The 72,089-nt window shown below is 45.0% G+C and overlaps 1 protein-coding gene across 2 annotated transcripts; it reads right to left on the bottom strand.

Moving 5' to 3' along the window:
* Positions 1-12,901: 12,901 nt before the first annotated feature.
* C20H12orf75 (chromosome 20 C12orf75 homolog) lies at positions 12,902-55,567 on the bottom strand. Of its 2 annotated transcripts, XR_004943285.1 has the most exons (7): positions 55,366-55,567; positions 37,303-37,327; positions 18,057-18,092; positions 17,379-17,458; positions 16,983-17,020; positions 16,114-16,176; positions 12,902-13,744 (listed from the first exon to the last, which is right to left on the bottom strand). XR_004943285.1 is itself a non-coding variant. In XM_036169948.1 (6 exons), the coding sequence occupies exons 1-5, from the start codon at positions 55,409-55,411 to the stop codon at positions 17,016-17,018; spliced, it is 192 nt and encodes a 63-aa protein (XP_036025841.1). In that variant the 5' UTR covers positions 55,412-55,567; the 3' UTR covers positions 12,902-13,744; positions 16,983-17,015. The 2 variants fall into 2 exon arrangements, 1 of the variants encoding a protein (XP_036025841.1); XM_036169948.1 differs by lacking the exon at positions 16,114-16,176.
* Positions 55,568-72,089: the final 16,522 nt, after the last annotated feature.

Raw genomic sequence — 72,089 nt, 5'->3', positions numbered from 1 at the left:
CAAAAAAGAAAGAAAAATAGAAAAGAATCTTGGAAGAAGATTGGGTAGGAGATCCACCTCAGCCTCTGGCACCCTGGCATCCTATACCCAAAGAGTCTGGAATGTTCTGGTGGAAGATCCACCTCAATTCCCATTCCCCATCTCTTTCCCCAAACCTGCCCCTTCAAAGCCTGCCAAACACAACTCCTCCCCCAGAAAGGCTCAAGACCACTCCCACAGGGTATTTAAGCTGCATCCCAGAACACAGACATGTGATTTTCCAGTCTCTCATGCCCAGATCCTCTCTGCAGAGCTGGAGAATTACCCAGGAATGCTTTCTCCATTAAACCAGGCCTTTTTCTAATTGGGTCTGATCTGGTCTGATTTGGATTGTTGCATCAGTGGAGAGGCTTATCGGCGATCAAAAAACTTATCAGAAATAACTGAAAGATAATGGGAGAAGTTTGGGGAAATGCATAGAATGAAATCGAGACAATCAGTCATAACAAAGCAGAACCATAGCGATCTGATAGAACACTGTTGTTCAGATGTATTGATGGTACTTACAAATAATGAAGAAGGAGACAGGAAACAGAGAGGATGCATCAGTCTAGCTGACCCAGCAGGCAGATTGATATGATATTCAGTAGTCACACCAAGTGCAGGAGGACCCTTGAACACCTCTTTAAAAGATGTATTTATTTTTATTTTCTGTGTATGGGTGTTTTGTCAACATGTATGTCTGTGTGCCACATGTGTGCAACATCTTTGGAGGCCAGACGAGGGCATCAGACAACCCTGGGACTGGGGTTACAGATGGTTGTGATCTGGGTGCAGGTGTGCTGGGAATCAAACCTGGGTCCTCTGGGAGAGCGGCCAGTGCTCTTAACCACTGAGTTCCCTCTGCAGCCCCAGATGCATTTCTAAAAAGTGTAAGTGTTAGTTCATAACATCTGTTATCTTCATTATTTCTCTGTTTAGATTTTTGTCTGGATGACCTATCCATTGGTAAGAGTGGGGTATTGAAGTCTCCCACTGTCAATGTATGAAGGTCGATGTGTGATTTAAGCTTTAGTATTGATTCCTTTACAAACATGGGTGCCCTTGTGTTTGGTGCCTGAATGTTAAGAACTGAAAGATCGCCAGGCAGTGGTGGTACACATCTTTAATCACCTGGGAAGGAGAGGTAGGTGGATCTCTAGGTTCAAAGCCAGCCTGGTCTACAGAGTAAGTTCCAGGACAGCCAGGGCGGTCACACAGAGAGACTCTGTCTCAAAAAAAAAAACAAACAAAAAAAAAAAAAAAAAAAAAAAAAAAAAAACAAAGAATTGAAAGATCATTTTGGTGGATCTTTCCTTTGATGAGTATGAAGTGTCCTTTCCTGTCTCTTTCGATTAATTTTGGTTTGAAGTCTATTTTGTTAGATTTTAGAATAGCTACACCAGCTTGTTTCTTAGGTCCATTTGCCTGGAAAATCTTTTTTCCAATCCTTTAATCAGAGGTAATATCTGTCTTTGAAGTTGAGGTGTGTTTTTTGGATGTAGCAGAAGGATGGATCCTGTTTTTTTAATCCATTCTGTTAACCTGTGTCTTTTAATTGGGGAATTGACTCCATTGATATTGAGGAATATTAATGACCAATGATTGTTAATCTGGGGGGGGGGTTGTTTGTTTGTTTTTCCTTTGGTAGTGATGGTGGTAATGTGTGTGTGTGTGTGTGTGTGTGTGTGTGTGTGTGTGTGTGTGTGTGTGTGTTTCTTCTTTCGGTTAGTTTGGTTTAATTGGTGTGAGATGATCTATTTCATGTGTTTTCATGGATATAGTTAACCTGCTTGGGTTGGAGTTTTCCTTCTCGTACCTTCTGTAGGGCTGGATTTGTGGATAGATACTGTTTAAATTTGACTTAGTGATGAAATATCTTGTTTTCTTTATCTATGATTGAAAGTTTTACTGCGTATAGTAATCTGGGCTGATATCCATGGTCTCCTAGAGTCTGCAAGACATCTGTTCAGGACCAGGGCTTTTAGAGTATCCATTGAGAAGTCAGGTGTTATTCTGATAGTTCTGCTTTGATATGTTACTTAGCCTTTTCCCCTTGCAGCTTTTAATATTCCTTCTTGATTCTGTGTGTTTAGTGTTTTGATTAGTATGTGGTATGGGATTTTCTTTTCTGGTCCAATCTATTTGGTGTTCTGTAAGATTCTTGTACCTTTATTGGCATGTCCTTCTTTAGGTTAGGATTTTTTTTTCCTATAAATTTGTTAAAAAATATTATCTGGGCCTCTGAGTTGGGATTCTTCTCCTTCCTCTATTCATATTTTGGTCTTCTCATGGTATCCCAGATTTCCTGGATGTTTTGTATTAGGGATTTTTTTAGATTTGACATTTTCTTTGATCGGTGTATCTATTTCTTTTATTGTGTCTTCAATGCCCGAGATTCTTCCTTCCATCTTTTATATTCCGTTGGTGATGTTTGTTCTGTAGTCTATAGTTCCTATTCATTTACCTAGATTCTCCACTTCAGGAGTCCCTGAGTTTGTATTTTCTTTATTGCATCTATTTTCATTTTCAGGTCTTGAATAGTTTTATTCATTTCCTTCAACTGTTTTGTGTTTTCTTGGCTTTCTTTAGGGGTTTATTCATTTTGTCTTTAAAGACCCTCTTCATAGACTTGGTCTTAAGGTTGTTTTCTTGTGCTTCAGTGCTGTTGGGATATTTAGGGCATGCTGTAGCTGGACTCTGGTGGTGACATATTACCCTGGTTGTTGCTGGTTGCATTCCTACACTGGTGTCTAGGCATCTGGGCTTGGGGTAATTATAGGTCTAGGAACCAATTTCTGAGTTTGTCTTTGTTGGATTTTTTTTCCCCTTTGTTTCTGTTTTCTTCCTGGTCTTCTAGCTGGAGTAGCCTGAGGTTGAGTAGAGGGTCTCTACCTGAGGTGAGGGATGGAGTTCAGCAGGAGTTGGGAGCCTGGATATAGTGATGGTGAGGGTGGGGCAGGTGGTGGTAGGCTGGGTGGGCATGGAGTGTGGGCAGTGCTGGGGCAAGCAGGCTACATGCAGTTCTGATGGCCTTGTGTCCAGCGGGGTGCATCATCAGAGTTGGGGGCCAGAACACAGGCTATGAAGAAGGCATGGCCGGTTGGGGATATGGTGGCCAAGAACTGAGAAAGTGGAGACAGTCCATCAGCCACCAGCCTACCTGGCATTCTGGCAGCCCAAGTGGTCTTTGTGGGGTATGAGGCTCCCACCATAGTTGTGGGCAGGGATATGTTCACAAGGAGAGAGGGGGCTGTTGGAGGAAGGCTGGGAGGGCACCAAGGGAGTGTTGGTGGTCTGTCAGCAGCCAGGGCCGGAGGGGGGGCTTTCCTGGGTTCTAGGTACCACCACACCCTCTAGTAAAGCAGGGCATTCTACTGGAGTTTGAGCTGGGGTGACAGTGATGAGGAAGGGGGGCTGTTGGAGGAAGGCTAGATGGGCACTAAGGGAGTGTTGGTGGTGTGTGGGTGGGCGTCTTACCTGGGGTTCTGGGTGATGTCATGGCCTCAGGTGAAGCACAGGGGCTTCAGTGGGAGTTGTGGGCTGGGATATCGTGATGAGGAGTGGGGTGGTAGTTGGAGGTAGGCTTAAGAATTTTTTTTTAATTAGTTTAGTTTGATTTTTTTGAGACAGGTCTCTCTGTGTAGCCTTGGCTGTCCTGGAACTTGCTCTGTAGACCAGGCTGGCCTCAAACTCTGCCTCCTGAGTGCAGGGATCAAAGATGTGCGCCACCACCTTACCAGATAGGAACTCTTATTTGCCATTCTTCTTGTTTCTTGTGGGAAGACCTTAAGATAGGTTTCACCCTTGGGCATGCAAACTTGACTTTCCTCACAGGCACCCTGCCTACAAGCAGTGCAGCCTCTGTTTCTTTGGATTGGCAAGTCTATATGGAGAACAGGCATACACAGCCATGATCTCCAGGCTACTTGGTTGATTAATCTGCTTCCACTGGATGCCTCAGAAAGTGTTCTCAATCGTAAGGTCAAGTTAAGGTATTCCAATTACAAGGACAAAGGCTTGGGGCTGGCAAGATGGCTCAATGGCTAAAGGTGCTTGTCACCAAGCCTGACAATTTGAGTTCAATTCCCAGGACCCACATGGCAGGAGAGAGCAGACTCCATCAAGTTTCCCTCTGATCTCCACACATGACCCATAGCACAAATGCCCCTGCCCTTACACATGTAAATGAAATGTAATTTTATTTAACAACAGCTAAACTGTGGTGATGCACACCTTTAATCCCAGCACTCAGGAGGCAGAGGCTGGCTGACCTCTGAGTTTGAAGCCAGCCTGGTCTACAGAGTGAGTTCCAGACCAGGGCTGTTCAAAATCTGTCTGGAAAAACAAAACAAAAAACTGAAACAACAGAAGTGTGTTATTTTTTCAGTATAGAAGCTGAAAGCGAGGCATCGGCAGGGCTGCTCACTCTGAAGAAGGCTCCTCCCTGCCTCAACTCCCACAATTCTAGTCCTCCCTTGGCCTTCGTGACCTCGTTCAGGTCTGCCTCTGTCTCCACAGAGCGTTTTTCTTGGGTATCTGTTTTCTTTTCCTGCAAGAATACAGGTCACAGATCAGACACAGCTGCCCTCGTCTGTGATAACCTCATTTCCCCTGGGTACCTACGCAGTTTCCAAATTAGGACACATGGGGAGGTTCTGTGTGGACATGAATGAGGAGCTTTTCACCTCAATAAGAAAAAGATGGTTCTTGCCCAGCTGTGTGGCCTGGAATTCTGCATTCTCCTGTCCAGGATGTGCACTATAGACATGCACCACTGCAGCAGGCTCCAGGATGTGCACTATAGACATGCACTACTGCAGCAGGCTCTAGGATGTGCACTATAGACATGCACCACTGCAGCAGACTCCAGGATGTACACTATAGACATGCACTACTGCAGCAGGCATTAACAATGTTTTGTTAAAAACTAATATTTTGGGACAAGGGGGTTGGGTGAGGCAGGATGGCTCAGCCAAGCCTGACAATCCAGACTGAATCCCAGAATTCATGGGGTGAAAGGAGACAAACAATTCCAGCATGTTTTCCTCTGACATCCACACTCATGCCTGTACATGTACACCTGTATGTTGATACACAAAAGAAATGAAGTACTTTTCCCTTCCCCATCCAATTCCAGAATTCATCTCTATACCGGGTCCCACTGGGACAGAGATAAAAGCAGACGTTTGTCGCCTGAAACTGCCATACCATCTTCAGCATTGCCCATTGCAACCTGCTGCTCTCTCTTCTTCTCTTCCTTCGTGTTTTTAGCCTTCCCTTTGGTAGATAGCTCAGGAAAATGCTTCCAAGATGTGAGAGAAAAGCCTTGGGATTATGCAAACCTGGGTTCAAACCCAAGGCTGCTGGCCTTTGGTGGAGATTTGAGACAGCAGCTCTCCTGTCTACCAGTCTGCTCCTCAGAAATGCAGCCTAACAAGCATCACAGAGAGCACCCGACACCCACTGAAGGGGACGCATCTTGGTGAACCACTTGGTGAATGGCTCTACAGGAGCAGTGCTTTGCTGTGGATCCAGAAATGGCTCCTGACAGCCCTGCGTTAAAGACTGGTCCAAATCCAGTGGTGTTATAGGGGTGTGATGGAGTCTTGGAGATGTGAGGCCTAGTGGGAGATTTTTAGGCCATTGGAACACACCACCAAAGCAGATTGTAGGAGCCCAGTTTCTTCTCTTGGCTCAGGGCCTGCATTTTCATGGACCAACATGGTAAGAGGGATGTGGTGGGAGATGTAGGTGGCTTGGGTGGTCAGCCCTGGCCAAACCTCAGTGTTCAATTGCATCTTCCCTGAAGTGGAGTTAAGACTGCCTCAGTGGCCCTCAAGACCTAAGCCACAAGAAAGACCCAAAATCAAACCTATGAGGAGTTTCCAAGGCACTTCCAGAAGCTCCTGTCCACCAGCGGTGGATCACAGGATCTCAGCGGCCTTGGTTCTGAACACACAAAGTATGATCTTCCTCTCTGGCTTCCTCCATGATGCTACCCATCATATATGCAGCCCTGGGGCCTTACCCAGGGCTCACCAGACTTGGGCCTCCAAAACAGTGAATTAAACAAACCTCTTTCTGTAAAACGTCCACAGCTTTGTGTATTTTGTGACAACGACAGAAAATGGACTAACACAGGAACACACTCTCTCCTCCCTCCAGCAGGTATTTTCCCAGAAGCAGGAGGCCGGCACATCTTCTCTAGGGAAGTGAGGAATCATGGCCCGGCTGAGAAATGTGCCTAGAAAGCATGCAGATATTAACATAGCGACTTCCATACTACACGGTTCATTACTAAGGCGATGGTCGAAAGTTAAGAATGTCAGTGACCCGGATGGAGAAGGATCCCTGTCCTCCACAGCGATGACTGTCAGTCCTGTTACTGATGCAGTGATACCGCTGGACACTTACTCCCTAGCAGGCCTTTTAATCACTGTCCACATATTAAGTTAATTAAGTTATTTTACCCTGGAGTTAGCTGTCGGTGGGCCCTTGTTTTCCTTTCTTGTAGGATATAAACAGCTGAGCCTCTAGGGCAGCAGTTCTCAACCTGTGGGTCATGACCCCTCTGGGAGCCTCCACCAACCCTTTCACAGGGGCTGCCTAAGACCACCAGAGAACAGAGATATATATAATATGATTCATAACTAGCAAAATTACAGTTACAAAGTAGCAAAGAAAATAATTTTATGGTTGGGGGTCACTACCGCAGGAGGTTGTGGCATCAGGAAAGTTGAGAACCAGTGCTCTCTACTAAGACAGCCGTGGGAATCCAACAGGTTAACACTGGCAAGCACAAGCATTTCATACGTAGACTTTGTAACATTTTATTATAAACGCTGTGTCTGGTGAACACAAAGACCAGGAAAGTTAAATAAACTGCCCAACAGTCAGCTAGTGACTAGCAAAACCTGCTATCCTACAATGGAAACCAGGAATGCCCCTATCAAAACAGGGAGAAACCAAGCTGCTATTTGATGTTCAGCCCACCAGAGGTCAGGAGATACATGCATTGGAAAGGCATGATTGGCGCCCACTGCCTTTTTTTTTTTTCTTTCTTGTCTTTTTTACATTTAGTTTTATACATTAAAAACTGAAAGTTTTGCCTAACGTGGTGGCCTATGCCTGTAATCACAACACTTGGAGGTGGGAGCAGAAGAATGAGCTTATCCTCTGCATAGTGATTTCAAGGCCAGCTTGGGCTACAGCAGATGAAATGCTGCTACCAACATTCAAAGCAGCTTCACTAGGTGAGCCCCACCTGGGCTGAGCCCTCAGAGCACAGAAATGAATTCGCTGAGGACTGAGAGACAAGGACCCTCCTTCCATCCTGCCTAATTCTTGGCTGAATAGCTACAGTGAGGTCCAGGAACAAGACGGTGCTGGTGCGGTCTGCAGCACTGGAGAGGGAAAGATATGGGAGGACTCAGGAAACCCTTGGAATAAAGGTATGCAGCTGAGCTTGCAGGGTCACATGGTGAGTGCTTGCTTGGGGTCACTACCCAGTTGGTGGTGGTGTGTGCAGGACTGGCAAGGACCAATCCTGCCAGGAGATGACAAGGCCACTCAGGTTTTAAGATACAGAGGGGTTCAGCAGCTGCTGGATAAAGAAGGACGCATGTTCCAAGAAGAGAGTGTTCTGGACCCCAGTGTAGAGTCCTGTAGTAAGAACTCTACAGTGTGGACTGCCCTATGTCTTTGGAAAGAAGGAGAGGAAGAAAGATGGCCTGTCCCTGCACAATGTCACTACAAGCCTGAGAACAAGCATTTAAAGTATGAGCCCATGGGAGACACTTCAAATTCAAACTTATAAAAGGTAGGGCCCAGCTAGTAGGAGCAGGTCACTAGGGGTGAGTCTTGAGGGTCACACAGCTGCTGGCTCAGGCCCCCCATTGTCCCACCACAACATAAAGAGTCTTTGTTGCCTGTTCTCTCCTAACTAAACTCCCTGACTCTTTTCCCAGTTCGAAGGAGTGAAATCCCCCTAAAACCATGAGGCAAAATTAATCTTTTCATCTGGGATAGTTAGTTTTTAATCAATTTATTTTTATTTCATGTGCATTGGTGTTTTGCCAAGGGTGTCAGGTCCTCTGGAACTGGAGTTACAGACAGTTGTAAGCTGCCATGTGGGTGCTGGGAATTGAACCTGGGTCCTCTGGAAGAACAGTCAGTGCTCTTAACCACTGAGCCATCTCTCCAGCCCCTGGGATGGTTAGTTTTTAACTGTCAATTTTACACCCATGGAAAAGTCTTAATTGAAGAATTGTCCAAGTCAGGTTGGATTACCCACAAGGGGGCGGGGAGGGAGTTGTCTTGTTAATCAGTGTGGGAACACCCATCCCACTGTGGGTAACACCACTCCTGCACAGAAAGCAGCCAAGCAGGCGTGCATGAGTTAACCCACTCTGCCCTTGGTAGGTGACCAGGCTCCTGACTCACTTCTCTGCTATGATGGCCTGTAACCTGAAGGTAAAAGTGCAGCCCTCCCCCCCACACACACACACACCTCGGTTGTTTTCTGTCAGGGTATCTTATCACAGCAACAAGTTAAACTAGAGCACCTCCCTCCAGGGGCTTGTCAGATATGTGGTCCCAGTGATCCAAAAGTACCCAGTAGATAAGTAAGGGAAGCTCTCACCTGTGGACCCCCAAATTCATCAGTGACACAGGCAAGGCACAGTCATTGGGAGCAGACATCCTCATGATGCAATAGTGATGCCGCCATCACACTGGCAGGCACAGGACTAGGGGAGGCCACATGATGTTGAGTAGGGGAGTTACCTCATCATGGCTACTTAGAGCCATTGCATTTTTATGTGAATGAGCCCTCTAAGAAGGCTCAAAGGCCATTTACAACCCTTTTAGGGACCATCTTTTTACTCTTTGCTCATATTCTCAGGGCCTTTATCTAAGAGTTTTTTGTAGAACAGGCTAGCCCAATGGTCATCACAAACATCGTCTAGAGTTCTCAGATGTAGAGCACAGAAGACCCATGGTAACCACAAACATTGCCTTATTTCCCAGCCATTTGCTTTTCAAGGTTTCAGACATACATTTTCATTTTTCATATAATCAAGCCTAGCAATGTTTTACCTTATAGATTGGACCTCAAGTTCCAGGCTCACAAAACTGTTTCTAGCCTCAGTTCAGGAGACTATTTCCCAATATTTTCCTCAGCTTTATGGTGTCATCACTTATATTATATTCAAATTCATTCAAATCTGTTCCTCGGGTATCAGGGGAAACTTGACATTTCTCAACCCTGTCTCCTGCATCATTAAAATTAAAAACCCAGAGGGCAGACACAACTCAGCAGTCAAAAGTACTTGCTCCTCTTCCAAAGGACCCATGTTGGTTCCCAGCACCCACACTAGGCAGCTCACAACCGCCTGTAACTCCAGTTCCAGAAGATTAGATGCTATCTTCTGGCCTCTCTAGGCACTCACACTACACACACACACACACACACACACACACACACACACACACACACATACCTCTAACTTTAAAAATTAAAACTTCCCTTGCATGAACTTCATATGCATGATCTCTCACGTTTTCTCTTCCATTCATCCATTCTACAGGCCCAAATGGCTACTGGGGTTTTGTTGATGCTCTGACACCACTGTGGCAGATTCTCCTCCTTCACTTCCCCCTCCCAGGGTTCATATGTTCTATGGTAGTATGTGGATGAATGAATGAAGCTTGAAAGGCAGTCATCTGCTGCTGAACACACCTTACCTCATCACTCCCTCTTGATGAGGACCTCCTCGGTAGGACATTAGAAGGATTTAGAGTCTGCAACCAGTGACAATGTGTGTCTCCTCACCCCAAAAGCTTAAGGAGTCCCGTTTTCATCCGACAGCCTCCTAGCCAGAAATGCTCTGACACACGTGTCCACTATCTCTTTACCGATAATCTAATGATAGATCACGTTGTCTGAAAAGGTGTAAACTCTTACATTTCAGGCATTTTAAGTTTTACCAGTGTAGAGTTCACATCTCTTTTGCTGTGATAAAATACTGATGAAAAAACCAAGCTGGGGAGGAAAGGGTTTTCACTTCATCTTACATGTCCAAGCAATGGTCCACCATTCAGGGAAGCAAAGGCAGAGTCCATGGAGAAATGATGCTTTCTGGCTTGCTCTCTGTGCCTTGCTCAGCCTGCTTTCTTATATAACTCAGGACCTCCTGGCCAGGGATGCTCAGAGAGGGCTAGGCCCTCCTATGCCAACCATTAATAAAGAAAATGCCTCCACAAACACCCCCACAGGCCAGCTGATAGAAGCAATTCCTCAGTCGGGGTCCCCTCTTCCCAGGTGAGTCTGGATTGTGTCTAGTTGATCAAGCTAAGCAGCACAGACAGCTCCCATTTTTCTTCCTTTTTAATTTCCACATTAATAGTTTATCCTCTCTGTCTCCCAGATTCTTACTGTACCTTATAAAGACGTTCATCATTTGCCTTAAGACACAGGAGGTGGGTGGCTAGGTTATCAACACATAAGATTTAGGAGGCTCTAAATGTAGCCGATCCCTGGTAGAAGGAAAATGTTAAAACTTGTCATAATATGGAAGGTAGTGTTCATTTGTAGTGGAATTTGATAGAGTTTTAACTTTTAAATGACACCTTTACTTCGTGGCACTGTTCATTATTGAGAGTCAACCTAAGTTGGGGGAGGGGAGTATAGGGAATGTCAGAATCTAGCCTGAAAAAGCTAGGCAAAACTAAGAAAGCATGGCATTAGTAGATTGCAACCTGAAGAGCAAGAGAAATATTCATATATTCTTATTGATATGAGTAAATAAACACTCTAGAGAATTCCTAGTAGTACCTACTGAAGGAATGGGGAGAAAAAAAATGGGGATTGGAACACCCAGGACCTAGGTTACAGGCCCCAGTGTACCAGCCTAGCACACACAAGGCCCTGAGTTCAATCCCCAGGACCCCCAGGAGCCAAAGACAGGATTCATATTAGCTACGGAAACTTTAAGAAGAAACACAACACCTGCAGTCTCCAAGTGGCTCTCCCGAAATATTTAATTTTTTCCCCTCTAGCAGAGATTTTCTCTCTCTAAAGCCATAAAGTGTACACTACACAATCCATCAACATGTATACATTGCTGATACAACTAGGTGAACTCACTTGTTTGCACAAAGTACAGCAGTCCGTGACCCCAAAGTTCCCCTTTTCCCCATGAGACGGGACAGCTGTGGCTGTAGTCCCCAGGGAAGGGTCGTCAGGTGAGTCTACACTAGGCTGAGTGTGCTCCACCAGCTGTCCGTCTTCTCAGTGACCCAATGTGCTAGCCATTTGGGGAGATCACTGATTCTCTTGCAGGAAGCTGCAGGTGTACACACTGGGTAGGCCATCCCCCAGATACCTAGACAGCAACTGGAGCTCTGGTGAGAAGAATATCACCAGATGCTATCAAGCACTTAATAAACGCCCCCAGATTCCACCAGGAGGTGGAGCATAACTCCTGTCATTTTATTTTTTTGAGCTGAGGATCGAACCCAGGGCCTTGCGCTTGCTAGACAAGCGCTCTACCACTGAGCTAAATCCCCAAACCTATAACTCCTGTCTTGAACATAGTCTGAACTCATGAGTCACTAGAAAAGTGGTTCTCAACTTTTAGGGGTTGAAGTGACCCTTTCACAGGGTCACCTAAGACCATCGGAAAACAGGTATTTACATTACAATTCAGAATATTAACAAAATCACAGTTATGAAGTAGCAATGAAATAATTTTATGGTTGGGGTCAGCACAACATGAGGGACTGTGTTAAGGGGTCGCAGCCATCAAGCTGGCTTAGAGGAACCAGAAAAGGTAAATTAAGAACTAGGGTACAGAGAGCTGAGACCATCAACAATCGGTCAAGGTCAGTGTCACCAGGATTGAGCTGGGATCCTGAGATCTCACAATGTGATGTGATGAGGGGCCATTCCATCTCAGTGGGGTCTCCCTCAAGATCTATGATCCCAGTCCAATATAGGAGCACAGAGAGATTCACATTAGGGGCATGTTCCAAAATTCCTGTACAGTAGGCTTCAATGGGCTGGCAGTCATAGAAAACAAGGAAAAGCTAAGGGAAACGTCACCAGGAAGAAGAAGGAACAAGAAAGGTCAATATAGCCAGGCGGTGGTGGCACACACCTTTAATTCCAGCACACGGAGGCAGAGCCAGGTGGATCTCTGTGAGTACAAGGCCAGCCTGGTCTACAGAGTGTGATCCAGGACAGGCACCAAAACAACACAGAGAAACCCTGTCTCGAAAAAACACAACAACAAAAAAAGATAAATCAATATAATTGGGACATAGTGTAATCTGGGGTTGGAACATAACAAATGGGACCTAGGAAAACTAATGGAGTTCAGTTGTATCCCCAGTCCATCCTTACATTCTTCTATCAATCTAAAGCTATTTGTTAATTAAATTTTCCAAAGTCATTTTTTAATCAAAAAAATTTTGAGACAAGGCCACATGTAGTCAGTTCTCAAACTCACTCAAGGCCAGCCAGCCTTGAACCCCTGACTCTCCTGCCTAAGGCTCCTTGGAGCTATTATTGTTAATTATAGAAACATTGATGTACCCCTACCCAGTGCCATGGTGAGCTTGTGGACATTGAGAGGAATATTTGCCTTGTAAGATCTTAGGAATTTTTACTTTTTTGTTTTGCAATTTGATAGCTCTACAATTATCTTTATCAACCAACTACAGAAGACAGAGCCTTTCACTTAGGGAAAAACTCCCACTTCTCATAGTAATCTATTTAACCAGTGTTATCTGTACATATTGATGTACTGTATTTACATATGATAATATTACATGTGACTTATTTAAGAGTGTTCTCTCAAAAATAACTAAGAAATCCAGGTAAAGGGGGATAAAAATATTTAATTGTTGAAGTACACTGGTAAACCGAGTCACAGCAGTCATAAGTAGGTATACATGTTGTTAGTAAATCAGGAACTTTACAGAAATCCCACTAAACATCAACCGTAAGACCTATGAGACAGTAGGGAATTAACACGGTGAGATGCTGATTACACACAGGGAGAATGGACAATTGGGCAGATGGAGATCATCTGTAGTCGTGTAAGCTTCAGACTAAAGAAAGTGGGAATTTAATTCACACGTGTGATAGCATGCAAACTTAACTTAGTTCATTTCCAAATACTATGATGATCTCAACAGAGGAAATTCTCTTACATTTAAATAAAAATTTTAAATCAGCTAGTAAGAAAGGGAGATGGTTCAGAGACTCTATTTACCAGTTTCACAGCTAGAAAACAACAAAGTAAGAACATCCAAGGACGAGGCAATATATCACTTCAGATCATCCCTTTACGAGGCCCTAAGATCATTTTATAAATACAATAAGGATTGCGCTATATAAAAACTATCAAAAGAGTATCAGTGAAAAGACATGATTTCTGTGAACTGTGTTAAATGGCCAGGATGTGAAACGCTATGATGCCTGGTGGCCCAGGCTGGGTAGCCACAGCCTTTACAGCTCTCTTGCTGGTGGGTGACATGAAGTCCCCCCAGTGAGCATGAAGTCTTGCCATTTATCTTCCACAGCCACAACATCCAGTACCCAAGACTTAAGTAACACACTTAGGATTTGGGGGAGCTGTTATAGCAGGGGGCAACCTTTCAGAATTTTTTGAAGATACAATGTCCCTGGAGCCAAATTCCTTCCAAATTCATGAGCAAGCTGTGAAGGGAAAAAAAGAAAAGGGGGGGGGGTTTAGCACACTCAAATATCACAACTTAGATAAAAGCACATGTCTTAAGCCTGCAAATTATCTACTGGATTTGCTTTTAAGCAGATTGCATATTCAGTAGCCAATCAACAGCTTCTTAAGGTTTATTACTGGGCAGCATAGGTCTGAATGTTGGTAATATTTATATAAAGAGATAAAATTGGATGCTGGGAAACTTATAAAAATACAATTAAAATACAGAATAACAATGGCCAAACCAGGCTGTGTGCATATCAGCACCACATTCATAATGCCAATCACTAGTATAATGCTATCCCTTCCCTGCATTGAACTAGAGAGAGGCTCCAGCCACAGAGCCTGTGGAGCTCCCTAGGGGATATTGATGGAGCTGGTCTACACTGGCATCTGAGAGCCATCACATAAGCTCCTTTTGGCTGGCTTAGTTGAAAGTGGGCCTATGCTACCACTTCCCTCCTGGGTAGAAGGTGCCTCTGAAAAAGCCACAGCTATGTGGGTGTGCCTTCCACTCAAGAGTAAGGTGCTTGAGAAACTACATATCCATATCATCGTGTGAGTGACATTAAGATGCTGAAGTCATTCCTTGATTTGGTCCAAAAAATAGCCACATGAGCTCATGGTGTGAATTCCATTTAGAAAGATGCTGTTATTAGCTGAAAACAGTGTAGCTTGTCCTTTGTATCAAAATCCTCCAGAGGACAGTCCTCCCATCAAGATTCTGCCCAATGACTGGCCTGCAAAGTCACAGGTGTAGGTGTGTCAGACAAACAGAATGATGGCCACACAGCTACTCAGGAACAGGGATGGCCAAGACCTTTTGGGTAATTCAAAGGCCAGGCAAAAAGGAAGCCAGGATCAAACTGATTACTTAGAGATGCCATCAAAGAGCAGAGACAATAGAAGGGGCTCAAAGAACACACAGGGATCCATGAGCAGCAAAGGGGTATTTCAGCCAGCTATGTACAGCCATGTGGGCTGTGAGCAGCAAATGCTAAATTATTACTGTGGGAACTTCTGACCCTCACATAGCAAACAGCTATCAAGTCTCACTTCCTGGTGAGAAAGCTGAGAGGCCCAGCAGAGCTCACCTGGGGTCTGTGTGCAGCAGAGGTGACCAGTGCAGCAAGCCACAAAAATATAGTATAGAGATTCGGCTGCATATAATAAGCTATACCTTGATAAACCAAGGAGTCCTTCGAGAGGGAAGCCATTTATCAGGGAATATTTGGTGTTATTCCGCTTTTAATATATATCAGCTGTCTTCTGTTATGAAATTCTTGTGCACCCATAGACTACTAGGCCATATGGCAAACAGAATAAGCTTCTCAGACCTGCTGATGATCCACTAAGTAAAACCCCTGCAGGGCCTAGAAGACAGGTGGGCTGTAGATGCATAGCTTTGTTTCTTGTGCTAATGAAGCTCAGACCACCCCTTGCCTTCAAGCCTAGTAGCATAGAAGAGCTATAACTCAGGACAATGGGGCTTTTTGCATAACCTGGTGCAGTAAAGACTGGGGCAGAATTCCTGGCCCAGGCAGAGCTGCAGGCTAGAAAAAAAAAAAAGAAAAGAAAAGAAAAAAAGAAAGAAAGAAGAAGGCAGAGTTTCTCAAAGCCAGGGGAAAGGAGCAAGGAAGAAAGGATGGAGGATGAAGGAACAGAGGACGAAGATGAGGTCGAAAGCACAGGAGCTTAGTTAGGTCTATGACAGGCAGGCGCAGTAGGTACAGAGAGGAGCTGAATGTGAGGACAGAGATGAGCTGTATAGACAGAATTTTGTCTTAAAGAAATAAACAGATAAAAGATCATGGTGTACATAGATTCTTTTCCCTCAGATAACCCCATGCCAGACATAGTGTGTTCCCCAGGACTGTGGGAAGGATTTTCTCAGGGCAAGCCCCTGGGAAAATTCCAATAACCAGGTTCCTGGGATCGGAATGCGGGACACCTCTTCTGCTCAGTTCATACACTTCTGAAACCCTTCACAAGGGAAATGACAGGCTGGTGTTCCCCTGGCTCAGCTTACACAGGAGGCAGATCACACACATCCTTCTACTTGGGGCAAAATAGCAGCAAAGCCAGAGCTCTACATGGGAAGGGGATTCGCTCTATTTGCATACTAGATTTAAGAAAATAAACCTTGGTGAATTTTTGAGAGTCAGTGGTGGAAACTCCAGGCTGACCTCTGTGATGCTTCTCTGCTGAGCCACTCTGATTCCAAGGCTGTTGTGGCTTCTGTTAAGCATGCTGTGTCCCAGCCCTTCTGCAGGAAAACGTCTCCACTTCTGCCTGTGAGCCTGCTCTATGAGCCCACCCCTTCCCAAATACCCACTCCAGGACTGACCCCAGAAAAGAGGTTGCTTCAGCATCAAAGACCTCTTGTTTCTGGTCTGCTGGAGTCTGGGTTCTAGAAGGAGAGGTAGATGAAGAGGGGGAGGGGAAGAGGAGGAGGCGGGGGAAAAGGGAGAGATAGGATTAGAAAGAGAAAGCAGAGGAGGGAGAGGATGGAAGCAAAAGCTGCCGCTTATTTCATTTACTCCTAACAACAACCCTGAAGTCTAAGCAAAAGATCCATTCTATCGATTGTAAGACTGAGGCCACAGAGGAAAAGTAACCTGTTCAGCCAGCCAGCCCATGGAAGAGACTGATTCCAACAGGGAACGGGCTCTTTTGGGAAACAACACTGGTTGTGGCGGCTGCAAAAGAGGCTGTGTGTGTTTGGCAGGAGCAGCACCGAGTGGAGAGCCAAACACAGGATGTGCCATGGAACCAAGTGAACAGACCTTCTCCCTCCCCACATACCTACTCCCATGTGGACCAGGATGACTGCCCATCCCAAACGGTCACAGACACATCTCAAACTCTGCTGCTATACACTGTGTATGGATCCTGATTCCTAGACAGAGACTCTGACCCAGATCTCCCAGATGTCACTCAAGCCCTAAGCCCTTTGTGTTCTGGTGAGCCCCGGTGTTTTGGGCAGGCACGCAGCTCACTCTTACTAAACAAATTACACTGTGTTTGTAGAAGGGTGAAGTGAAACTGTGGTAGATAAGAAGAAAATGGAGCTAACATCCATCTCCTTAGGATGAAACAGTCATGGGAGGAGATGTTCACCCTGGAGTGCAGCATCTGTGAAATGCACACAGAAATATAAGCAGCTCCTTCATCATTGAGACAAAGCACATGGACAATTCAGGAAATGCACAGTACCTCTTGAGTATCCAGTCATCCTGTTTTCTTCCTCTAATCTTTGAGAGAAAATTAAGAACAGTTAGTGTTTAGATCTTTTTAAAAGCTCATTATAATTTCCCACAAAGCTATAAACAATAGCCACACACATACACACACGCACACATATAAACACATATCCATACATACACACGCACATACACGCACATACATAAGCACACACCCATAAACACACATACATAAACACATACCTATACCTACACACACACATGTACCCATAAACACACATAAACATACACCCATACATGCACATTCACATACATGCACACACGCACACACATGCACACACACATACCCATACACATACACACACACACTTCCTTTTGAGGAAATAAGCCCCATGTAACCCTTGCTTACTTTTCCGTACTGTCTTGGCTTGACTAGACACCATGCTGGCAGCTTCGGAGGGCAGGCCAACATACACGCCGCCATAGTTTCTTTAAGAAAAGAAGTGAGGTCAATTTAAAGGCTGCTAGAGAAGCATTAAAAACTAAAGTGTGAACCACTCCAGACAATTACATGATCACGAAGGTAACTCAGGTCTTTTCAAAGATTCTTGGTTTTCTATGATAAAGGGAAGCTTTGGGAACAACGGCTCTATTAAGTCAGTGACATTTTTAAATATTTTGCTTGTAATGAGAAGAAAAAGAAGTGAGCTACAGTGGTATGTCAAGTAACATGTGACAGGTGTCAGTCACCATTTATACAAATTCTGAGATCCCTGTGGCATTAGGCAATGTGGACATTCAAAAGTCACTTCTTCACAGGGAAAGACATGTAATATGACACAGAGAGCCCAGGAATGCAGAGCAGGGCAGAGCGGAAGCATAGAGGAACATGAAGAGAGGACGGCACGGAGCCACACTCACACGACAGAGCACAAGTTGGCTGGGTCCCAGCTGAGATTCTGACCACACATCCCCACTAACATCCCACCTGATGGAATCTGTGTCATTGTCCTGTGCTAGTGTGGGTTACATCCATGTACTATGACCAAAATCACTCACGTGAAACCGGCTTCCACAGCACACGTACCTCCTCTTGTCGTCGTCCGTTATGGAGTCTTCTGTCCTGAAAGGCCAGAAACACCCGCCATGAGCCTGTCAGTTTACACCAGACACCTCCTCTCAGTTACAGGCAAAGCTGCAGTAACGGCACCCTTAATGGACATTTATTACCACCCTGTGCATCTCCAGCACGGGACTCTGCCTGACCATATACTAAAGCCTGCACAATTTTCCTTCCTTCCTTCCTTCTTTCTTTCTTCCTTTTTGTTTGTTTTTGTTTTTATTTTTGTTTGAGACAGGGCTTCTCTGTGTACTTTTGGTGCCTGTCCTGGAACTCACTCTGTAGACCAGGCTGGCCTTGAACTCACAGAGATCCACCTGGCTCTGCCTCCCGAGTGCTGGGGTTAAAGGCGTGTACCACCGCTGCCCGGCCCCTAAGACTGGGCAATTTTTTACATATCAACATAGATAAATTCTAAATTTCTAAAAAGCCCAACTGCCAGACCAAATAGAGGGCAGGTGTCAGAAGGCTGTCACCCACTCCCCAAATGAGTGACAGGGACAAGTTGCCTGGACCTCAACCATAAAGCAGGGGGTCTAGCAGGTGTTATCTGGAAGTCCTTGTACCACTTGAGAGGCCCAACTGCAGTAGTAAAAGGGCTAAATGCCAATGTAGTCAAAAGTTTTCTCTGGTCCCACCCGGCCCCGTGGTCCCACAGCCACTTATAAAATCATCACTCGAAGGCTTAATATTATTTACAAACTGTATGGCCTATGGCAGGCCTCTTGCTAGCTAGCTCTTATATCTTACATTAACCCATTTCTATTCATCTATGTCTTGCCACGTGTTCCGTGGCTTACTGGTTTGCTGGCATGTTGTTCCTTGGGTGGCAGCTGGTCTCTCTCTAGACTCCGCCTTCCTCTTTCCTGTCTCTCTCCTTGGATTTCCCACCTGCCTTACCATAGGCCAAAGCAGCTTATTTATTAACCAATAGGGAACAACAGATATTCACAGCGTACAGAAAGACCATCCCCAGCATTCCAATTTCAGTTCCCTTTGTTCAGAAGATGAGACATTTAACACACATTCTACTACAAAGAGGGGGAAAGCATTCTAAAGGAACTGTGTAGGGGTCTCTCTGGAATGTACAGGCAGTGCTGGACACATAGCTCCGTTGTTCAAAGGCTTGTGGTACAAGCAGCAGGACCCACATTTGACCCCCCAGAAGTCAGACATGAATGACGGTGTGTGCTTGTAACCCCAGCAGTTAGAGGGCAAAGACAGCCCAACCCCTGGGGATTGCTGGCCAACCAGGCTCGCCTACTGCCAAGGACAGACTCTGGCTCAAAAGACAAAAGGAACCTCCCCCACCCCTGTAAAACAATGCCAGAGCTTGACTTCTGGTCTCCACATAGATGTGTGCATACACACACACACACACACACACACACACACACACCCTGTTTACACAGCATGTTTGCATCCTGGGCTCAGTTCAATAAATGACATCTCAGGATGGATTTCACCTCCCATTCTCAGTGTTACTTTTATTAAAAAATAAAAAATAAAAAATAAAAAAAACTGGATACCTCCTATAAAGCAACACCTGAAACTGACCTCAGGCCTCTGTCCTTATTCAAGGGGAACACACATTCCACCAAAATCTGCCCATCTTTAACAGAAGCCATCCCCAAGGCACTGATTAGCACACATGGGTTACTTTTCTTAGAGAAATACAATACTCATGACAACCTCAGGTCATCTGAAGAGGCCTCCGTCAGAACACACAGCAAACCCTGCAAATCCCTTCCCTGAGTCTTCTGAGTCTAGAGGCGGCCTCACTCCTGTGTCGGCTTCTTCAACCACAACCGGGCACACTCCTGCTCTTCTGTCAGTGGAGCTGACCATCACGGCTGAACGGGGCCCACGAGCACAGACACTGAGATCCGGTGTTAAGTCCATCCTGAGATGTCACTTACCGAACTGACGTTTACACACCACACAATCATTAGCTTCAGTCACCCTGGCTGAAGGGTCAAAAATCCTGTCATCGAGGAGTCACGCCATACTAGAAATGGTGTAGTGCATATTGCTGTGGCCTAATAAGGTGGTATTTACTACTTTAATTAAAATGGACTCTACAGGGCTGTGGTGGCTCACGCCTTTAATCCCAGCACTCGGGAGGCAGAGCCAGGCGGATCTCTGTGAGTTCAAGGCCAGCCTGGGCTACGAAGTAAGTTCCAGGACAGGCACCAAAACTACACAGAGAAACCCTGTCCTGAAAAAAACAAAACAAAAACAAACAAAAATGGACTCATGATCTGCAGCACAGATAAAGGGGAAACAGTGGTGAGAAGCTTGGTGGCCACTGTAAGAGTCTTGTCCTTAATTACGTCATCATCCTGGGATGAAGGCCAGCCTAAAAAGTGGGTGGACCCTCTATGTCCCCCCTTCCCCCTTCCCCTTCTCTCTTCCCTCCGTGCAGACTCTCTCGAGGTCTCTCTCTCTCCCTATCTCTGTCTCTCTGTGTCTCTCTCTCTCCCCCTTTCTCCCCCTATCTCCCAATAAAGCTCTAGAAAGGTAACCATGGCTCTTGATTCTTCCACCAGCAAGCTCCTCCGGCTGGCCACACCAGCCACGAGCAGCACCGCTTTAACCAACATTTGGTGTTTAACTAACATTTAGTGCTGTTCAGACTCCATACAGCAACCGAGGACCTGCTGATTCCACTGGACCCCTATACAGCTACAGCATGATTCTTCACAGTGAGTCTGCCATTTGTATTGCAGGCCTAAATTTCTAGCCATCTCCCATGTCTGCAGCTTGAGATATTCCTCGCAATCGGACCACTACCGTTGGGTGCATCTGGGCTGTGTGAAGACGACACGTTTTTTGCACTTGACGAAGGGTAGACGCTGCTCAGGATTCCTGGGGAATCCTTGCTTCACACAGCAGATCCCCAGCTTCTCAGCAGACAAGCTGATGAGCAGGCTGTGCCCAGTATCGGTCCTTGGCCTTGGGGACACCTGGTCACGTTTGTTTTTTTTAATTTTTAATTTTTAATTTTTCTCTTGGCTACAGCCATGGGACAAAGGGGTGAATACCACCCACTTACATTGGCAGATGGAGCAGGTACCGGTAAACCTGACCGCATGACAGTGTCACAGGAACTTCTGCCAGCGAATGGGCATATAAGAGTTACTTTATCCCCAAGCTTTCTGCTAAAGCTCTAAACCCTTTTCCTTCCCCACTTCTGCATTGGCCATGTGCAACCTTTTCTGTCTGACTTCCGGGCCGGCAGTGGGAGGGCTCAAATGCATGGGCTTGGGCGGCTTCTAAGACTCTTGCCTTAACTCACCTTAACTCCACACACTCATTCTCAAACTGCCTTAAGAAGCACAGATGGGTCTGAAAGCGGCTGAGATCCAAACAATTAAGTTTACAGTAGTCAGGATGGCTCCTAAGCCAAAAAATCAGTTTATAGCCTCAGACAAGTCTTTCAAAAGGATCGGTTTACAGTCTGCCTACTGGCAGATCTTCCAAAAGCTGTCCTTAAGCCACCAATCATCAGGGAAAAAAAAAATCCTCAGACCTCCCCAGCTAAAACTTAAACATCTGGAGAACAAGGCTCCTGACCCCATGGGCAAAAGAGTCATCTGTGGCATTTAAGGTGTGCCAGGGAAGAGATAAAAGCCCGAAAACAAAATTGCCAAGTGCTGGCACTCGCTGACTCCCGAAAGCTGTTGGGTCCCTGTTTTAAGTGAAAAAAGGCCCCGGGCTAGCGAATGCCCTGCCAGGCCATCAACAGCCTTGTTAAAAGTGCCACCTAGAAAGACAACCAGTCAGCTGACTGCCCCCAGCTGCCAAGACTCGTGGGCATATCAAGCTAAGACCTCCAGCAAACCTAGGCTTGGCTACAGACATGGCAGGGAACCCAGAACGCAGCAGGGAAGTGATCCGTTTCTTTCCTTCTGGACACCAGAGCCACTGACTCAGTCCTGGGAGTTTTGGGAGGTCACTTCTCCTTTCTATTGTCAGGTACAGAGGACAGACTTACTTACCTCACCAGATTTAATTGCACTTTCAGAGTTACTTAATGAGAAAGATTTCCAACTAAGATAAGAGCTCATTGTCTCATTTCAAAGTTACCGCCTGTGTCTCTCATGTGCATACAGACAGGGCCATGATCTTTGCCTTGTCCCTAATTCCAAAAAATAAGTTCTCATGCACCACCAGCTTTTCTCTTCCCAGTTCCCTGTTCTAAGTTACTGTTCAGCCAATGATACAGGACCATCACAGAACTGGAGTCCAAAGATCATCAAGTAAGGGATTATAACAGCTAAAAAGTATTTATACACCCAGACCCAAAAGTGTCTGGGGGCTACAAAAAGACTTTAATGTAAACATCTATTACTATGAGATGCTTTAAAATAATCTGTCTCTGATAAAGCTTAACATGTTTCAAAATCCATCTGGACAGGCTAGATCTATCAACATAAAATAATAATGATTGGTTTTTTTCTCTAAGCTTTTTCCTATGTCACCAGCATCTTGTCAGACAAGGTTCCCAGCCACAGCCAAGAGGGATACATGCCTCCAGAACAAACTGACAACAGACAGCATCCTACAGTGCCTATCTACCTCGGAAGACTCCCCTTCTCCATTACTCCAAGAGCCAACCGACGCCCAAAAAATCAGCTGGAAGCAGTTTTTGAGAGGAATGATGCCCCTATTCCCATCTACCTGCTTTTTTTTATAAGTGAAAGTCTGGGATGTAAGGGTTTTGTCCTTAATTACATCATCAGCCTGGGATGAGGGCCAGCCTAAAAAGTGGGTGGACCCTCTGTGTCCCCCCCTTCCCCTTCTCTCTTTCCTCCACTCGGTCTCTCTCTCTCTCTCTGTCTCTGTCTTTCTGTCTCTCTCTCCCCCTCTCCCCCTCTCTCCCAATAAAGCTCTAGAAAGGTAACCATGGCTCGTGATTCTTCCACCAGCAGCGCCCCTTTAACCAACAGCCACGGCAATCAGAACTGTTTGCTGAGGCACGGAACGGCACATGCCACTGTGACGCCATCGTTTGTAAAGCTGTAAGTCACTGGTAGGTTTGGACACATGTGATGTCTCATGGACTCGGCCACAGCCTTTTCACATCCAGTATCCACTTGTGTGTTTTAACTCTTTCTTCTTTTGCCTAAGGCTGGCTCAAATTTTAACTTTCCCAAATATAAGAAAACAATTTAAAAAGATTTACTTTTAATTTGTGTGTGTGTGTGTGTGTGTGTGTGTGTGTGTGTGTGTGACTGTTTGTGAGCATGTGCACATGAGTATAGATAATACCTTTGGAGGCCAGAGCCATCATCCACCAGAGCTGGAATTAGAAGTTGTGAGTGTCCAATGTGAGTGTTCTTCATCTCTCCAGCCCCTATTTTATTTTACATCCAACCAAAGTTTCCCCTCAATCCCCTCCACCCAGTTAACCTGACCTCTCCTCTTCTCCCCCCCCACTTGCCCCCCATCCACACCTCCACTGTTCCTCTTCAGATCCAGAGGGGCCTCCCATGGTATCATCCACCAATCAAGCTTCAGTGACTCCCAGCTCCTCCTCTTCTATGAAGGGTGGATGAGGCAGGATCCAGCCCATATTTTAAATCTCTCTCTTAATTGTGTAAACCACAGTCTGTGTTCTCAGTATAAACAACCTTCACACATACAACTGGCAGGAAATGATGACTCAGTTGTCATGTTTATTGAGTAATTAATGTTTCAGATGCAAATTTTCTAAAAACACCATGTATAATGAATTATAAGACACCCAGTGTCGGGATGGGGAATGGGAACTCTGTGTATAAAGTGCTTGCAGTGTGAATGTGAGGGCTGGAGTTTGAATCATCAGCATTCATGTTCAAAGTCGGGCAGGTGTGTACCGCAATGCAAGAGCTAGGAAGAAACATGGAACTTCCCAGGACAGCCTGGCTAGAGCTGGAAGCAGGGAGCCTGTGTTCAGAGGAAAACACACCTCAATAAAATTGAAGGACAGTCCAGGACTATGCCCAACGTCATCTTCAGGCCTACACAGACACACACATACACACACCCACACCATGTCCATTCTTCCAAACCTTCAGAGAATGCTATGAAGTCTGGCATATACGCCTGTATGTATGAGATTGCCAACTCATCCATTTTCCACACATAATTACTCTTAATTCTGGGACTGGAGCCTTGGACTTTAAAAAAAATGCCTCGGTGGGGCCAGGATGGAATTGGTTGATGGAATGCCTGTCTCCTGTGCTAGCACAAACCTGAACTCTGGCACTCGGGAAAAGGAGGGTCAGGAGTTTAACGTCATCCTGGGCTACACAGTGAGTTTAGGGTAAGCCTGGGACAGATCTTGTGTCCGAATTTAAAACAAAACAAGCCAGTATCACTCGGTTCCTCCGGGGTATCATGAGATATGTCCGTGCTCTCGCTGGTAACAGCTCTGAGTTTCTACAGAAACCAGTGCAGAGAACCTGGAGTTCGAATATGTTGTCAGGTGGAGAGAGAAAAACCGGAAATCAGGTTCAGGAGGACATCACTGTGGGTTTCTCAGAGCTCAGGAAGCACCAAGGTCCCTGGCTCCCACCTCCCCGACTCCCCGGCTGCTCCTGGGACTCATCCTAACCCTTCCCAGTGGGCGTTAAAGAGGAAGCCCAGGTCTGTGGGGACCAAGGCCACAATGCTGCAGCCGGAGCCTGAATCATCTTCTCATCAAAGTCCTTTTTGACGGCTGTTCCCACAGAACCTTCTGGAAAACCAGGTCGGAGCTGAGGCGGAGCATAGTGGCTGATGGATGCAGAAGAGCCACCGCCGAGGGTCACCGAGACCGACGCTGTCCCTGCCTTTGTCTCCAACACGGGCCTCGCAGGGGACACCCCAGGCCCAGTGAGTCCGTCTGTCCGTGGTCACATCTCCACTCTCATTTGGGGGTCTCAACTCCACCCACCTCGATGGCCCTGACTTCATGGGTCAGAGAGCTGATTGTCGAATCTAATAACTATGAGGACACTGGAGCGGGTGTTATGGAGACTAAGCAGGCCAAGCAAGGCGAGTCCTGCCTCCCGCCCCAGTGAGGGACCCTGGTAGACACTGTCCATAGCACTGCATGGCAGGCGCTTAAGGCTGCTGGCTGGCAGAGTGAAGCAAGAATGTAGGCCTGCCCAGCACTCTTGAAAGAGGAAATCACATATGCTGTCCAGAGCCTGAACGTGGGTAGCACAGAATCTAAAGATGCCCTTGAGTTTGTTTGGGAAACACTGTTGTCGTTTGAGTCTTTTGGCTTGGGGTTTGTGTGCTATGGATCGAACGGGGTGGGGGTGGGGGTGCTGACCCACAGTAAGCCGCATGTTTCCACTGAGTATACCCCAATCCCAACTTTACACAGTTTTATGACCATATACCACAAGCCCACCTTGATTTCTATCTCCCACAGCTAAGCACAGAGAGAAGGGGAGATGAACAGAGTTGGACAGGACGACCTTGTCTATGCAGTGATCTCAGTGACTGCCCATGCCAGTACTTGTAAAAACTGTTGTTGCATTTTTATTTCTCTGTGTGTATATGTGCCCATGCAGGTCCTGGTGTGCAGAGGAGATCAGTTCTCAGCTTCTACTATGTGGGTCCCAGGAATCAAACCCAGGGCCTCAGCCATAGTGCCCAGTGCCTTGATTAGCTGAGCCATCTCACCAGCCATATTTCAGAAACTGCGAAGGCTTAGAGGTGGATCTGAATGGAGTTTATCACCTGTTGGGTGGCCAAAGACACAAAGTCAAGTCAGCCATTATCAGTCATGCACGTCTCAGTCAATAAAAGGAGAGGCCAGACAGCAAGAGACAGGGAAGAGCCCAGGGCCGGGAACCATGAGCTAACTGCCTTTGGTGTAAACATCTACAGCTGCACCCAGAACCCATCTTATGGAGAAGACTTAGTTCTCCAAGAGCAAAAGCACCAAAGGACATGACATCAATCTTAACGAGGTATTACTCTATTCTCTAGTAACACATAAACAACTAAGCTAGAAAATAATGTGGGTGACACACTTCTTCCCCAGATGGAGCATGACACTTTTTCTTGCATCAGAATTGTGGTTCATTTTTATCATCCCCACCCTTTGAAAACTATGTAGAATGTGGTTTAATACCTGAAAAAATGAGTGAAATATTCCTAATCAGTTTATGAGGCAATCCTAAAATGTTCTAAACCACAGAAACATTTCAAAGAATCAACCACTAGCCTTTGGGAACCAAGTTTATGAAATACATTGAGCATTTCATTGAAATGAGGTCTCTCTTTGTGGGCAACAACTTAGCTTCCTTTACCAAAGAATACATTTCCAAGGAGAAAGATGTCGGGGTTCAAGTCACCCACTGAGTATAATAATCTCCAAGATTAAGATCACAAACTCCCAGAACTCTGACTCAGAACTCCAGTCTCAACGTCAGTGAGATTGTTTGCAAAAAACAGGTATTACTGAAAGTGGAGCAGACCACTGTAACTCAAATCCCTCCTGCTTTTAACATCTTGGGATTGTGGGCACATGATTCACTCTGCAGAGTACCAGGGTGACCATCTCGTCTAAGATTATAGATGGCACCTGCTGATCCTGCTTGCAGCTACTTCCTGTGAGCTTGCCAAAGCCAGCATGGCGCTTGTCTTCTCCGTCTCAAAGTCAATCATACATTGATCCAGGGGCTGCAGATAATTTCACACCCCTCTGGCTCCATCCTCATCTTGTAGGTTGTTCCTAAGTGAAGCAGATACTGAATGTCTCCTTGGCCATAAATAAGCTCTATTTTCTGGTAAGCTGGCTTCTAGAAGGTAGACCACCTCCAACTGGGCACAGACAGTGGTTGCTCAGCAAAAGGTGGGCTTTCCTCCACCCAGCTTTTCAATATGTATTTTGTATACAACCATTGAAAAACAGCCATCTGTAGAGGACACAAAAAAAAACCTTTCAATCATTTTATACTATGATTTTCATTCTATCAGCAACTAGCATATTCACCAAAATAAACCTTATTCAGCATTAATCCATCAAATATAAACTACAAGCAGGCCCAGTGACCCAAGCATGTTTTCCAAAATACTCAAAAGAGGGGCGGAGGTTAGAGGGTTACAAGTTCAAGTCCAGCCTGCGCTAGTTAGTGAGACGCTGTCTCAAATTTGAAAATAAAAAGAGGGGTTAAGCTATAAACTCAACTTGCCTAGGATACACAGAACCCTCGGTTCAATCTCCAGAACCACCAATATACAGACATACATTTTTTAATGTGTACACGTCATTTTTCTTCACCAGTAATATATGGTAGTCAAAATATCCCCATCATTGTATTTTCTCGGCTTTGCAGTTGAATGAACTACAGTTAAAAGACCAAAGCCTTCAATAGTAAAATCACGAAACCATGTCATGTTCCCAAACAAATGGCAAATCACTAACACAGCAGTGATTCCAATGAATGATTTCTAATTCCTCCTCTCCAGTTTGCCTGGAAACCAGGAGGTTCTCACTTCCCAGAACAAACATTTACGAGGCAAAAACATAATATATATTTTTTTTTACCTATTCATCAAGAAAAACGTTCTAAATATAAAGCTCTGCTTACAGAGCTGCTCTGAGAAGCAGAAAAACAAGCCATTGCCTGAGCCTCCCCATCCCCTGTGGAGGCTAAAAACCCACCTCAATTTGTAAAGAGTACAAATTTAATGCAGACGCTGCCAGAGGCAGCACTCCATTCTGGCTTTCTGATTTTTTATTTTCCATGATAATCTTTTGAAAGAGTTTTTAGTTTTGTTGCAGAGGAGGTTATTTTGCTTTGGTTTTGGTTTTGGTTTTTGAGACAAAGTCTCACATGGTAGCCCAGGCTAGCCTCAAACCCTCTGTTTCTGCTTCTGGAGCATTGAGGTGGCAGGCATGAACATCACAGCCAGCTGGAACAGGCTTATTAATTAACAATATATTTGCTTCCAAATTGTATTTGCTATAATTATACTGTAATTCTCCACGTGTAAACCTAATCATTTCACTTTCTTTAGAATTTTCCATTAACAGTGTCCCCTGCTCCTCAGGTTTGAATCTGAGATTGACCCCCAATAGGTTTATGTTTTAAACACCTGTGCCCCACCCTGCCTGAAGGTACAATTTCTGGAGGCTATGGAAACTTTAAGAGGTAGGGCTAGCTGACAGAGGAGTGGACCTTTGAAGGCACAGCTTCCTCTTGTTCCTGCCTCACATCCGGCTTCCTGGTGATATGAACAGGCTCTGTCTGCCCCATGCTCCTGCTACCACGCCCTCCCTTTCAGGAAGGACTAATAATGCTCAGCCAACATCAGCCATGAGAAATGTAACCAACACTGTGGTTCAGATCAAATCCACCAATGGTTATAGGTGATTTCCAACTGTATTACTCTGCTGCCGCAGACTGCATTCACGCTAGTTCATTAAAACTTCAAACTTCTGTCAGCTCTTCCAGCTCTCACTCTTACCCTGGACGAGCTCCTCAGCCAAGATTGGCTGCACTTTTTTCTCCTGGTGAGCTGAGGTCAAAGCCAGGCCTTCCAACCTCTGCACAGAGGAGAGAGATTCAAGAGCTAAACTGCATCCCCAGCCTTCCACTGATGTACGAACTGCTCTCTCCATGAGGAAGACCTACCACATTAGGGGTCATCTCAGGTGGGTGGCAGAGGTACCAACTACTCTAAGCAAGGCAAGAAAATGCTGTCTCCTGACCTTCAGAAACCTCACCTTTCCCCCTGCAGGACCAGTTCTGCTCAAACCCTCAAGGACACAGCTGTTTTCAAATAGCCTAGGATCTCTAAACACAAGACCAAGCCAAGTGCTCCTAAGCTGCCCACTGAGCTTCAGAAAGGGCCAGTTCCACCAACACTCTGAACATCTCCTCTTTGGAGTCTTGCTCCTGCTATAAAAACTCCAAAAGCACTAAAGATTCTGTTTAGTTGTAATCTTAAAGGTACTTATTAATAAAATCAAACCTGAGGCCAGTTATTGGGGTGAATGCTGGAACATCAGAGAAGCAGAACAAGCCACAGTTTCCTCACCTCGCCAGTTCCTCAGCTGATCCTGTTTCCTCAGACTGGAAGCTTCTGTGTCCTCATCCCAATGGCTCTCAGCTGAACTGCTACTCGAAAGTCTGAATGTTTAACCAGCTAAATGCTTAACTAACTTAGTTCCTGGTCCTCAGGCCTTATGTACCTTTCTGCTTTTTGCTATCACTCCCTGGGTTTAAAGGCGTGGGTCACCATGCTTAGCTGTTTCTAAAGTGGCCTTGAACTCTCAGAGATCCGCCTGGCTCTGCCTCCCAAGTGCTGGGACTAAAGGTGCGCACCACCACTGCCCGACTTCTGCTATGGCTTACTCTGACCCATTTTCTAGCCACCATTTTTGGCTTTGTTCTAGTGGCTGTCTGCTCTCTGACCCCAGATAAATTTATTTGGGTGACAATATTGTGGGGAACACAACACCACCACAATTCTGGCTCTCCCCAAAACCTGTCTTTCCATCACTGACTCTACTGGTGTCGAAACCCATGAAAACCATCCAACCTTTGTCTCATGATTTAAGCACCTCTGTTTTTCCCTTTTTTTTTCTTAACTATTACACGAATCACAGGAGTTTTAAATTACTTTTTAAAATGACAAATACATTTACACATTTATAGAGAACAGTGTGACATTGTATTGCCTAGTGTTTTGTCAACTTGACCCAAGCTAGAGTCACTTGAGAAGAGGGAACCTCAATTAAGAAAATGTCCCCACCAGATTGGCCTGTGGGGGCATTTTCTTCACCCATGATTGATGTGGGAGTCCCCAGCTCACCGTGGGAGGTGCTCTCCTAACACCTGTCCCTACCCCACCCTCAGAGCATGTGGTCCTAGCAAATATAAGAAAGCAGGCTGAGCAGGCCATGAGGAGCAAACTGGTAAGCAACAATCACCCTCAGCCTCTGCTTCCGTTCCTGCCTCCAGGCTCCTGCCTCAAGTTTCTGTCCTGACTTCCCTCAGTGACAGAGTGTGGCCACAAAAACCCTGTTCTCCCCAAGCTGCTTTTGGTCATGGCATTTTATCACAGCAATAGAAAGCTAACTAAGACAACTGTACTACCTGATCATCAAGACCCGTTCATCAGCACACCCATCATAGGTTTTAAAATGTTCCCACGACACTAGTGACACCATCCCATTGCTGCCCCATGGGGTTGGCTCATGAAACTACTTCACATTTTGGAGTAAAAAATCCCACCCGAAGGGAGAAAATAATTCTCTCTCTGATCTTCCTAGAATCATGCTCTTGGCTTTGCCTTCATTCAGCCCATGTCCCCCACGCATCAGCCCTTTGGGCTCCCCTTCTTTGTCTTACAGTCAGGTATTGGTTGGTCACATCTATCCTTCTCCATCCCTAATGATTCTCTCTCCCTCCCTCCCTCCCTCCCTCCCTCCCTCCCTCCCTCCCTCCCTCCCTCCCTCCCTCCCTCCTCTACTGGGTCCTACAAGAATTATGCCTTCCACTCACAGCAAGGCCTTCCTTGTTCTGTGCCTTCTGCCATGAGGTATTCATGACAGAACCTCAGACGAATGTGTTCAACAGTCTAAGTCCTTAATAATTATGGCTACCATTCACCAGGACAATACACACTGAGGCCATGTATCATCTCCCAGCCTCTTTTCTCCCCAGAAATTTTCACACAACTTTTGGTATAGAGGTATGTAAAATAAATATACAAACCAAACATTCACTGAACATAAATAAGTATATTTAAAAATAACTATTTGATATAAATATAATTTAAGTATTAAGATGAATACAAATCTGTATACATTTGAGATGAATGTGCTTTCATAATCTTCCATAATGAATTAAGTCTTGGCTGATATCTGATATTGCAGAACACAGAATGAATGTATTAGTCAGGGTTCCCTAGTGTAACAGAACTCACAGGATGACTATAGACATCCTGTTTATATAGGCTGTGGTCTAGCTAATCCAACAATGGCTGGCTGTGAAGGAATGGACTTTCCCTGAGAGCAAGAGCAAGCGGGTTAAGAGTGAAAGCTGTCTTCTTCCTTGTCCGAATATAGCCTTCAGGAGAAGGCATGGCCCAGATTAGAGTTGGGTTTTCCCAGCTCAAGAGTTCTGGATTAAAGGCATGTCTTACTGTCTTAAAGATCTGAATTAGAAGTGAATCTTCCTACCTCAAATTAAGCAAAAATTTCTCACAGTTATGTCCTCCATGTTTAGGTTTTAGTTAATTTCAGGTGTACTCAAGTTGACGACCAGGAATAGCCATCACACAGAACAACTTTAATGTGTGTGTGTGTGTGTGTGTGTGTGTGTGTGTGTGTGTGTGTTCACTCATGGGTGCACATGAAGAGGCCATGACATTGACATTAAGACGTCTTCTGCAAGCATGAGGACTTGAGTTTAAATCCCCCAGGACCTATGTAAAAACCTAGACATGGCTCTGTGTATCTGTAAGCCCAGCACTGGGGAGGAGACAGGCAGATCTGGAGAGCTTGCTGGCCAGCCAACATAATAAAACAGTGAGAGAGACCTGTCTCCAGACAGCAACAGAAAGGGACCCCTGACATCTTGCTGACTTCCATGTGTATGGGTGTGTCACACGTATGCACCACAAAGACAGACAGACAGACACTGACACAGACACAGACACAGAGACAGACAGACAGACAGACAGACAGACAGACACACACACACACACACACACACACACACACACACATACACGGCACAAAACACAATCAAGATTGGGTATTCATAATTTAATTTTTAAGGCTGCATGTCAATGTGTTTTCTGGATATTTTTCTATATTCACTACCTTTAGTGGTAAAAAAAATAGCTTTGTTTAAAAAGAATCATAATAAAATTTCACTCTCTAAGTTTTAAGTGAAAGAACTTGAGTTATCTTATTTAAATCGGAAGGCTATGATTTTTTGTTTTCAAAGGCAAATATTAAATTTGAGTTAACTTATTTAATAGTATCTTCTCTGAAACATTTATAATAGTCTTACAAACAATGCTTAATCTTTAAAAAAAAAATCAAGATTCTTGGGCAACAGCAAGAGAGGGTAACAGGAAGTGAATATGATCAAAATATATCATACACCTTTATGAAGTTGTCATAAGGAAACATTATTATACATAATTAATATATTACTAACATTAGTATCACTAATACTAGTAATACTAATTTAATAGTTTTATTAATCAAATACTTTTTAAAGTATGAAAAGTGACAGGCATTGGGAACACATTGACCCTAAGGTTCAAAACTGCCCCCTTTTTTCCACACCACCACATTTCATTTGAGAAACCTCCATTCTCCCAGCTTTGGACATGTGGTTAGATGAGGCTGTATGACTGGTTCCCAAAATCAAGCACATGGCCTGGCCCTGGCCCTTGAGAATTCCACATTCTCTAGGCCCCTGACTCAGACCAGCAAAGTGTCCTCCCTCCCTACGGGGTCTCAGATGAAGTTAAAGGAAAGGGGACTGCTCGTACAGGGTTGCTAAGCTAACAGGGCACCAACGGCCATCGCCCCCCCCCATCCCCCAGGAAAAGCTGGAGAGAGCAGCTACCTGGGTCTGACCACCTGCATCCAGCTGTGGCTGAAGCCAGAGCCTGGAGCCATTCCACCAACACATGCCAGCGGATTCCTTTGTTTGTTGTGACCAAGTTTAAGCTGGACTTCTGCCATGGCCAACCAAAATATCCCAACACAACCTATTGGTGCCAAGTACGCACTAAATAAAAGAAAAAAAAAAAAAACACACTTGATTTTTGCAAGTGTGTGAATCAGCCAAGGGAATTACAAATCTTTTGTTATTTGTTGCTGCACCATGATTTAAAAAGACAGGGAGCTAACCAGTAAAAGAGTTTATCTCTGTAAGCAGGTCTATTTCAGGGAGATTAACCCTCTAGATGCCTTCACGCAGGCTGTCACTTATCTATGGTTTATGTTTTAATTCCTCAAGCCTAGGACCTACTTTTTTTTTTTTTTTGGTTTTTCGAGACAAGGTTTCTCTCTGTAGCTTTGCACCTTTCGTGGATCTCGCTCGGTAGACCAGGCTGGCCTTGAACTCACGAAGATCTGCCTGGCTCTGCCTCCCAAGTGCTGGGATTAAAGGCGTGCGCCACCGCCGCCACCGCCCAGCTTAGGACTTACTTCTATCAATTACTCTCTCCAACATAGACAACCCTCAGCCCCAACTTAAACAGCCTTTCTTACTCTTTAGCCTGGGGGTCTGCACATCTCCTGCATGTAAAGCAAGGATCAGTTAAAGACGTCAATGTCAAAAGCCATGCAGGATCACAATGCAACACTAACAAAATCTGTGTTTAACTGTTCCAGTGTTAACTGTATTCATTATGGATGTCTCTAGTGGTCATGGCATAGCTGATCTCTTTAAAAAAAAAAATAGTATTTTTCTGTGGTTTCCCAATCTTCCTGATCTTCTTGTTTTTATTCTGGTTTTGGTGGTACCGGGATGGGAGGTGCGTGCACATTATCCTTCTTCATGCAAGCATCCTATCATGGAGCTACAGAAGCCACAGCCTCAACCTGCGCTGTACATTTTTTTTCTAGGCAGGCTCTCACTAAGTTACCCAGGCTGGCCTTGAACTTGCCATCCTTCTGCCTCAGCCTGTCATGTCGCTGGGATTACAGGCCTGAAACATCAATTTGAACCTGCTGTTTCTTCTGGAGTAAAGCTATGTATGTTAAAAGCGTTTCTCCTTTCAATTTGACTCAGTTATTACTCGCTCCACTCAGCTGAAACTACCATGCTGAGGGATGGATGTGGTGATGGCCACAGCCAGCTGCCCCCCTTCATTTACCTACCCTTCTGCCCTCTTTAGAGCAATCACCACCCACATCCTTGGCTCAAGTAAGAGACTGTTCCCTTCTCTTCCTTCTCCATTCGGTCATTCAGCACCATGATTACACAACCCCTCCCTTCCACGGCCCCACGTGCTGCTGACCTCTGCGGCTCCAAGTTCAGAACACCTCAGTACCTCCTTCTTCCCCATGTCACACAATCCCAGGAGTCAGCACCCTAGACCACAAACAGAAACATTTAATTCCTCCCTTGAAACATTCACAAATGAAGCCTAATGACTGGCCTGTTAGGAGAGACCCTTCACTGGCCATTTCCCAAACCCTTTGCCCCATCTTACACCTCTCCCATCCTGGACCAGAGGCTCCAGGAGGCCTTAGAAGATGGTCAGGCTCTGTGAGCCGGCATCCCTTTTCATACTCTCCTCTCTCCATGGCTCATCTTTCTTCCTCTTCTATGCACAAACTCCTGCTATGCAGGAAGCCCCAGCCCAGCATACATTCTGCCTGTTTTCATGAGGAGCCCTCATCACTATATCTTGGCCACCAGTAGACAGTGGTAGACTAAAGTACCTTTGGTTATATTGGATTCTTGCACACAGAAAACAGACAGCAGAATAGGAAAAGGAAAAGATGGTAAGAACTAGAGGCCTTCCTTAAAGCTAGACTTCTAGAACATTTTCTACTTGATGGCCCCTTATGCCTAAGAAATTGTCACGTGACCCCAAGAATATTGGAACATCAAATAAGTGTATAAACATTCACTGGTTATAATTTTTAAAGAAATTTATTTTTAAAATTCATTTAATTTTTCCACATATTAAAAAAATTGGTTCACTGATGAAATGGGTCAGTTTATTTATTTTTATCTAAAGAACCAAATCTTGGGTCAACAAGATGGCTTAGCAGGAAAGGTACTTGCAGACAAACCTGAAGACCTGAGTTTAGTCCCCGAGGCTGATGTACAATGAAAGAACCAGTTTCTACACGTTGTCCTCTGTCTGCCACATGTCCATCATGATACACAAGCGCGCGCGTGCACACACACGCACACACACACACACACACACACACACACACACACACGCGTGCGCACATAAATAAATAAACATAATAACAACTTTTTTTAAAAAGGCTATCTGACACTGCAGGACATGCAGCATCCTCAACAGTTTTCATTTTATCATATTCTATTTTATAATAATAAATGCCACTGAGACTGCCACTTCATTTAATACACAATATACAAGGGCAGAAATGTATTTAGAGTAACTTCAGAAAGCACTGGAAACTCAAGCACTATGCCGGGAATTTGAAGCAAGAGATTTCTGCTTCTTTTGTGCCCAAAAGTCTCACAGGAAATGGCTATTTAATTCCCAGAAGTCTTTATAACACCACTCTAGTCTTCTCTGAATTCTCCTTTGTAATTTAAAAAAAAAAAAAAAGTCTGACTATTTTTAATACTGGACAACTGACAGTTTTCAAATCTCATCCCTCCCCCTCTAGCATGATATCTGCACAAGCTGTATGAAAGCCTGGACATTTCCTCCCTGGCCATCAGGAAAGTCAAACCCAGTCTTTGTGTAGGATCTCTCACCCTAACCATTCCCCAACCACAATACAAACCAAAGGCATGCTCATCCCTCACCCAATCTCAGTGGACCACTTTGTGTGAAAGCCTGTTCTCCCCAGAAAGCCTCACCAAACAAACACCAAACCTTTGCATCCTCTCTTGACATTGCATGGCTCCATCATCTAACTAGTTAGGGATGGGAAGGTGAATCCCAACTTCCATGGTTTCAGTTTGAATGTGAGGTATTTCCCACAGGTTGGTGTGTTTGCACACTCAGTCGTTAACTGGTGATGCTGTTTGGGAAGGTTGTGGTACTTTCTGGAGGTGTAGCCTCACTGGAGGAAGTGCTGTCCTGAGGGTGGGTCCTATTCCCTCTGCTTCCTGAGTGCTGATGCACGATGACCAGCCAGCTTCCTGTCCCTGAAGCCTGCCTTCCCTACCCAGGCAGACTGTGTCCTTCTGGAATTGAGTCGAAGTCACGCGTTCTCCCTTGAATTGTTTGTCAGGGTATGTTATCACCACAACAGAAAGGAAACTGGGCCAGCACTGTAACCAGAAACCCCGAAACAGTGAGCTCCTGTGCCGGCCTTATGCTACCTAGATTACAGATACAATTCAGCAGAATTCAGAGAAAGTGCAATGGAGACTCGGACAACATTCCCGAGCAGGAGAAACCTCACACTGAGGAGCCTGATTATTAAGTTCTACAGCCTGAAGATCAATTCAACACAGATTATACAGAAGGAAACTGATCCAGTTTCCATGGTGATAACAAAACACCAGAGATCAGGTAACCTTCAAATAATAGAAGTATATTTGGGCTGTGGTTCTGGAAGTTGTGAGGTCCAAGAGCACAATGTGGCATATGCTCAGCTTCTGCTGGGGGCACCATGAGACAAAGACACACTTGGTTGGTCTCTCTTCTCCTTCTTAGAAACCCACTAATGACAAGGAGACTCCAGAGTCAAACCCCATGAGCCCTAATTAGCTCCCCAAAGCTTCCAAGTATTAACACAGGAATCTGAGGACTGACTCTCAAACACATGAACTCTTGAAGACCCCCAGTGTATCTAGGATTATCTAGATATTACAACCAAAACAAGTGAGTGTTCCCATGAGTAAACTTTCCACCTTGGACAGCTCTCAGACACAGCAGAGTCCCAGGGGTGACATGCTGGGCTGTCTCATCACCACTTGTTGCTAACTCAAGTCTCTGCACAGGCTGGGATGGACAGACAAACATATTCCTGTAGTGAGTAGCCATTCCAGCCTTGGCCTGGAAGTTCCAACCCCTATTGAGGCTTTGATAACAGTCATGCCTACAAGGCAGGGCTGAGAGAGGACGCTGAAGACCCAGGATCGAGATGCGAGGGATCTCTTTGGTGCCTGGACCCTGGACGCTGGAGGTAGACCAAGCAGAGTTCTCCAAAGAACACCGCTGGACTGAGCCATACCTTTGCCAGACCCTGCAACCTACCTATCCCTTCATTTGTAAGTTACCCCACAAAATAAACCTCCTGTTAACTACATGGAGTGGTCTTAATAATTTCACCAATATATTCCTTCTTATTGACATGCTAAGTGAGAATGCCAGTGTAACTGAAGGGCTAATAGGAAAAGTCACAAATAGTAACATCCTTAAATTACACTGAGCTGTCAATCAAATGATGTCTACAAGTGCACAGCACAGAAAATGTCCCATGTCTTTTGAGTCATATCTAGACTCCTAAAGGTCAGAATCATGAAAAACAGCCTTTCTCAGAGAGAGGAGTTATAATAGCAAAATTTCAAGTACTTACGCATCTTTAACTGCTCCTGTTGGACCTAGGGAGAAATGAAAAAGATTTGCATTAATGTGATAGTACCTCTACAAATTAAGCCCAATACCTAAATAGATTGAAACATGTGTGTGTGTGAGAGAGAGGTGGGGGGAGAGAGGGAGGAAGAGGGAGAGAGGGAGAGAGGGAGAGAGGTTATTTGAAGATGACACACAGCTCTGGCTGGCCTAGAACTCAGTATGTAGACAAGGCTGGCTTCCAACTCACAGAGATCATCCTGCCTCTGCCTCCCAAGTACTGGGATTGGTGTGTGCCACTACATCTGGCCCAAAACGACTTTTAAAATAATGTTAAAAAAAAAACAACAAAAACCTCTCCATCCATTTCACCATTTCACTGGCGTCTACTTTGAACTACTGGGGTCATACTACACACTAATCATGGAACATGACAGAGGTGATGTATACAATGACGTAAGCCATGTTGACATCAGCCTCGCCCCAGGACTCGGCATTCGCTTGAGTCTGGCTCCTTCCACTTCCCAGCCATAGACCACACACAGCCCAAGGCCCTTCTGTGCCCTGCACCCACCTTTACCTGGAAGCCTCAGAGCTTGGTCCCTGCCCTTACTAGCTAAGACATCACATTGTCCTACAGCACTTGAGATCTAATTTTCCCTCTTGAATCGAACAAGGGGATGAAATGAGCTGTAACAGTCACAGCATTCCCTAGAATGGAAAGTGTGCTTACAGAGTAGGTGAATAAATACAGAAGAGACACTGAATGCCACAGAACGAGACATGACTAGAATATCCAACAACAGGACATTTTGATCATATAAATAAATAATAAACAATGCCTCAAAAATGTGCAATTTCAGAGTTAAGACAAGCAGAGGCTCTCGAAGAAAGACCAGAAAGAAATAATAACCTTCTTAGTTTTATTCATGGGAAGGGAAAAAAGTGGTTTCCTGTTCCTTGTGGTGGGGGAGGAGACAGCCAGATGCGTGGGAAACTGTGATTCTCAGAGTCTTACAAAGAACACACATCTTGAGTCCACAGTTGCTGAAGAGACATGGGACAATCACGGATGGGCAAGCATCAGAAGTTGCCTGTGGCATCTCAGAGGTGGTGCAGGGCAGGCTCAGCATAGAAGCAGAATACAACATTCTGACCCACATGGTGTCCATGTCCTCGCTAATGTCTGTCCAACAGTCACTCAATCACTATGCTTCAGTGTCCAGTGAATGGGGACACCTTAGACAGACAGAGCAGCTTAGGGCACAGCACAATAGCATGTGTGGACCAAGGTTTTAAACGCTGCAGCATGTTGTGTAATCAGTCAGTACTCACTTCAATCAGCCACCAGGAACTCTCCATCTGCTTCACCCTGATTGCACCAAGCCCTGGGTGCCATTAGAGCGTCTCCCTGCTGGGCAAACTCACAGCAGGCTCAGTGGGAATGAGTGGTGTAACCTTCCGAAAGGAGGGCCAGGCCCTTTTCTTCTCTAAGATGTGCCTCACTGGGAAAGGCAGCTTGTTTAATGACTGTGGCCGGGGTGAGGGGGACCGAGCCACACTGCATCAAGTGCGAGCAGGATTGTAAAGCGTACCTCATTTTCAGATGGGGAAGGAATCACATCTCTGAGAAGCCAAGTAACAACCAGGGTAGGGAGAATATGACTCCATACATGCTTCTTTTCACTGTTTTTTTTTTCCTTAAAATAATTGTACAATATTTGGAAACCTGAGACGAAATTATCAGAGTACATGGGTACTTGAAATGTGACACTTAACCCTACTTTATCCTAGAAAAGCAACAGATCATAAAATGATGAAAAAGACAAGTGGCTACCCTCTTGTAGCCTCCCACCCTGCTTTGCTTAATTACAATAAACTAGATCAAGATTTCTCATCTAATTCATGTCAAAAAATGCTTTGACAAGAATCATTCAGATAGTGGCAACCAAACCAAACCAAACCAAACCCTGTTGCTTTAAACCATGTCTCCAAGCCATTTGATTTGTAATTCATTCAACAAATACATCAAGTGGTGCATCAACCTCTCCATGGGCCCCAGGTATGCCTCATCATTCTTCATTTGATTTGTAATTCATTCAACAAATACATAGAATGGAGCATCAACCTCTCCATGGGCCCCAGGTATCCCTCATCATTCTTCATTTGATTTGTAATTCATTCAACAAATACATAGAATGGAGCATTAACCTCTCCATGGGCCCCAGGTATCCCTCATCATCCCCAGAGATCCTTCAAACAATATGGATCTCTGTTAAAACAACCTCATTTTCTGCCAGACTGACTTGTCCCTGTTAAAACAAAGCATTTGTGAGTTGATGTCACAGGCCTCAGAAGCAGCAAGGGATGGGGAGGGGCTGAAGAGACGGCTTAGCCGTTAAGACCACTTGTTACTCTTGAAGAGGACCCAGGTTCTATCACCTGCATCCACATGATGGTTCACAAACATCCATAACTCTAGTTCCAGGCGATACAGCTCCTGACTTCACAGGACACCAGGTAAGCACGGGTAAGCACACATACATTCACACATCCACCTGACCAGTAATTAAAGCTGCTTTAAATTTGGCTTTAAACTGTGGTAGTGATCTTATTCTCAGCTGGTAGAATTAACATTTTCTGGAGCCCCTAGCAAGATTCAGACCACCCACCCAAATTCTAGAGCTGGACTTTCACTCCATCCGGAGTTGAGGGGCTGCTTCAGGAGGCACGAGCCTTGAGATGTTCCAAGGCTCCAAGGCTGCCTTCAGTTCGAGGACTATGGAAGTGAACTGTCACACTGAGAAATGCAGCATCTACAGAGGACTCTTGGTGAGTCACAGGCTGGTTCTGTTCTATGAGATCCCTATCTAGGACATGGAGGTGGGTCGACAGGGCCCCACCAGTCTCTCATCCAGGGCAAAGAGTGAGATGTCGCCTGCCCACCTGGATCTAGTTGGTTAGAAAATTTTGTTTGTGTCCCATGGAAAGTTGTGTCTGTCTGTTTTTTTAGAAAGTTGTGTCTGTCTGTGTTTTCTGGTGTGTCTGTAAGTTTTGTTGCAAACATGGACCTGAGACAGAAATGGGTTGGATATTTTTACTGTCTCTGTTGCCAGCCACCAGTCACCATCGCTGCCATAGCTGCATGCATGGCTGGGGCTCAGAATTTATCTCTTAGCTCTCTGGTCACTGGGTTTGGGTTAGCAGTTGAGAAGTCTTTTTGGTGTGGATGACATTAACGTTGCTTTATGCTGTTCTACTTTATTGGAAAGCTGGCTCTCGGGTTGGGTTATGGCTCTCCCTTTTCCAGACCCAGGCATCTCTATGAGGTTCCTCTATGCCCTGTGTCAGCTGATCCGCCTGACACTGCGACAGGGGGAGAAAGTGAAGCAGAGCAGTCAAAACATTCGACTCGGTTCATGTGAACACTGCACAATTACAGATCAAGATTTACAAGTTTGTATTATTAGATATGGTTAAAATTCTGTGGAAAAAAGTTAACAAAACTAGTAACACTGAGAGCTAGTAGTTAAAAATCTATACATCTATGCATAGGCAATCTTAAAGGAACCATGTGGCATGATTCCACTTTGGGATATAAGCAAGGCATTGATTGCTACTGTCTTTAGGCAGCCACATGGCTAGCAGCCATCTTTGCTGATTGGAGAAGACGGATGTCATGTGATTTCACCACCATCTTGATTAAAGGTAACCACATGGTGTGGACTACCAATGAGGCAATAACAGTTCTCCAAGGTATTTTGGATTAGGATGGATTTTTGTATGATTTCTGTCCTGTCCTAAAAACAAGGTTTATGAAAGAATTTAAAAGCAATGCTTGTTTAATAAGGTATTAAGGCTACACCTCAATGCTTTCATATGCAAGAATGTACCTTGTGCTGGAGGCCAAACTTTATAAAATAAGAGTTACCCAGGTGATATTGGTTTTAAAGACATGAAGGGGTCGTGGGCAACAGCCAAGACTTACCAATGTGTGGCAGGGCTAGAGTTCCTAAAGAGAGCACAGTTGCATTGGTGGACCTTAGTAGTTTTGGAAATGCTGGTACCATGTGCTAGTCACCAGAAGCACCAGCCACAATGAAATGGAGCAGGCTGAGACCTAGAAGGCAGGCTATGTATAGGAGCCGAAGAGGTAATCCAAGCCCCTCGAGAAAACCTAAAGTTTGAATGAATCCCAGATCTTTGAATTGTTTGCACTGTTGGAGCCTAGTTTTTGCCATACAGATTGTGGTTATGCCCTGTTTTCTCCCTCTCGAAGTATACAAAGGTACTTTATATTTCATATTGCAGGAGAACATGGTTGAGAGATTTTAAGCTTTTTTAAGAGGAAATTTTGGAGTTTTAGAGAAAATTTAAATAAAAAACTGGATTTTTTTAAGGGACAGCTTTTAAATATTGAAATGTAAAGGCTATGGGACATTTTAAGTTTATAAAATGTTTTATATATTAATACTTGAACTTTTAAAAAGGTTAAAAATTAGGACCACAGCTATGAGCACCAAATACTAACCACTAGAAATTGGAATGTTCCTATCTTATGATGCAGTAGGATGATGATATCAGCAGTGTGGCAAAGGGCTTGGAGCAGCTTCTCATCCTACAAGTCTAGACCCTTTGGGGCTGAAAGACCTTTTTACAGGGGTACCCGACAACCACCTGCCTGTCGGATGTTTGCATTGAGATCCATAACAGTAACAAAACTACAGTTATGAATTAGCAATGGGGAACTGTAGAGAAGGGTTGAAGCATTGGAAAAGTTGAGAGCCACTTGCTCAGAGAAATGTCTCTCCTTACTTAAGGTCTATTTATACTTATAAATGTATGTCTAGCCTCCTTATCTTTACTAACTTTATTAAGCTTAAGCTATTTTTTATTAAACTGAGTCATATATATATATATATATATATATATATATATATATATGAAACTGTTATTCTGTAATAGTGTACTATAAAAGAACAAGGAAAGTTCCCAGTCTATCTGTGTTTACATGAGTCAATTATTTTGATATTAAAGAAACTTAAATTCAGAAATTGTTATTTTTTAAGGCTCAAACTTAACAGATATAAAACTATAAAGTCCTATTCTTATAAAAGCTTATAATCATAAACTGTTAAAGATAATTAAGATATTCAAGTTAATAGTCACCTTATAAATGATCAAATTATTTAATGTGTTCAGAGCTGTACTTGTAGTCATGCTAAGCACCAATGTAATTAACTACAGGAAAAAGCTGTATTTAGCTTCCTGTATGTGTTTTCAAGGTTAAGCCTAAAGCAAGTAACTAAAAACAAGCAAGGTTAGCTCAGATATACTAATAGATAATGGTCCTCAAACTTGTCAGAGATCTGCTGAACATGGCCTTTAAAATATTTAATGGAAAAACTTACTATGACAGAGACCCCAGCTCCTAGCAGTGACCCCACGGTCTCCAAAGAAGATGATGTGGCACCATGAGGACTCCACCTGGATTGTGGTAATGCTAACCACAGGGCAAAAACACTGCAGTGCCACACCTGCTGCCAGAACCTGGCCCAAAGTATGGACAAGCAGGACACTGGAGAGTGGATTGCCCATTTTGCCTGAACAAAATAAGGTCAGTCCCCACCATGTTCCTTCTCCACAGAAAAAACTCTCACCTTATGAGCCTAGTGGCTAAGACTGATGTTGTCCTGGTCTCTGCCCCCAACACCATGGAGACCACAGCAGCCTGGGATGACTGCCTAAGTAATGGACTAGTCTCTGTCATTTTAATTGATATATAAGCCATTTAGATTATACTTTCTACTAGAATTTATCCTTCTCAGATCTCTGATGGTATTGACGGCTAGGCTAACAATGGCTTTGTCAGCTTAGCAGCAGCAGACAACCAAATTCTTCACCAAGGCTGCAGCCAGCTTGTTAGCTCATTTCATATGTAAAAATCAAGCCTTACTTTTTCTAAAGCTACTAGGTCTCCTGTTGAGAAAAGGCAGATAGGTTTGTCTTGCTAACAGGCTTCATATTAAAAGATAAACAGATAACTAAAGGAACATGATTTGCAATGACTGTTCTCAGTAATAACTACTTGTGTCTCTAGTAAATGATTAGATGGAAAGAAAAAGGGTTAAAGTCCATGTAAGTTTTGAAGGTCTAAGAAAATGTTTTAAGATGTATAAAGGTCTGAGGGTATGAAAGCTTAAATCTGAGGGTCTCAGAAAATGATTTAAGGTATGTAAATGCAAGTTGTAAAGGTATAAGTAATTAAAGGAACGTGAAGATGGAAATGTTTCATATTTCTTTCCCCTTCCTATGCTATTGTTACACTAAGATTTCAAAAGTTCAGAGTTTTAGTATTAATGAACGGAGTTCTGATTAGCTGGTAGAGTACTGACTACCTACTGTTCAGTCACAAGCTCAAGATTTTAAATTCCTTTAGGTTGTCTTCTAAGTATAGACTTAAGGTGCTTCTCATCAGGCAAAAGACATTGTTGTCTAATCTGTATTTCAATCTCTGGACAGATGAAAAATTTCATGCTTTTTAGCCCAAGTCTATAGCTTTTGCTAGGACTAAAAGGTGTGGGTCTACTCCTGCTGTTTTGCAAACACCTGCTATCAGCTTTTTCTACAATGTGGATTTCAGTACATATTAGTAATGCTAATGTATCTAAAACTTTTATGTCTCTTTGTAAACGGAAAAATTCGTGTAAGCTTCAGAGAATTGAGGAAGTCTTAAGACTTGGATCCACCTCTCACAGGTCAAATGGACTCTAAATCAGTACAGCCTGAGTTTCCTCATCTGTCTATTCCTGAGGATAGGATCTCGCTATCTCTCTCTCTCTCTCTCTCTCTCTCTCTCTCTCTCTTTCTCTCTCTCTCTCTCTCTCTCTCTCCCTCTCCCTCTCTCTCCTGGTCTTGGGACTCATCCCTTCCCCCAACTACCAGAATTTATAATGGACCTGAAAGTTCCAAATGTAATATTTTCCTTTATGTTCCTAAATTTTAAACTTCTGTCTCTAGCCTATATCTCTCTCAGCAGATTTCCACTTGACTGACAGACACCATCCAGGAATCAGTTGCTGACTACAACCTGTTCCAAATGACTGTGAGCCCTGGACTTGCTGAAAGCTGATGTGAACCAGTCCAGCCAATGTGATTTCTCCCTGTCTCTTCAGCTGGGTCAGAGAATCACGTGCTTCTGATGAATGCCTCATTGTCTGAATTCCCTCTCCACCTCTGACTAACATTCCAGTTCCTGGACCCTGACAACAACATCCTAGTTACAGAAACAGTACTTCACCCCAACATGCTAGAATATTAGCTCCAAAGGAAACTCTCTAGCATAGGGGACAAAAAGCTACCTATAGTGCCTCTGGCATACCAGGAAAGGTACCCCTTAAAACCAAATAGACCCAGATCTATCAACAGGTAGATTTACTAGCTGATATAGTTCTACAATATAATAGGGTACTCAACTTGCTCAACTTGCTCTATGTAAAATAGAGGTTATTGTATATGTTTAAGAGAAAAATTGTTTCTCTATAAACCACTCTGAAATCATTATAAATAATTTTGCTGTACTGAAAAAAAAATCATTGCATAAAAGGGGACCTGAACATGAAGTAACTGACCCCCATCCTCATTTCCAGGCTCTTTCTGGTGTCAGTCATCACGAGGCCTTTGGCCCTTCTGCTTATGCTAGTTGCTGTTGGCTCCTGCATCATTGATGCCTTAACTAAATGATGATTCCTGTCTGGGTACCGTTAAGCTGATGGTTATTAGATCCCAGTATAAACAGGCACCCATCAGAGAGGCAAAGATTTGACTTAGGATACAATTCAAGTGGGGAATGTGAGAGTCAAAGTTACATTTTAAGTTTTAATTACTGTACCTTAGAGATCCATGAAGGAAAAATGCCTCTGATCTGTTAGCACCTCCCCCAAGGACTGGTAGTTCCTGAAATGCTGGAGGCCATTGTTTATGGGAGATAACAAGCCACATGTTTTCACTCCCCTAAACAAGTTTGTTTGACCCGTTTGCAACAGATGAACTTGATCCCATGTGGGTGGGAGGTACATAGGCAGGAAATATACACTTGCCCCTGACTGGACCTGATGGAAAATACTTTAAGACACTACAAACCATGACTCAGGGCCATTTCCTGGGAACCTAAGTATAGACCTGGCCAGAGCCCATTTACCTGGCCAGTATTTAATTAAAGCTTGCTTCAAATTTGGCTTTAAGTTGTGGTAGTGGTCTTATTCTTGACCAATGGGGTTAACACCAGCATCACTAAATTAATTAGTTAATTAATTATTTCACTTTGAGGAAGAAACTCATGGGAAAATTCATATTTGGAGGGACTACATTTGCTGTGACATGTCTCACACTCCAGGGACACAAACAAAATGTTATTCCTAGAGAACCATCAGGCCAGCAAGATATCAGCCTGGTATTTGGAAGAAACATATATATCACCTTGGTTCCAATGGGCAGAGGCTCCTCCATACAGAGTGAGTATGAAGAAGGAGTCAGGCTACCCAGAATATTCTTAATATTGTTAAAATTTACACACTTGTTAATATGAGAAGCTCTTCACACTAGCCAAAAGAATACTTATCTTCCCTCCCACTTCAATATGAAGCATTGGGCAGCAAAAGCAGACCATATGCATTGCCAGGCAGGAGCATCGTCACCCAGCAACACCCCAGCCCAAGAGGTCTACCATTGAGCCACACTCCAGCCCCTTATCAGTTCTAAGAGAATGACATACATTTATTTTCACATTAGAAAAAGACCTAGCACAGCTTCACAAACCTTCTTGGAGGAGAAGCAATCAGAAACCCAGACACCTTTGGTCCTTAGGGGAAAAGATAAAGAGGTGCAGAATGTCTCACTCTGTTTTCTAAAAGAAAAATCCTGCTGAGAACTGTGTAATCTACAGAAAAATAAACTTTCTCTTTAATATTAACTTTTTTTCAAATCTGGTCCCTCTGACCAGCAATGGTTCTAAATCTAGATCATATTTTCAGTTTAATAAAACAACAGCTCATTAGTTCAAAACAATTTTTTTGGTTATTTTTTTTTAAGCCAGTAAAAACAATGCTGATTCATAAGCTGTATTTCTTCCAATAATAAGGAGAAAATTTCAGGTCAATGTGTCCTAGAAACAGACAATTATGTCAATGAGTGTAGACGCTTTCACAAAAACAAACAAACAAAAAAAAACAAAAAACAAAAAAAGAAACCAAAAAAAAAAAACAAAACCACCTCCTTGTCTCTAAGTTGTCCTTCTTAAATACTTTAATTTTAGATTGGTAAAACAGAAAAATAAACAAAGGCAGGGCTAGGGGGATAGTGTAGTGGGCAAGAGAGCTTGCTACAAACCCATGTGGACCTGAGTTCAAATCCCCAGCACCATATAAGAGCAGGGTGTGGCCAAGTGTGACTTCAACCCCAGCACTGGGGAGCTAGAGATAGGTGGATTCCTGGAACTTGCCAGACAGCCAGCCTAACACATGTGACAAGCTTCAGATTCAGTGAGAGACCCACTCAAATGAGGTAGAGAATGAGAGAGCAAGGTATTAGCCATCTTCCTCAAGCCTCCAGGCACACCACACCACACCATACACACACACACCCCAAGGCAGTCAGATAAGGCAAAACAATGACATTTAGTTGCTGTAACATAACTTCCATAGAAAGTCCCTCATAGTGGAACAGGTTAACTCAGCAGGACACCTTAAGGAAGCTCTCACATGGTCACAGTGTCAGCTCCTAGGAGAGAATGGATGGCATAAGGGATGGAAGAATAGCCTGATTCTGCCTATTTGAGATGACTTCCAAGCAGAGGTAACCATGTCACTCTTCATCCTTGCCACTTCTGATGTGTAGATATCCAAGAACAGGCAGATCTCTGCACCTCCTCCATTGGTCTCACCAAGGGCAGCACCTCCTTCCAGTTCCGCAAACAGCTTTACTCACTTGCTCCCTCCATCCACATCTGCATCCCTCCTCAGCCGGTCTTCCAGGTCTGAGCTCAGGACCTCCACCCCTGGCCTTGGCCCAGATGCTCCCAGCATGAATCTTACCCTTCTGTAAGCACACACTTTCTGTGGTTCTCTCTCCTTCAACACCAGTGTAAACGCCTTTCCTATGGAACACTAACAGGCTCACTCTGCACTTTCAGTGGAGTGCATAAACATTAACTCATTTACAAAGATTTGGTAATTTACTTCCTTGTATTAGAGGTGAAGACACGGTGTGACAGCTTAGATAGGTTGGCCGACATCACAGCAGCAGGACAGCACAAGCAGGGCTCCTCTAGGCTCCCAAACGCTCTCAGTGCCTCAGTGCCCATCCATCCCACACCACCCCAATCTTTTCTACTTCTGTCCCATCACTGAAAACAAGTGAACCATCTAAGTCAGGTTCTTCCTGCCCACGACCACTTCTTCTGTCTCCAGAACACTGGAGGACACTACAGATGCCCTCCAACCAAAAATGGGACTCAGCAGTAAAGCTCTCGCCTCGCATGCGGGAACCCCTGGGTTGACTTCTGGACCCCTATACCCTTAGAAAGGCCAGAGCCAAAAGCTGCTCTCTCTTCCATATTCTATTTATTCACATTTTATAGATTGTTCAAAACCTGTCAGGTCCCATCCCTGGCAAGCAGGCTTTCTTGACTGTTCACAGTTTCAGCTCATTCCCCCAATTACTTCATCAGTCACAGTGTGCTCACACAATTTAGAACTTCATTCTCCTTCTTATCTGTTTCCCAAACATACTCATTCATTCAAATAAATATTTTTAGAAAGCTAAAAAAAAAATTCCACTGGAAGTGTTGAGGTTGAGGAGTCTGGGCAGATTGGCTGCACAAACGTAAGGAATTTGACCCATGCAGAAATCCAGGCACAGAAACCCTGGAAGCCCAGTTTTGTGGGGAAGCAGGGTCAGAGGTTCTTGGAAGCCAGTCTAGTTCAAACCTGAGCCCCGGGTTCAGGAAGACGATCCTAAAAGGCAAGGTCCACTTGTCTCATCCCAGCTCTCAGGAGGCTGACACAGGCAGAGCTCTGTGAGTTTGAGGCCAGCCTGGTCTACAGAGCGAGTTCCAGAGCAGCCAGGGCTACATAGAGAAACCCTGTCTCTGGCTGGGGAGACGAGAGAGTAAGGTGTAAACCAATAGAGGAATACTCCCAACATCTGGTCACCATATCTGTACATGTACACACATACACATACACACAAACACACACAAATTAATTGACTAGTTGATTGCTTGATTAAAATACAATTACTTAAGTTTAGAGATTGGTCTAAAAGCCAAGGATACTGCTATGAATAAAATATAAGGGATCTCAGAGGGGAACACAAGAGACAAGAGACCACAAAACAGCAGCTCTCCAGCAAAACATGCTTCCCAGGGGAAACAAGGCGCAGCTGCTCACAGAGCAGAAGGAAGTGCCACCCACCGGCCCTTCCAGCATCAGAGGCGGGAGGAGAGAGTGAGGTGAGACACAAATGACCAGTGTGATGACATTTCCCACCAGGCATGGGCTTGCTAAGCACCAGCAGCCATCAAGCCATCTGCCCTCACCAGCCGAGGCTGGCCCATTGTGGTTACACGAAAGGGAGGGAACACAATTCCTAGCTAAGTGAGGGCAGTGCGAGAACTAAATGAGGCCCAAAAGCATTCTATCAACTCCTCACGCACACGGATAAATGAGGTGATTGCTAAGCCCCTCCCCTTCTGGCTACTCTCATCTACACATCAGAAGCCTTGTGACGATAAACCGCCCACAGAATTAAGGCCAGATGGTTGCCCATTTCCTACCTCTAGCAAAAATTACAGCTGGTTCAAATGTCATCCACCAAATGCATCTAAAATAACTGCCCAGAAGGTAAAGAATTAGTCTGCACTGAAATGGGACATTGCAGATATCTAGGAATGCTGGGACCTTTTTCACGTCCATGTGTGTGCATGTATATGCACCCATGTTTGCATGTTCATATGTGTATGGGTACACATGCACATGGAAGCCCATGGTTAATATAGTGTTTTCCTCTCCACCTTATCACTGAGGCTAGCCAGCTTGCCTGTAACCCCAGCATTGGGGAGTAAGCTTGCCGGTAACCCCAGCATTATTGGGGGGCCACTGGGGTTTCCAGGCCAAAATAGTGAGCCCCAGGTTCAGCAAAAAACTTTGACTTAAAAAATAAAGAGGAGGGCCGGGTAGTGGTGGCACACGCCTTTAATCCCGGCACTGGGGAGGCAGAGGCAGGGGGATCTTTGTGAGTTTGAGGCCAGCCTGGTCTACAGAGTAAGATCCAGGACAGGCACCAAAACTACACCGAGAAACCCTGTCTCAAAAAACCAACCAATAAGCAAGCAAATAAATAAGTAAATAAATAAATAGAGCGGAGAAATGACAGAAAAAGATGGAAGAATCGCTAACTGGAGTTACAGGTGGCTCATGTGGCAAATGCTCTAACCACTGAGTGATCTTCCCAGGCTCCCACTGGAACTTTTACAGGATTTTTCTGACTTATATAAAAAGAGATTTTCTGGCTTATATTCCAAAGACTCACTTAACGGGACATTATATGACTTGTATATGTGAGTGAACATGTGCATGTAGAGGTCAGAGGTCAGTCAACCTCAGGTGGTTTTCCTCAAGACTCATCTATCTTTATTCACAGGATCTCTCACTGGCCAGAACTGACCAAATATGGTAAAGTGAAGGGCCAGCAAACAGCAGAGACCCACTGTCTGCTCGCCCCCATTGCTGGGATTACACATGCCACCAGGCTTTAGCTTTCTTTACACGGGTTCTGAGGATCGAACTCAGGTTTCAGGAATTGCAAGGCAAGCTGAGCCAAATTCCCAGCCCACTGTGTATTTTTTTTCCTTTTATTTATTTATTTAATTTGGAGACAAGATCTCACTATATAATCCTGGGCTGGTCTAGTGTCTAGAACTTGCTATGTAGCCCAGGCTAGCCTCAAAATCACAGGGATCCATCTGCCTCGCCTTTCTCTGCCTCCTGAGTGCTGGGATTAAAGGAATGTGCCACTGTACCTGGCCCTCTCCATGATTTTCTTAAAAGAGATTGAGTAACCCCTGTATTTGGGTGGGAGCTCCACCTCAAGCCCTGGCACCCTGGCATCCCTACACCCAAAGAATCTGGAATGTTTGGAAGGAGTCTGGTGGAAGATCCACCTCACCTCCTCTCCCCATATCTTTGCCTAAACCTGCCCCTTCAAAGCCCGCCAAACACAGCTCCTCCCCCAGAGAGGCTCAAGACCACTCCCACAGGGTATATAAGCGGCATCCCAGAACACAGACTTGTGGTTCTTCCCATCTTGTGTCCCAGTTTCTTCTCTGCTCTGCGAGGCCAGGGAATTGCACAGGAGCGCTTTACCCATTAAACCTGGGCTTTCCAATTCGGTCTGATTCAGTTTGCTCCATCAGCGGAGAGGCCTTCAGGAGGCCTAAAACTTACCACCCTGGACTTCAGTCTTTGCCTCCTGAGGGAAGAGCTGGAGGCCAAACATGCAGGAGGAGTTCCTGGCGGCTTGGGCAGGGCACCCCCAAAGCTCCCTGTATTGGAATAAATACCCAAACACCTCCAGACAGACCACTTCATACAGAGGTTTCTCTGGAGACATGTGCTAAAACATCACAAAATGGAAAACATAAGCAGCTGCTTTCTATGGCTCCGCACTGGGAAAATCAAATTGGTGCAGAGAGAAAGTGTTCCTACCAAAACGTTAAGATGAGCTGTGCCTGAGAGTGATGGGAAAATTCTGGAACTCAGCAGGTGGAGACCAAGGCAAGAGGATGCAGGGATCCACAATTAAATAAATAAATAGATAACTCAGCAATGTGGTGGTTGGCCTAGAGTGTACAAATGAACAAGATCCCAAGTGGGATGGACAGTACTACAAGGGAAAAATGAAAAAAACAAACAAACAAACAAACAAAAAAAAAACCAAAACCAAATACACCTTAAAATACAGAGCTCTTCCAGGCTGAAAAGGGTCTCACATCTGCATCCACAGCTCAAGCCCTCCTCCAGGAAGCTTCTCTGGTGAGCCCCGAATGTGGGTTTTCTCTGTGTATTCTACTGTACACTGCACAGCAATTGCTCTCTCACACTAAGCCTCCATGTTTAGCCCCTCAACAGCCAGAAAGCTTGACTCCATTCTCCAATCCTCTCTTGCTGGCTTCCCTACCCCATCCTAAAGTCTGCAGCAGAGCACTCTGCACAGAGACGTGGGTCACACGGGTAAGCTTGAAGTCAAGGCCACAGGGGAACCTGAACCATGAAGAGGCTGTGAAGTGTGTCCTTCTTCATGGCCAAGAGACCACATACTGCCGCATCTCCACTACTGTGGCGTGGAGACTACTCACATGCAGCCCATGGCTGCATACCAATCTATTACATCAGCCAAGTTCACTAGGCCACAGCCAAGAAAGGCGATGGTCCAGATAGCTTCAAGAAAAGAGAAACAGTGATCTGGATCTGCCTGAATATGTAGGGGATAGGATGGGGTTTGTTTGAGGCTAGCCCAATGAACATAGCAAGTTCCAAGTTTCAAGTAAGGCAGAGATACACGGTGGGACTGTCTCAAAAAAATAAAAATTAAAATGTTTATAATGGTGATTTCAGGCTTGTTGGGACAAAAGAAGATTTGTCATTTTCTTGTAGAAAAATATTCACAGAAGTCATCTTCTTTTCAACATACTAATAACTTTTTACTGCAGTATAATAATCTCATTTTACAGTGTTTCCCTCCATTATCTGATTTGGGTTTCACACTGGCCCTAGGATACAGGGTACATCCAATTATCCCCAACAATATAGATAAAGGAACCAGGACTCAGGAAGCCAAGTGAAATGTCCGCAGCAACACAGCCAGGAAGATCATCAAAGCCGAGGTCCAAGGTCACCAGCGCTCCTTCACCTCTCTCTGCCTTTTTAATTATTTAACTTCTTTCAGTGTGGCTCCTGAAAAGTATGAAATATTGAAAGCAGGATTTCTGGGACATTTTAGAATCTGTGCTATGTTCATACCTAGGGATCTGGGACATAATCATCTATTTACCAAATCTCACAGGCTGGGGACAGGTTGTCCACCTGGTCATTAAGGACTGTGACACTAAAGTCACAGCTCACAGTTGGGGCCGATTTATCTCTGTGTTAGGGCATTCCTTTCCTGCTTTTCTAACTCTCATCTTGATGCATTCCCTTTCAGAAACTAAAATTCCCACTACCAGCTGACAGACAGAAAATAACAATGACCGAATCCTGAAACCAGCCAACTGGACACAGAGGCTAGGGGGTATTTGGGAACAACTTCTCAAAGCCAAGGGCAGAGCCTGCTTAGAGATGATGCAGACACGCCCACTCACCATGCCTTCCTTGCCGGTGAACAGCGTGTACGTCCTACCCTGCTCTCTCTGAACGTAAAGTAATTTTCAGCGAAGAGCAAGCCAGAGAACAGCATGCTCTCGCATGCTTGTCCTTCACAAACAAAAGCGATCGTTAAGGACTTGCACTTTGAGGGATTTTTTTTTTTTCAATGTAACTGTGTTTTCCTTTACCCAACAAGAGATCTATTCAAGAAGGGGGGGATAAAGCCAATCAAATATTTGTACAGAGAATCACACCCCCTCCCCAGAAATAGTATTCTTTTTTTCTTAAGATATAGTCTGGCTGCCTGGAACTCCTCATATAGACCAGGCTGGCCATGAATTTGGAGTGAACCTCCTGCCCTGGTCTCCTGAGTACCGGATTACAGGCACAGATTACCAACACTGGCTGAAGAAACAGGATTCGTGGTTTGTTGGGGTTGGGGGTGGGGCATTTGTTTGTTTTTAAGATAGCTTGAACCCACTACTAAGTGAGGGACGACTGAGGATGACCTTGAATTTCTGATCTTCCTTCACAGACCCACACTCCATGCTCAGTTTATGGGGTGCTGAAGATAGACCCCAGGGCTCTGTGTGTGCTAGGCAGGTACTCTCTCAACTGAGCTCCATCTTCAGCCCCAAATACAATTTCTAGACTGCTTGGCCCCACTACCACTGAAATGCAATTTGTACCTAGTCATGGGTCCAGTTTTCACTTAACAATGGTTCTCCCTCTACCCCAAAAATTTGAAAAGGGGTCTGTTAACGAAAATGTAAAAACACAGGGAAGTCAGGAGTGTTTGCTGGTCTTGCAGAGGACCCAAGTTTAGCTCCCAGCACCAACATGGTGGCTCACAATAGCTTGTAACTAAAGTTCCGGGGAGTGTGGTGCCCTCTTGTGGTTTCTCAGGCACCTGCATACACATAGCGCAGCCACAGACTCTCAGACACATGAATGAAAATAAAAATAAATTCTTTTTAAAAATGTAATGCACTAAACTTGCTCCACTTTTAAGGAAATCTGTTAATGGATCCTTCTTCCAGATTTTGTGGGTTTTTTGTTTTTGTTTTGTTTTTTAACATTCTCAACCTTTTTTTTTTTTTTTTTTTTTCCAGCCTAGCACATATGCAATAGGTTTATATGGAACTACAGGACCTGGGACTGGGACACAAACAACTGTTGAGGCTATGACACTTTCCTCATTTCCACCGCACAAGGAAGCTCAGCCACTCCTGGCTCGCACCCTGCTCTCATCTGCATATGACACTAAGCTGAGTCTAAGATTGGCTTTCCATTGGCTGTCTTCATAACACAAAGGCAGACCTTAACTCAAGACAGTGAAGGCCACACGGGACAGATAACTTTCCTGGGCCTAGACTTTCAAGTGTCTTAGTTGTGGCTCTTCAAACAGTCCACAAGTATGACACCAACAGCCAAAAAGGATAGACCAAATTTGGCCAATGATCTGGGCAGATTTCCATGTTGGCTCCCATCGTACAAACGCTGAAAGTTTAGCCAGGCTTGCTATTGCAGGCCTTTCATCCCGGTTCATAAGAGGCTGGTCCAGAACTTCAAGTTAAAAGCCAACCTGCACAGCGAATGAGTTCACGGCAAGTCTAGCGAACTTGGTGAGACCCTATCTCAAAATAAAAAGCAATACAGGGAAAAACGGCTCCATCGTCAAAGTCCTGCCCAACTTGTGCAATATCAGACCTTGAGTTCAAATCTGAGTTCTTCAATCAAAGAAAATAGTAATAATAATAGTAATAGTAATAATAATAATAATAGTAGTAATAATAATAATAGCTGCCAAGCCTCAAGATCTTGACTAAGGGAACTGATAGCCCCCTAGGCTTCAAAGTCATTAGCAGGGCATCCTCATCAGCTTGATAAACAGTGCGGGGTCAGAGCGCCATTTGCACTTGCTTGTTAGGGTGGACTGTGGCATGACTGAATTCACCTAGAGAAGCCAGAGAATCTTGACCAAAAGGACGTTAAAATACGTCAGCAGAGAATACCCCTAAACAAAGCCAACATTGGCTAGTTTAATCAGAAGTGCTGAATCTTAGAGTAAGTCGCTTGACACAAAGCCTGGCTTAGCCAGGGAATCTCGAAGCCCTGCCCTGCCAATCAACGAAATGAAGCAGCGCATAGACAAGTTTGGATACAGTAGAGAGGCCCACTCGAATCGGAGCACCTAGCTATGGTAGCTTCTCAGTGGGAGCCTAAGCGCGCAGCCGGGTGGATCTTAAGCAAGCAGACCCACAAGAGGCGTTTCTGGAACCACTGGCACTCGGCCCCACCCCCATCCCCAGAAAAGTCCTGACTCGCTCAGCTGCACTTTTCCAGGTGCAGGGTCGGGAAGCCAAGGGGTCGGGGGCGAAGCCTGGAGGCACGCGAGAGAAAGAGGAGGCGAGGGACCCGAGACAGGTCCCCAGAAGGGTGCAGAGCTTGGCTGCAGGACCCAAGCAACAGTCCTCCTCCCTGAATTCAGGAGTGACCGCCCCCGCACGGGGCACCGGCTCCCTCTCCGTCTTTCCAGAAGCAAGGGAAACGCTCCAGTCCAGAAAATGGGGCTGGGGCGAGGGACCCGCGCGCCCCCCGCTGCGGCCGCCTCTCCCGCGGGACCCACGCCCCGCCGCCCCGCTTACCTCGGCCCGCGCCCCCGCTGGTGGCCGTGGAGTTCCCGCAACCCATCGCGCCGCCCGCCCGCGGGGAAGCCGCTCTCCGGACCTCACCGCTGCCGCAGGTCCGGGAGGCGGAGACCCAGACCAAGGAGACGCCGGGGACCAGGGACAGCCCTAGCCCCGCCCCGCGCGGGGACCCCCACGGACCCACCCGTCACCGCGGCAACCGCCGTATCCACCAATCCTCAGCCTCCTGCACGCTCCTCGGCCGGGCATTGGTGGTGGCTCAAAGGGGGCGGGAGTTTAAAGTGGGGTTTGGGGTACCAGCCCGAGGCCGAGGGCGTGGTCCGCAGCAGGATCTCTAAGCCTGGGATGCTCACCAGCCCGCCCTCCTTCCGCTGCTCCTTCTCTTTTCTTTCCTCATGTCCCCTGTCTGTCCCCAGGATGTGTAGAGGAGAGGATGTGACAGGGAACATCTGCTTTGATGCCTGTTTAGTAAGGCTAAGGTTGACAGACTAAACGGTGTTCAGATCTGAAGACGGAAACCCAAACCTTTCCTGCTTTCCAAGAAAGCGGAGACAGCTCTGTCCCCACAACCTCATCCCCTAAAAAACCCACTTTCCTCCACCCCCAGGTTGGTCAGACCCTCGTCCTCCTCAAAATCAGTGTCTCCCAGACCTGAAACTAGAGGCTCACCCTGCTTTCTGATTTAAGGCAGAGCTGCGAATGTCCACGGTCCGGTTCAACCTAGCTGTTGGGCACGTGTAACTGGAATCACAGTCCCCCGCTGTGCCTTCTGACAGCTGTGTGGGTGGCTTCAGGAGTGATGTGGAATCACAGATGTGTGTAAACCACTGGCTCAACGCCTGTGCCCGGTCAACGCCAGCTACTATTATGGATCCCGGATTGTTGAGCAGGAATACAAATTCCTGAAGATGAGGATCCTCCGTTTCCTACTGTCTGCCTGGCTCACAGTGCAGAATCAATAAACCCATTGAGAAGTGAACTCAAGCCAGGAAATAATGCTCCATTTTAAACTCACTTGGTATTTATAGAGAGCCCAGGATGTGCCAAGTTCTTTGCTAAGTTCTGGGGTTACAAACACAAGGGAGACAGTCTCCTGAGAGGGACGACTATAAACAAATTAGCTACATTGCAACTGGGACACAAATAGAGTGATTCAGGGAGAGAAAGCTTAACCCTGTAGACGTCTGGGGGACACACACAGACCAGAAGCTCAGGTGAACTTTTGAACATGGCCTTTGTGAGGCCAGGCCTTGGGAACCCTGTTATTCAGGATGTGAGAGATGCTGCCACCCCCATTTGAAACTTAGGTATCTGTGACCTTGGGATGAGATGATGCCTATTCTTGGACAAAATAGGGTCACTTTTTAGTTGGCTTCTAGAAGAGAGTTATGTATTACTTTTCCTTTCTAGTTGTTGTGATAAAATACTTGACAAGTAGCAACTTAAGAAGCCAAGGTTTTATTCTGACTGATGGTTACATGGGAATAGAGTTCATTTTGGTGGGGAAGGGTTGGTGGTAAGAGCACATGAGACTCTTACAAGCCTTAGGAACAACAGCCTTTCTCAGCCAGTTGTGCTTAACCCAGAGGTCTAAGGTACCAGATACATCACCAAATATCCACCTGAGGCAGTGAGCCCAAGGTCATTGTCTTATGCCAATAAAGATTAAAGATGCAGACACTTGAAAGAGTGAGAAGGTAAACTTTATCGAGGGATATACAGAACAGTAAGAAAGTAAGGGAAAATGAGGCAGGCTCCCAAGATATGTTTAGTAAAAAGAGCAAGCAGAGCTTTCAGCATTACCGCTGGCCCCGCGGATGTCCTAAAGTGCACATTCTTCTAAGGTCCCTCTGCCCTCATGGCTACCAAGAAGTGGAAGCAGTGTCTGTCTCTTGTCTACCAGATAGATAGTCTGGTGTCTCATGGTAGCTATCTAGCCAGATTACCAATGCTGGTCTTGTTTCTTGTGGCTTGTCTGACTGAGTCTTATCAAGTCCTCTTGACTGTCCTAGCTACATGTGTCTCTGTCTCTTGCCATCGGTGTTCCTGACTTTACTGTTGCAAACCTGGCATTCCATTTGAACTCTAACATCCATTCCCACTGTAGCATATGTGCGTCACTTGGAGCCGCACCCCGAGCCCTCTTCCCTTTGGCCTAGTGAACTAAACTGCTGTCTCAGGTGGCTGGTCTCACTGGGTCAGCAGAGAGCAGACAGGAAAAGAGGCTGGGCTGTAAGATAACCTCAGGGCCTGTGCCCATGACCCACTTCCTCCAGCAAGTCTCCACCTCTTCAAGGTCCCACAGCCTTCCAAAGTAACACCCCACCTGAGACCAAACTACAGTGTACTGGTTTCCTCCTTGGCCTCTGCTGGCCACCCCTGAAAAAATCCTACATTAGAGGGGTGCTACCAGCGAGCCAGAGGAATGGCTGTTCCTTAGTTCTATGGTCTCTGACACTGGGCTCCATTCCGGAGACACCTGTGAAAACAGTGAAAGCAGACCAGGAGATCCAGAAACTGGCCCAACACCCCAGGCTAGTCCTCTGCAGTATCTACTCAGTGTGGGTGGCACAGTACAGCAATACCACCCAGGCTCTAACTGAAGATGAGAGATACAAACCACAACCTTGCAGTAATCTTGTCTAGGTACTGCCAATGAGTCACTGCATGAGCAGAGAGCATGCCCTGTCCTGGCAGTATGAGCGGCTGCTGCCACCTTACCAACTGCTGATAGTTTGTTTCTAGGTCTAGTCTTCCTGACCTACTTAGGAAGTGTATACAGAACATCCATGGGATTGTTCCTGCTTCCTAACAATACCCAACCCAGAAAAAATAAAATAAAATCCTGCTTCCTAAATCCCAGCAAAATGGCTGTTAAAAGCCTTAGGAGCAACAGAAACCTAAAGTTCTAGTAAGTTCCTGTAAATTCTTGCCTCACAACCTCTTATAGATGGCTCTCCATGCAGCTAGTGTGTGTGTGTGTGTGTGTGTGTGACAAAGAGCAGTCATAGATCCAACCTGCTCAACTATAGATACGCTCCTGGGGATCTTTAGAAGGATGTAACTGACCCTTGTACTTCACCTGAAAAGGTTGTAGCATGTGTAATCTTTCCATTCTTCTGACAAACACCGCTCAGTGTCTTCTTCCGGGCAAGTCATGCCTCTACATGCTTCAGAGGTGGCTGTGAGCAAGACCAAGGAAAAATCTAGGGAGAGCAAATGAAGTCCTACCAAAAGAGGCCATTTCAGATGCTAAAAATCCGTGGAAAAAGTACAGCAAGTCGCTGGAACAGAGGCTCAGGATGGAGAGAGAAGTGCACCGTTTTGAGTAGGTGCTCACAGAGGCATGAGTATTTAGAGAGTCTGCTGGATGAGTATGCAGACTCCAAGAGCCACGAAAAAGCAAAGAATGAGAAGTGTGAAGCCCTGAGGACAGAGAGTGCTGAGTATGTTCCCTTGGTAGAGAAACCAGGCTAGAGGCCAGGTGAGGCCAGGAGCAGGGGGTGGGGGCTGGAGAGAAGGGGGTGGGGGCTGAGGAGTAGGGGGGGGGGGCTGGGGAGCAGGCATGACCTCATGCAGCTAGCTAGTACAGGTGAGGTAGGCAAGGGGTAGTGAAGACAATGCATGAAAAGTTCCAAAAGGATGAAATATGGAGGGAAGAGTAAACACAGTGCCTTTTATCTCCCTTTTAGGGATGTGTTTGTTTTGTTGTATCTTGTCATCTTATAGATAAAGGTTTGCTGCATTTGGAATGCTTCTAAACATAATTAGTCCAAAGAAAATCATTACTGCACACCCCGTTTGCCGGCTTCTTTCTCTGTGGTGGGAAAACCACACCATCCAGCCTTGGTTTCCTGCCTTTGAACAGTGACTGCTTTGCGCAAAGGAGAGAAAAGAATTTGAGTCTGCTGAGTAGGAGACAGGAAGATGTGAGGCACAGGAAGTCTGTCTTCCTGATTTTCCTCTCCAGACAGGACTCCCCACATGCTGGAGGGCTTGGATTTTGTTTACATTTTTCTTTCTCTGTTGACAAGTTGCAAGATGGCTGCCTTGGCCACTATGAATGTAAGATACTCTGTAAATCAGAGTTTCTATTTGCGTACATTTCAAAGTCAGGAGACCCCAGCACACTTCTCCATCATTCTTCTGAGGGATCCTCAGGTCAGTAGCCTAACACTAGGTCACAGTGTCTCTCATTCATCTTGCCATCTCTCCAGTGGTACCATCTCACACCCTCACAAGGAAAAGCATGAGCATGGCATGTGGAGCTACGGTTAGAGAATCAGGGATACCATGCTCATATCATCTTATGTGATTTAAATTGTCCTGATTTGGGCCTGGACAGAGGGTTTGGTGTGAAGAACACTTGGTGTCTTTGCAGAGGACCCAGGTTCACTTCCCTGCACACACATGGCTTCTCACAAACATTCATGACCCCATTTCCAGGTGAGGGAGGATTTTGTTCCCAGAACACACATACATGGTGCTCACAACTATCCAACTCCAGTTCCAGGGGATCCAAAGTCCTCTTGTGAGCACATGGTACACATACATGCAGGCAAAGCATTCATGAACATAAAATAAAAATAAATAAATGTGGGTTGGGGATTTAGCTCAGTGGTAGAGCGCTTGCCTAGCAAGCACAAGACCCTGGGTTCAATCCTCAGCTCAATAAATAAATAAATAAATAAATAAATAAATAAATAAATAAATAAATGCTTTTAAATGTTTTAATGTTGTATTTTGTTATTGGTTATTGGTAAGCTCTCACAGTGCTTTCTTTTAAACTCTCATGCTTGCACACATGCACACATGAGCATGTGTGTGCATGTATGCATGTGTGTGTGTGTGTGTGTGTGTGTGTGTGTGTGTGTGTGTGTATACCATATATGAAAAACATAGACAAAAGAGCTGAGGTTTCGGGCATCCACAGGAGTCTTTGAAAAGATAAACATAGATATGACAACTACTGTAGTTAATGTAGAGGGAGGATTGTTTGAGACAGGGTCTTGTGTAACCCAGGCTTCTCTCAAGTTTGCTATAGCTCAAGGCTGACCTTGAACTTCTGGTCTTCTCTAGCCTCCCAAGGGTTTGGATTTCAGGCTTCTCTACCACACTCAGCTTCTACCACCAGCACAAACCCAATGCCACCTGTTCTAAACCACATGCTACTCTCTCCAGATTCAAAATCCCAAAAGGGAAGGCCCAAGGTGAACGCTTTCTGAGGTCAGGAAGAAAGACAAGCTGTCATCCCTTAAATCAAAATGTTAGAGGACCAACGAATGGTAACAGGACAAGAAAATCTTCCCAAACCCTTAAAAAATGTTAATTTTCTGGGTAGTTAAAAAGGCTGTTGAACGTTGATTTAAGAACACTGACTCTGGTACTGCCGTCTGAGCATGAGGAAACAGAGGCCCACAGAAGTCTCACTCACGGTTGACCCCTCATTCAGAGCAAGAACTTGAACCCAGAGTCTCCTGCAACTTGTCTACTCAGACTGTGTGACTGCTGAGAGTGAGGAGGGAACTAACGGCAGCAACCTCCAGCCACAGGAAGTCCTTCCCTTGGCATTTCCTCCACTGCAGAGACTCCTCGGGTGTAATTCTGATTAAATCACCACTTCCTGCTCCCCTTACATCTTCTCTAGCTCCCTATGGTTCTTAGGAGCAAAATGAAAGTGCCTAGCTGGGCGATAAACTCATATCCACCTCTCCTTCCTCCCATCATCTTTTAGCTCCTTAGGCTCTCCACCACTCACACCACTGTGCCTCAACACAAAGCTGTCTCCTGCCTGGAATATCTGTCCTCCTCTTCGCTGAATTAATTTCTGCTCACACTTCAAGCTTTGCTCAGGAGTTATTTCTTCTGAAAAACTTTGTCTTTCCTTCCCAGTGACAGCTTGAACCTGATGGCAGTATGCATTCCTGTCAGTGTGTGACTCTGTTTCTCCCAGTGGATGCCAAGAACAGGCTGGTTGGCTTCACTGTGGTCTCACTAGCATGTTGCCAAGGCAGGACCTCAATGGTGGAGGAGAGCCTTTATCTGGCTACCATCAAGGCCACCTTCTAGAGGAGACAGACAAGAAAACAAAGAAATACAAATAGTGACCTTAAAACACCTTATTGGGATGAGTGCATGGAAGGTATTTGGCCACACACAGGGCTAAGATTGGAAATACAAGGTCAGAAGGCCCTCATGTAGTGATGGGGACATTTAACGAAACATCTGAGGATTCAAGGAGCTAGATCAACAGTTCTTAAAGCTCCTTGGCACTGTTTTAATAAAATGATGCACACACACACACACACACACACACACACACACACACACACACACCAGCAGAATCCAGGTTTGGAACCACAGCCCAGGTAGACCCTGAAAATGGAGAAAAGGGACCTGGGAAGTCTCCAGAGTTCTGATATGAGATGCCTGCTGGGATTCCATTTCAATCCCACAATGTCTAGGCAGTTGTCTACTTTGTCCCCTTGGCTTGCCATTTCAGAAAGGGAAAGAGGAAAGTGGAGACCCAAACCAGACCAGGCAGTAGACCCCCTCACCAAGCATCTATATCCTCATATCGCCAGCCCCCACAAGCTTGCAAGGCATAAATTAGTCAATGTGAAGTGTACATCTCAGTGGCATTTAGCACATCCTCAATGTTGTGCTTCCAAAGCCGAAATCTAATTCCAGAACATGTCCACCTCCCCCAAAGGAATCCTGGAACCCACCTACTGTGGGATGTCTTTCTGTATACTGTGAATATATGTTGTTCCCATTGGTTAAGAAAGAAGCTGCTCTGGCCTATAGTGAGTCAGGTTATAGCCAGGCAGGAAATCCAGGAGAGAGACAGGAAGATGAAGGGCAGAGTCAGGAGTCACCAGCCAGACAGAGGAAGCAAGATGACAAGGCAGAATTGAGAAAAGGTACCAAGCCACATGGCTAAATATAAATAAGAATTATGGGTTAATTTAAGCATAAGAACTAGTCAGTAATAAGCTGAGCTAATGGCCGAGCAGTTATAATTAATATAAGCAGGTTGCGGGAACTCGGGGCAGGGTGGGAGTGGAGAAAACTTTTGACTACACCCACCAAGCAATCATACCTTACCCCTCACTCCACACTCACTAATCCACTTTATGTCTTGATGGATTTGCCTGTTCTGAGTGTTTCATACAAGTAGAGACGCTGCTGCTACATTTTACATGTGGATCATGTGGAATTTATACCCTATCAAAGCTGTATATTGTTTGTGCTCCTGTGAACTCACTGACTCTCAGGGAAAACTAAGATCTGGAGTGAGAGGTTTGTTCACAGTAACTGGGCTTCTCTAACAGGGGAGTGAAGAGAGGAAAGGAGGGGTGGGTTCCCAGCAGGCGGCTAGACAGACCCATTGCCTGCCACCTACTCAGCACCTACATGAAGGTTTAGAACTCTTGTAAAATAAATGACATCATGTCCTTTTCCTGGAAGTAAATTACTTGGGAAATATCTTCATTCCTTTCTGAGGCACTGAGAACATGTTTGCCAAGCACTGGATGCTCACCATATAATAGGCATCTATTAGCCCATGTAAGTGCATGGAGACTAGAGAAATATCAAGCTATGATTCAACCCAAGCACAGGAAGGAATTTGCCTGAACATTTTTGTTTACATTTTTAAATTTTAGCTCTTGGTTACGTTAAAAATTGTGCATGCATGTGGTTACCGTGTTATATTTCAAGACATGTGTACATCATATAATGAAATGTACTGGTCTCCTCACTCACAGAATGGAACACATTTAGAATGTTCTATTCCAGTGGTGGAGCATACCTTTGATCCCAGCACTCAGGAGGCAGAGGCAGGCAGATCTCTGAGTTCCAGACAGCCAGGGCTACACAGAGAAACCCTGTCTTTAAAAAAAAAAAAAAAAATCTTTGGGGCTGGAGAGATGGCTTAGAGGTTAAGAGCACTCACTGGCTGCTCTTCCAGAGGTCCTGAGTTCAATTCCCAGCAACCACATGGTGGGTCACAACCATGTACAATGAGATATGGTGCCCTCTTCTGGCATGTAGACAGAATACTGTATGTGTAATAAATAAATAAATCATTTTTAAAAATTTTTTATCCTAATTTCCATTTATACCTTTTGACATGTTATTGTGGAAGATTTGAAATATGGTTGGATAATTTTTGATGATTAAAAAAAGGTATGAAAACTCTATAAACTTGTCTATATAATATATATGTGTGTGTGTGTGTCCATTAACAAGTTTAGTATCCAGCTACAACTATTTACTGAATGTAGCCTTTTCATTCGAATCTCATTTTAAGCTCTAATATTTAAAGAGCAAAATATTATGAAATCTTAAAAGGAGCCTGAGCAGTAGCTGGAATGCATGTGTGCTGAAGTCTTTATAACAGTGTTTTGTCATTTTATAAGTTCAGTTTTCAAAAACTGAATTTTAACAGCTGCATATTCGTCTCTCCAAGCTGGACAAGAAAAGAAGCTTTGGTCCTCAAATTCTGGAACACTCGTTTCTCCCAGAAAGTCCTCCTCTCTCAAAGGACTCCCTCCCCCTGCATCCTTATCTCATAGGCTACTTTAAAGGAGACCAAGAGAGCGGCTTCTCACCCTCATGATTGCCTTACAAGTGGTCCCATCGCGCATGTGATGGAGTCTTCCTTCGGCTGCCACACTCTCACGAGCCGAGTTTTGGGAGCTGCATGGAAATCAGTCAAACATTTACGCTAGAATCTCGTAAATTCGCCTCACACAGCCAGAATGTCTATCATGTCTGTGTTGCTAATTGGCCTATGAAATGGCTCTGTTGCCATGACTAAGTAAACAATGTTCGGGGACAATGATGATTAAATTGCTCGGAAGGGAGGAAGGAAAGGTGGAGAGCTGCCACTGAGTCATTAGCAGAAGGCATTTGGAGCCCTGAGTCAGGAACCTGGACTTAGAGGGATTTCCGAAGGAAGCAATTTCCGAATTTAGGCAGGCCCTGTGAGCAGAGGCATAATGAGGACATCCTTCTCGAATCTGAAATGCTACAGCAGATGTTGGAGTGCATAAAAGGACGTCGATGTTAAACTACTGCAGTGTCCCCAAGCTTAGGGACCTTAAAAGGTGATTCCAGACCTATCTCAGGTGGAAAACCCTAGATCAAAGCTTCCTGCTTCTGAGTCCTCGTACCCATGCAAACATGAACATATAGGCACACTTGCTCACGTATGTGTGGAGGCCAGAAGTCAACATCACAGTCTTCCTCTATCACTTCACCCCTAATTTTTTTGAGACAGGCTGTCTCATTGAACCTGGAGCTCACTATTTTAGCTAGATGGCTATTGGTGAAATTATTAAGGCCACGTAGTTAAAAGGGAGGTTTATTTTGTGGGGTAACTTACAAGTGAAGGGATAGGTAGCAGGGTCTGGGAAAAATGTGGCACAGTCCGGCGGTGTTCTCTGGAGAACTCTGCTCCGTCTACCTCCAGCATCCAGGGTCCAGGAACCAAGATAGCCGGCCCATCCAGATCTCGGGTCTTCAGGGTCCTCTCTATGCCTGCCTTGTAGGCGTGACAGTTACCAAAGCCTCAGTGAGGGTTGGAACTTCCAGATCAAAACTGTAATGGCTACCCACTACAGATGGCCTAGTTCCTGAGCATTGGGATCCGCCTTTCTCCACCAGCCTCAGCACTGTGCCTGCTTTTCATGGGGACCCAGCAAGCACTGTACCCACTGAACCAGCTCCTTGGCCCCAGAGTCCCCACCCCTTGTCCTTACAGACTCAGTTTCCCATCTTGATTTTCTTCAGCCTTCCTCACTCAAGATTGTAAGCAGCAGTCAGAACCAGCTGCTTCTATCTCTACCATGAATCAGCTTTCTCCCTGTGGTGCTTTATTTCAGTTGAAATCCAGTTTCTGAACGTCTCTGCAATAACCCCGGTGATTGCTCACATTATGTTTAACTAGCACAGGGCAGGAAATTGCAGGCTTAGAACTTGGGATCCACAGAGATGGTAGTCATCACTGGTGGCAGACTGACCTACAGTCAGTCCCTCTGCCTATGGCATGGACAGAACCCATGCAACCAAGACCTCAAGAGCCAGATACCCTTGTCCAAATTCTGACCTCACCAACTACTAGCAAATTATTTGGTCATTCTGTGATTCTGTTTCCCTATTTGTCAAAAGAGTGAATAAGTACCTGCATCAAGTTGTCCTGAGAACTGGATGGGTTAGTAGAGGCCACATGTAAATACCAATGAGGATTTGATTACAAAAGAAAAGTATAGGAGGGATACTGTTGCCATTACTAGCAATCCTTTTGTGTGGGCAGCCCACACATGGTAAACATTCGATCATTGGTGGTTGCCATGCTCATATGACTTCAAAAAATTTAAAGGAGAGAATGATAATTCCCATCCATTTGAGAAGAAATGCTGTTATTGGGCCATTAGCGAATGCAGGAGGCTGTGCTAAGTGATGGCCGTTTGCAGGCTGCTGAAGAAACATACAGGATAAACTGCGCTCTGATATGCATGCACACAGGGCTCAGTAGAGACCCACAGGGGGCGCTGGTGGTAAGGACATGAGGTCAATCAGGCAAGACTCCCTCCAGTAGCCACACCCACTGAATGGTGTTCGCCAGATGGAGGAGACAGGGCTGGTAACCCTGGAGAGGAGGCAGCCACACCCGGTCTGCCTTTGGCCCACCTCCAGCCTTTCATGAGTTTCTGCAGCGAGCCAGCCTTTCAAACAGCCCTTCACTACCGCCTCTGCATTGGCACAGGAGCTCCTGATGGGTGTGTTTTCCCTTCCTTCATCCTCAGCTTCTGACCAAGGCCACCGCTGAATGAGGATGAAGTGTTCCCCACAGGCTCATGTTCTGAAAATACAGTCTCTAGTTGGTCACACTGTTTTTGGAGGCCATGGAAACTTTGGGAGGCGGGGGCGTCTAACTGAAGGAAATGGGCCACTGGGTAAAACCCTGGGGTCATCTGTCTCTTCATCTTCAGTCTCCACCCCCTCCCCTTACCTTCCCCTTCCTCTCCCCTTACCTTTCCCTTCCCCTCCCCTTACCTTCCCCTTCCTCTCCCCTTACCTTCCCCTTCCCCTCCCCTTACCTTCCCCTTCCTCTCCCCTTACCTTCCCCTTCCTCTCCCCTTACCTTCCCCTTCCTCTCCCCTTTCTTTCCCTCCCCTCTCCTCTTCCCTCCCTTCCCCTCCTCTCCTCTCCTTTCCCCTCCTCTCCCCTCCAGTGAGGTGAAACAGCTCCTTCACATGTTTCTGCCCCCACCTGTCCCAGAAATATGGAGCCAAGTGGCCATGGACCAAGCCCTTTGAACTGTGAGCTACAAAACAAAACAAAACAAAAAATCCCCGCTTCTGTTTATTTATGTCAGACATCCATCACAGCAACAAAAAGCTAGCACAGGTCATCAACTATCCCCTCACTGGCAAATGTTCTATCTGGCCAGGAAGAATTCATTCTTCCCCCTCCATACCTTAGATATAGTCTTACCACACTGTAGCATCATATCTTATTTATTTCCTTTCAACCTCCAGCCCTAATGAAACTGTGAATCCTACAAAATTAAGGTTTTATTTGATTTTGCATTCCTAGAACCCCAGGCACATGGGGAAGGGTGAAGCAACTTGGGCTATTATTTCTCAGCTGAACAAATCTCCCTGAGACACAGCATCAGTCTAGAGAGAATGTGTTTGAAGACAGAGTCAATAAACTAGATCAAAGACTGTTCAAAGCAATCTTGTTCAGGGAAACGGCAATTTTGCTCAGCAGCCCCTGACTTCCTCTCTCCTTAGGATCCCAAGCACTTGCTTTTTGAAACGTACAACCAAAAAGAAAACGTAAAGAGAGCAAAATATACTTTCAGAGTCCCACATCCCTGTCAAATGCACAATCTTGGTATCTGGGCATCTTACTGTCTAGTGAACACTTATGGGTGGTCAGAGATGCTAATCTAGGTTTCTTTGCACAATAAATTGGAAGCAATTCTGCCTATGAGCAAATAACAAAATTGTTATGCTCTGTAGCTTGTCAGGTCAATACAAGGTCAGTTCTGGCTCTGCCATGAGGAGGGACTTTGCCTCACCCCCCCCCCACACACACACACACAGCGAAAGGTGTCACTGTAGTGAGCCATCCCAGTGGCAGCAATAGTGGGATAAATTCAGACAAGAGTTTCCTACTACATGACTCTAGAGGCACCATTCCTATTGTGTGCCTGTACATGGCACATCTGGAGCATCTGGCAGGTAAGCTTTGCAGTGTGTAATACATCAGCACTGGTCAGCTGGGCCTGTTCTGCAGTTCAGAATTTCCAATTCATACTGATGGGCTTGGGAAGCTACACCTTCCAGTGACCTGTGAGCCTGCCCTACCCCTTTGTCCCAAGAGGTGGTATGGATCCTGGTCTTACTGGGACACTATGCTGACAAATACTGACCTAGCAAGAACCTTGCTGTGACGATGGTATAACTGGTCCCTTCTCTTCCCTCCCAGTCTAACTTCAAATGAATACACGCTTAAAATCAGCAAAATGAATTTCCTCTCTCATTTGCCAGGTGGGCTGCTGGGCTGTTATAATGTGGTTGCCATAACATAAAAAGAAAAAATGAGATGAACATTAAGAACCCCACATGGGTGTGCTTATGTATAATTTTCTGCAAGTTGCTAGCCCTCCACCTACATCTTAAGCTGGTCATTCTCAACCTGTGGGTCATGACCCTTTCGGGGGTCCAACAACCCTTTTACAGGGGTCACCTAAGACCATCAGAAAACACAGAAATTTACATTATGATTCATAACAGTAACAAAATTCCAGTTATGAAGTAGCAACAAAAATAATTTTATGGTTGGGGGTCACTACAGCATGAGGAACTATATTAAAGGGTCGCCGCAGTGCTGGGAAGGTTGAGAAGCGCTGCTTTAGACATTTCATTTTGCCAATGAAGAGGTCTCACATTTATCACTTTTCTCTCTAGAGAATCATGAGCTTTGTTCACATTCGCAAATGTTAATGTGGTCCCAATTATGAAAAGAAAGTCCATTCGATCCCCATCTCTACCGCTCTCTCTAGCCTTTCTCATTTCCCCAATTTATGGGTCATCTCTATTTCTCCATGATCTGGTTCCAGTCAGTTCCATGATCTGGATGCAGTTGATGAGTGTTTGGTGGCATCTTCTGATCCCATTGACCTTGGGGTAGGATATGAGGAGATCTCTGCTGTTTAGATTTCTCTAAATTCTTACTGTTTTCCATGGAAAGTGTCCTGACACTCAGTACAGGTTTCCTATGCACACACAACCTTGAGGTGAGCAATTTCCTTTGCCATTCATTTCTGCTGTGATATACTGCCTAGCCACAGGCCCCAAAGTCATAGGCATGATTGAGCATGGACTTGAACACCTGAAACTATGAGCTAAGTTGACTGGGGTCAGGTACCTTGTCACAGGGTTGAGATCTGACTAACATGATCGTTAATAATGACAGAGAGAGGTCTTTTAAAAAATTATTGGGCTTAGATTGCAATTATTTGCATTAAGAACATACATCTCTATTTTGTTTGTTTGTTTTATTTTTGTATGAGACAGGGCCTCACTGGCCTGGAAATCATTATGTAGATCAGGCTGTCCTCAAACTCACAGAGAGCTGCCTGCCTCTATGCCCTGAATGCTGGGACCAAAGGTGTGTGCTAACCCACCTAGAACAGAACATGCAGCCCTAAGGAGGCATGCAGAGGAGCTGTGTGTGCCACATACAGCGATGTCTGACAGGCAGTAGCCTGGCAAAGCAAGCTACAGGCAGAATAGACACATCTGTAAAGTGTATAAGTTCCTATGGTAAGTTCCATGGAAAGGTCTTGGGAAGCAGTGTGTGGAATTTGTTAGTAGTAGAGTTACCTCAAGAAGCAAAAAGAGAAGGATTTGGGGTTGGGAATTTAGCTCAGTGATAGAGCGCTTGCCTAGCAAGTGCATGGCCCAGGGTTTCCTCAGCTCTGGGAAGAAAAAAAAAAAAGAAAAAAGAAAAAAGAAAGAAAGAAAGAGAAGGATTTTGCCTTTTGCTTTTCATCCTTCTGCACAATGTAAAACTATTTTACTCAGCAGCATGCACTTCTCTGTAACTGAAATGAATTCAACAGGGAAAAGTGCTGGGGATTGTGCTGATCACCCAGGTTCAAGGACCATTGCATCAGGCAAATGAGATAAATCCCATTAGTTTAACATCTCAGTTAAAAGAATTAAGCTTTCCATCCAGAAAGAAGATTTTCCAATTACCCTGTAACCACCAAGCCTCAAGCAATGCCAGCACCTGGGAGTCCTTTTCTTTGCAGTAAGTAATCAAATATGATGAGGATAGAAAAGACAACTAATTGGAAATGGGAAATGGAATCATAAGTGGGGAGGGAGTAAGGATGCCTAAAACCATTTGCAGGGACAGCAGACTAGAACATTATATTTCTGCCCACCACCTACAGGATACATGATACTTTGTCTCAATTCTGTGAGTGAAAAGATTCATAAAGCAAACTAAAGCTTATGCTCCAATACCTTCTGAACAGGCTAAATTTTAACAGTCCAGGCCAATATGTTAAACTTCTCATTGACACAAGTAATTGTTTATCATTTCAGTATCTATCTCAATAAAATGCACTGAGTCAGCCCAAAATAGAGTATTCTTTAATATTCCATTGGCTGAGGGTGTAGTTTAGTTGGTAATGGACTTGTACAAAGGCCTGGGGTGAATCTTCAGCTCTGTGTAAGACTGGGCCTGCTACTGCACTCCTGAGATCTCAGCACTTAGGAGGTAGAGGCAGGAGGATGAGGGTTCACTTCCTTGCTTCTTTGTCCATGAAGGGAGAGAGCCTAAATGAGTGAGCAGGGTCAGGTGGAGACAGCTCTCCCTCCAGGGAGACGGTTAAGTGTTATAGCTCCACTTTATTCCAGGAAGAAAAGGGAACATACAGGCTGGGAATGGTGGCAGGGCATCACCTAATTTGCATTAAGAGGCATGCTCCTATCATAAGGCTCCTAGTACACGCAGCAAATAAGGCTTCCAGCAGGGATCTACATCAAGTTTCAAGCTAAAGATAAGTCAGGCATCTGGTTTAGAGACAGCTTTCAGATAAGGTCAGTCCTCCAGGCCTAGGACATTCTCCAGGTAAGGGCAGCCAAGAGCAGGAAGTTCTGCTGGAGGAAGGGAGCCCCATGTGGCCAAGCCATTGAGATAATCTGCCATGGGGAGACTTCTACCAGTCAGCAAATATCTTCCAACAGAGGATCAAAGAAAGTTCAAGGTCATCAGCAGCTACAGAGGGAGCGTGAGACCATGGATGCACCCCCCACAAAAGCTGTAGTTTAATATTTTACATAAAATTCCTCTGCCACTATTCAAATGATGATGATGATGATAATTCTCCATCCTTAAATTGTATTTGAGATACCAGATCTTATACCTTTTTTTCTTTCTTTCTTCCATTCCCCCTTAAAGCTGGGCTCTCAACACAGCACTCTTTTATAGAGAAAAGCAACTTTACAAGAAGGTAAAGGAACATGAGTATAGAAACTTCTTCCTTGGCCGGAGAGATGACTCAGCCATTAAAGGCTAGGCTCACAACCAAAAATATAGGAAACTTTTTTCAGTAGGTATTTAAAAGCTGCAAGTGACCCCCAATTCAATTATCTCACCAGATAAACATGCAATGCCAGTTCCACATCTGGACTCCTGGTGACTACACATGGGATTTTCAGTGATCTGTGGAATCTGGTAAAATTTCAAAACAGTAAATATCCTTTGATATGAGATATACATTACTTGCTGTAAATAAGTTATAATATGATCTACAATAAATTTAAAAGATTTCCAGCCTCAAAAGAGTCAAGTCTTTTGGTAATTATTAATTCAGCAATTGTTTTTATTATTAAGCAAATGGATTTTGCATATATATTACCATTTTGCTTCAGAACACTGAAGGACATTCAAAGCAGGACAGCCACATTCTGCCCTGGAACTGGAGCAACAGACATCCACAAACCCCAAACCCTTATGCAGCCAATCAAATGCCAAAAAGAGAGGGGGAAAAAAAACTGTCTCCAAAGAATCATGCAGAGAAAATGGAAATGATACTGGTTGGAACAATTTTCTAAATAGTTATTTTTATTATAAACAAATAAACAGAAGGTCTGTTTCAGCAATTCAAGCTTTTGGGAGGAGTATTTCCTAACTAGAGCAAATAGTAAGTCTATTTTGGAACAGGGCAGGCTATTTATGAAGTGGGGAGTGTAAAAGAATATTTGTGTAAGAAAGCAAATGTTTCCACAACCAGCCCTCGGTTTTAAATTTCTCATTATTTTTCCCAAATGACCCATTAAATCTTAAGTAAATACAAAGTTAGATTCCAGATCATTCCTTGAACCAGGACTCCCATGTGCAAAACATGTGTTTTCCCTGTGTCATTTGAGAAGAAGGAGCCTCAACTGAAAGAAGTGTCCCCACTGAACTGGCCCAGGGCCACTGTGGGCGGTGCCATCCCCAGGCAGGTGGTTCTAGATGGTATAAGAAGCAGCCTGAGCATGCTATGGGAGCTAGCCTCCTGGAGAAACAGTGTTTCTCCATGGTGTTTGCTTCAGTTCCTGCTTCCAGGTTCTTATTCCCAGGTTCCTGCCTTGAGTTCCTGCTGTGACTTCCTTTAAGGATAGAATGTGATGTAGAGCTGT

The sequence above is a fragment of the Onychomys torridus genome, chromosome 20 (assembly GCF_903995425.1).
Source record: "Onychomys torridus chromosome 20, mOncTor1.1, whole genome shotgun sequence".
NCBI classification, from domain to species: domain Eukaryota; kingdom Metazoa; phylum Chordata; class Mammalia; order Rodentia; family Cricetidae; genus Onychomys; species Onychomys torridus.
Note: the sequence above shows the minus strand (reverse complement) of the source record. Positions and strands in the feature narration are given on the sequence as shown.

Coding starts and splice junctions, on each gene's coding strand:
- C20H12orf75 (XM_036169948.1), bottom strand. CDS start 55,411: ATGGGTTGCGGGAACTCCACGGCCACCAGCGGGGGCGCGGGCCGAG. Junction 18,093..37,302: donor ACAGGAGCAGTTAAAGATGC/GTAAGTACTTGA, acceptor CTGGCCTTTCAG/GACAGAAGACTCCATAACGG. Junction 17,459..18,056: donor ACGGACGACGACAAGAGGAG/GTACGTGTGCTG, acceptor CTTTTCTTAAAG/AAACTATGGCGGCGTGTATG.